This window comes from Sorex araneus, chromosome 1 (assembly GCF_027595985.1).
Source record: "Sorex araneus isolate mSorAra2 chromosome 1, mSorAra2.pri, whole genome shotgun sequence".
In the NCBI taxonomy this organism is placed as follows: Eukaryota; Metazoa; Chordata; class Mammalia; order Eulipotyphla; family Soricidae; genus Sorex; species Sorex araneus.
In genome coordinates, this window is record NC_073302.1 from 231,522,646 (window position 1) to 231,594,734 (window position 72,089).

General features: G+C 36.4%; 1 protein-coding gene across 5 annotated transcripts; it reads left to right on the forward strand.

Annotated features, from left to right (window-relative positions):
• Positions 1–336: 336 nt before the first annotated feature.
• POSTN (periostin) lies at positions 337–48,940 on the forward strand. 5 transcript variants are annotated; one of them, XM_055140356.1, is made up of 22 exons: positions 337–464; positions 1,774–1,872; positions 9,091–9,155; positions 11,489–11,646; positions 13,930–14,094; positions 15,348–15,494; positions 16,417–16,558; positions 19,556–19,768; positions 20,365–20,499; positions 23,024–23,172; positions 24,671–24,807; positions 25,770–25,900; positions 26,407–26,537; positions 26,653–26,755; positions 26,862–26,929; positions 27,793–27,838; positions 33,228–33,308; positions 38,287–38,376; positions 39,576–39,653; positions 40,239–40,322; positions 44,440–44,481; positions 48,231–48,940. In XM_055140356.1, exons 1-22 carry the CDS (start codon positions 346–348, stop codon positions 48,266–48,268), a joined length of 2,421 nt encoding a protein of 806 aa, XP_054996331.1. In that variant the 5' UTR covers positions 337–345; the 3' UTR covers positions 48,269–48,940. The 5 variants fall into 5 exon arrangements, with proteins under 5 accessions (XP_054996331.1, XP_004604572.1, XP_004604573.1 ...); XM_004604515.2 differs by lacking the exon at positions 33,228–33,308; XM_004604516.2 differs by lacking the exons at positions 33,228–33,308; positions 40,239–40,322.
• Positions 48,941–72,089: the final 23,149 nt, after the last annotated feature.

Below are 72,089 nucleotides of genomic sequence, written 5' to 3' on the forward strand. Positions count from 1 at the left end.
AAGGCCACACCAAATTATTTTCATAAAAACCTCTGCATTTTAAAAGAAAAAAACTGAAATAGAACATGTAAGTCAGTTATTGAAAATGAAGAGAAATTTAAATACTGTAAAGATAAATATCTCCCAGAGTGAGAAGGAAAGGAGACAATGTTTTTAGCAAATGTAACCAATGTAAGCAGCTCTGAGCTGGCAAGTTAAAGCTGCTGATGTTTTTTTGGGAGAGAGTTCAGATTCCCAGGTTGATGTATTGTTCCCTCCCCCAACTCTGGCATGTATATAAACTCAGAGCTCTAAAGCCTGTGCAGCCAGTTCTCTTCGTGACTAACTGCAGCGAAGAGACTGAAGATGGCTCCTTTCTTACAGATATGTTCTCTGTTTTTGCTGGTTGTCATTAACCCTGCAACTGCCAATGGTTATTATGACAAGATCTTGGCTCATAGCCGCATCAGAGGCCGGGACCAGGGGTAAGTCAGTGGTTTGCTTTTAAAAGCCTTTATTTTATTTTCCTTAGCTGGTCGTATGTTACAAGTTACACATAAAACTCCAAATATATACCTCAGAGGATTTTCTTATTAAAAAATAAGAAGAAATAAGTAATAATATTCTGTGTTAGTACATGCATTTTCAAAACAACTTTTTGCAATTTCTTTTGATGGAACATGATATATTTATAATCCTGATTAACAAATTTAACAGCATTTCTTTATAGCTTGCTTATATGTGTGTTTGTTGCCTTCAAAAAATCTTGAATGAAGTTTTTAAAATCTGAAATATATGGTTAGAGATTATGTAAGCAGCTTTGTTCACATGTAAGTATGTAAAATTTGCAAAGATAATTTAAAAACTTAGCAGACTTAAAGTTATCAGGCATATTTAGTCACTTATGGAAACATTTATAACCTTTTCTAAATGAATCTTGAAACTTCTTCCTATGTCTTAAAGGAATTTTCACAATATTCAAATGTATTCTTGCCATACTTTACAAATATGACTAAATTATTTAAGAGAAATAATCACTTAAAATTCTGGCAGAAATGTTCTGATATACTATTTCTACACTAATAAATATTTTTCCTTGTGAAGCCATATTATTTAAGTTTACTGTAGTACTCATTTACTCCAGTGATTAGTTACCTAAAAAATAGTATGAAAATGCTATTTTTGAATGTGGCAAAACTTGTTTCTTTTCCTTCTGATCTTCATTGTTCCAGAGAATCATAAAGCCACACCCACTTCGAAAGAGTGTGGTTGGTTTTAAAAGAGTCAGAGATTATCTGTGGTTAAAACTAAGACAACTTATAAAAACAAAAATTATGTTAAATCTTAATACTGTTTAAGTATTTCTGTTATGTGAACATTGAAACATTCTTACCTCAGGGCTGAATAATCTCTCTCTCTCTCTCACTCTTTTTGTCTCACCCTCTCTTTTCCATGGACTCTAGTTAGATTTAATCAAGAATCATATTTGTTATGGGGCTGGAGTGATAGCACAGCGGGTAGGACATTTGCCTTGCACGCAGCCGACCCGGGTTCGAATTCCATCATCCCATATGGTCCCCTGAGCACCACCAGGAGTGATTCCTGAGTGCAGAGCCAGGAGTAACCCCTATGCATCGTCAGGTGTGACCCAAAAGGCAAAAATAAAATCATATTTGTTATGCACACTTTGAAAATGTAGTCCATATGTTCACATTTCTTTTTCTTAACATCTGACCTGTATGTGTTGTCATCACTAGGACACTAATTCCCTTTTTTTTTCCCTCTATTTTTCAGTCCAAATGTCTGTGCCCTTCAACAGATTTTGGGCACCAAAAAGAAATATTTCAGCACATGCAGGAACTGGTATCAAGGTGCCATCTGTGGAAAAAAAACGTAAGTCCCTGTGTTTTCTCAAGGTGCCAACTTTAAGGACAACACTGTGATGCCTATGCCTTCCTTTGGCTCCCACACCATTCTCTTTGAAAATACTCTCCAAAAATGTGATTTCTTTTTGAAAAAAAATGCATTACATATATGAATAAAGACATTATCCTTAATTCCCCCCCTACACTTCTGGAATTCTCATTATTCCTGAATCTCTGTTATAAAGTCCCAAAGTAGACAAGTCACAGAACAATGTGATTGGTTATAGAATAAGGGAGATATTGACTATGTTATTTCTTAGTTGGACCCTCATTTAGCTTAAGAAAAATAAATTACCACAGACAAATATCTGCCATGGAGGCAGGGAGAGAGTTGGAAAAGTGTGGGGATACTGGGGACATTGGTGGTGGAAAATGTACACTGGTGGAGAGATGGGTGTTTGATCACTGTATGACTGAAACTCAAATATGAAAGCTTTGTAACTGTTTCTCATTGTGTTTCAGTTAAAAAGAAAGAAAGAAAGAAAGAAAGAAAGAAAGAAAGAAAGAAAGAAAGAAAGAAAGAAAGAAAGAAAGAAAGAAAGAAAGAAAGAAAGAAAGAAAACGCATTACTCTCTATGGCTCCATTTTCTCTTTTTATTGAAATTGGGCCCAATGAACAAATTAATCTGAATTATCATTTGAGGACAAAATTAATCTTTGCTTATAGTAATTCATACACTTTATAAACTACTCCACTCTACCTCTTCATTTAACCACAGCCTGGCTTTAAAAAAACTTTAATTTCCTCTCCTCATTTTATGATTTATCAGTGGATTGAGTTCATCAATCCACCCATCCTGCCAGATTCTCAGGTGGCAAAATGGTGGTAAATAAGCAAACCACTAACTAACTTGCTTATTTCAATAGCCAAAACATGATTGTTCTATGATTGTTCTTTAGCTTCACTGTATAATTCAATGATAAACTTAATATTGGAGGACATCTTTTAATTACTTGATAGGCAAGCTTATTGCCTTATTCTTTCAATAGATACTGGTTAGGAAAATAGAATTATCATTTTTTTGCTATTTAAAATAGTTATTTTAATATTTAATTCTACTTTCCCAACCAACATTTATAACTCTGAAAAAAAATAATTCTGAGTACACAAAGTTTGCGAGCCACTCTTGTGGTTTATGTTTCTCAAGCTAAAAGGAAGGAGTCGAATCATACAAATTACCAAATCAAAAGATTAATGATATTACTCCCAGTCCAAAACAAACAAAAGAAGGTTAGGTAGAGAACTCAAAGGGTTTACTGAAGACTTTGTACGCTGGAGGCCTGGATTTGATCCACTGTACCACATCGTCCCCTGAGTACTGCTAGGAGTGACCCTCGCACACAGAACCAGCAATGGCCCCCAAACACAAAAGGTGAAGACCCCCAAACCAATACCAAACAAAGAAACTAGATCCTATTTGCTTCTTATTAATTGGCTCCCAAGGATGTCTGCAGAACAAGATATCTAAAGGAGAAACTACTTAGCACATTACTGAATTCTTGTTACCTCACATAGTGGAATGATTGGGAACTTACTATTAATTTATTCCTAACTAATAATAATGGCTATAAATATTAAACATGGTTTGTTTAATTCCTTAGAGTCTTTCTTTACCTGTGGAATGTGGAATAATATAGAATTTCTGAAGATCGAATGAGATGAGGAATATGAATTAACTAAATAACTAATTTATAATATTGGTTGTTCTTAAATTTAAAGCACTAGTGCAAATGGTTATGTGGAGTTCTAATGAGCTACCTATCTTAAATGCATAGGAATGTCATAATTTCCAAATGAGAATCAGGTACTTGAAGCAGACCTTAGTCAGACTGTATCTCTCCAGGAAAAACAGGTCTAAGATGCAACAGGATTTTGCTGCTAGTTCTCACTCATTTGTTTAGTAGAATCTCAATTGATGCTATTTTCTTTAAAGAATATCATTTTAATTATTTAGCAGTAAACAACTAGACTTGTGTATCATATACAGTATTACTGAGTAAATCTACAGTATTACTGACATAATCTTGTCCATGTTGCAAACCAGCACCTGTTAGTAGCCTGACCATCGGGGTTCTATCTTTGTTACTATTTTTGGCATATTTGGATTAAAACTAACTACACAAAGAAGAAACTATATTCTGAAGTGTTTAGTGGAAATCTTTATTACATCCTTACTGGAAGTTATAGTAGTTTGATACAATCTTACTTTAACCATCAAATATATTTAAAGATTCCAAACTTGTACAAAGTGAATGCCAAAATTCTTTCTGGCCTCTATTAAAAAAAAAGAAAGAAAAAAATTAAAAATATAAAATGCTTTGAAGTCTGACTTTTTACCAGAAATATAAGTGTTTCTTTTGTTAAATGGTTATTTACCCAAGTATCTTCATTTTCAACAGCACATTTACATTTGGCTTTGCAATAAGTACAAATGCTAGCTGCTAGTTGCAAATAGCCAAAGAAATAAATAATAGTGACAGGAAGAATGCGTGATTTTCCATTTGTTTGCAGCTGTTAAATTTCCAAAGACATCTTGAGGGCTTTAAGTATCAGTTCACAGAAATGTTTATTTTTTGTTTTACAGTTGCTTTGGGGATTTGGGAAAGTAACTAGGCAGATCTAATGAAAAACAGAAAATTTTCTAGGTTTAAAATATTTCCCACAATATATATTGGCCCAATAACAGAATATTTTGATGACTTCCTTTAAAGAACAAAATATACATTTTCAGCTAACATTTCCATATTTTAGGTACTGTTCAGAAGACAAAAATCAATTTCCCATTCTCAAAGATGTATATACATAGTAACTTTTGTTTTTCCTACTAACCATATAGGAACTTTGAGTTTTGTGTAGCATAAATGTTCTCTCAAAAAAATTATATGTTAGCAAAGAAAATGATATTATTCAACTACCAGCTAAATTGCAACAAATTTTTTGGAAATTTTATCATATCTGGTTTATCAGTTTTCTGTATCATTGAGTTATGTGTTAATTTTGTTTCCTTTTTATTCATATCTTGCCTCAAGTAGTATTATTATTGGACTAAAAATATGCATCTCATTTTTCATTGTTTGAAATATATGTTATACATAATGTGGAAGAAATTTAATAAATTTCTTTGCATCCAAATACTCAAATGTGGGGCCGGAGCGATAGCACAGCGGGGAGGGCGTTTGCCTTGCACGTGGCCGACCCAGGTTCGATCCCCGGCATCCCATATGGTCCCCCAAGCACTGCCAGGAGCAATTCCTGAGTGCAAAGCCAGGAGTAACCCCTGAGCATCACTGGGTGTGACCCAAAAAGCAAAAAAAAAAAAAAACCAAAAAATACCCCCAAAATACTCAAATGTATTTATCTGAGGAATCTATGTAAATAAAATTGTTTTAGGGGACATATGAAATTTTCATAAGTTTCCCACATAATTATATGTATTTTATATATTTAAATATGCAAATGTACATATTTCCAATATAAGCTATTCTCAAAATTACTTACACATTAGAGAACAATCTGAAATTGTCATTTTCTAATTAATTGGTCCATATCTTATCTATCAATTATTCAATAATTCTTAAATTAATGTTCCATTCCAGAAATTTTTCTCATTCATGTTTTAGGTATTTCTACATTCATATGTACATCCACAAAGTACATTGTGCTTTTAAATTCTACATTAAGAAATAAAGGGGCCAGAATAATGGTACAAATGGTACAGTGGCTATGGCATTTGCCTTGCACGCAGCCAACCAGAGTTCAATTCCCGGCATTTCATATGGTTGCCCAGAACTGCCAGGAGTGATTCCTGAGTGCAGTCAAGAATAACCCCTTAGCCACACTGAGTGTGCCTCCCAAATTAAATACATAAATACAAATTCAAGATAATAAGCATGAATAACCAATTAATAAAGCGTGCTTCAATTTTTAAAGATAATTTAAATTGTATGCATATATCATTTATTATATTATATTTTTTCAAATTGTGTTCTTGCCTTAATTTTTATTATACAATTTCTTTTCAATTCACTGTCACTGTCATCCCGTTGCTCATCGATTTGTTCGAGCGGGCACCAGTAATGTCTCTCATTGAGAGACTTATTGTTACTGTTTTTGGCATATCCAATACGAACGGGTAGCTTGCCGGGCTCTCTGAGAGGGGCGGAGGAATCGAACACAGGTCAGCTGAGTGAAAGGCGAACGCCCAACCGCTGTGCTAATTCAGTTATACTATTTCTTTTTAAATATATCCAAAATTTTATTTATTCTTGAGTAGAGTTAACATAAACAGCAAAGAGACAGAGAAATACATCTGAATTAGAAACTCTATGATTGTTAAGCTGCCAAATAGTTTGTAGTAATTGTCATTAGCTACATTACACTGGTTTATCAATTTAAATATGCAAAATGATTTGTATTTTCTTTTTACTTATATTATTATTAGATGTTTGCTATTTCATAGGTTGATCTTTATCTTCTATTGAAAGGAAATATAAAATTATGTAAATTTTTAATAAAAACTGATATCTATGTTAGATATAGATGTTTAGAAAATGTGAAATGAAATTTTAAGAAATGAATATCAGAGTTCTATTTACAATAAAGTAGAAAAACAAGGTCCTTTATATAAATTATTTTAAACTATTATTACTATTTACATTATAAAGTAAATACAATTGGAAGTATGAAGTGTTTATTTAAAGAAAAAGAGAGAGAAGCAAAGACACTTAGACAAGAATAGGGACTAGTTCTAAAAAAATTCAAATGAAGTAATTTTGATGATATATTAATTATAATTTTTGATATATTGCCATAATTTTGCTTTTGAATAACATGCATTGCTAACTCATAATGATAATATTTTCTTGAAAAATTCATTTTTGTAAAATTATTTAAATTATCTTTTCAACCTAAAAGACACTAAAAATAAATAGAAATAATTAAGGTTATACTTTATATGATCAAATTTACAACAACTCTCAATTCCACCAAATAATAATGTTATTTTGATTAAGAAAGTGTTTTTTGATGGAATGAAGGAGGGGGAGGCTAATGTATATCTCAATGTTTCTAGTTTCTAATACCTTTATACTAATAAACATTCCTAACATTTACAATTTATCAAATGATTTCCAAAGTATCATATTTTAATTTTTTAAAATTTAAAAAATTTTTATTTTTTAAATTAATTTTATTGAATAACTATGAGATAGTTACAAGCTTTCATGTTTTGGTTACAACTTCACAATGATCAAACACCCATTCCCCCACCAGTGTACATTCCCCACCACCAATATCCCCGGCATGCCCACCCTTTCCCACTCTCCCCCTGCCTCTAAGGCAGACAGTATTCCCCATACTCTCTCTCTACTTTGGGGCATTATGGCTTGCAACACAGACACTGAGAGGTCATCATGTTTGGTCCACTATCTACTTTCAGCATGCGTCTCCCATCCCAACTGGTTCCTCCAGCCATCATTTTATTAGTGATCCCTTCTCTATTCCATCTGCCTTCTCCCCTTCTCTCGTGAAGCAGTCTTCCAGACATGGGGCAATCCTCCTGGCCTTTGTATCTACTATCGTTGAGTGTCAGCCTCATGTGATGTTATTCCATACTCCACAAATGAGTGCAGTCCTGTGTCTGTCCCTCTCTTTCTGACTCACTTCACTTAGCATGATACTCTCCATGTCTATCCATTTATAAACAAATTTCATGACTTCGTCTCTCCTAACAGCTGCATAGTATTTCATTGTGTAGATGTACCAAAGTTTCTTTAACCAGTCATCTGTTTTAGGGCACTTGGGTTGTTTCCATATTTTGGCTATTGTGAATAGTGCTGCAATGAATATATAGGTACAGATGTCATTTCTGCTGTGTTTTTTTGCATCCTCAGAATATATTCCCAGAAGTGGTATTGCGGGGTCATATGGAAGCTCAATTTCTAGTTTTTGAAGGACTGTCCATATTGTATTCCAGAAAAGCTTGACCAGTTGCATTCCCACCAACAGTGAAAGAGGTTCCCTTTTTTCCCATATCCACTGGTTGCTTTTGTTCTTTTGAAAGTGTACCAGTCTCTGTGGTGTAAGATGATATCTCATTGTTGTTTTGATTTACATCTCCCTGAGGACTAGAGATGTGGGGCATTTTTTCATGTGCCTTTTGGCCATTGGTATTTCTTTTTTGAGGAAACTTCTGTTAATTTCTTCTCCCCATTTTTTGATGGGGTTGAAGGTTGTTTTCTTATACAATTCTACTAGTGTCTTGTATATCCTGGATATTAATCCCTTATAAGATGGGTATTGGATGAATATTTTTCCTATTCTGTGGCTCTTTCTGTATTTTGGACACTGTTTCTTTTGAAGTGCAGAAGCTTCTTAGTTTGATGTAGTCCCATTTGTTCATGTTTGCTTCCACTTGCGTGGTCAGTCCTTAGAGATGCTTTTAGCTTCAATGTCATGGAGAGTTCTGCCTACATTTTCTTCTATGTACCTTATAGATTTATGTCTGATATTGATGTCTTTAATCCACTTTGATCTGAATTTTGTGCCTGGCATTAGCAGAGGTCAGAGTTCATTTTTTTGTATCATTTTGAGATTTGCAAGTATATATATGGTGTCTACTATATTTATGATAGTTGGGAAAACTAAGACCCAGATTTGTTAATTGACTTGAAGTCATATGCTTTGACCAAACTTCATTCTCTTGACTCAAGATCTTGAAACCTTGAGGGTAAGGAGAGAAAATAAACTTATAAAAGTATCTTGGTATTAAGGAGTGGGAAAAATACCCTGATTTTATTATTATTATTATTAATGATAATAATTTATTTATTTTTTAATTAGTGAGTCACAGTGAGGGTACTGTTACAGATTCACACATTTTCGTGCTTGTTTTTCCCTCATGCAATGTTCGAGAGCCCATCCCTCCACCAGTATCCATTCTCTACCACTTATGAACCCAGTATCTCTCCCACCCCCTATCCCATAAATACCCTGATTTTAGATGCTCAATAATCCATGGCAAAAAATGACTATTTCTCCTAATGTGTGTCAATATGTATTCTAAAGTATTTTCACTGTATCACTATATCACTGTCATTCAGTTCATTGAGTTTCTTGAGCGGGCGCCAGTAACGTCTCTATTCATCCCTGTCACGCTTTTAATATCAATCTTCTTCCAATGTACAGGACTGTATTATATGAATGTTGCCCTGGTTATATGAGAATGGAAGGAATGAAAGGCTGTCCAGCAGGTAAAATTTTTTTCACTAAATAAGGAACTTGTCTTGTTTAAGGTAAAAGTTGAGATAGTTCAATTTTTAGACAAGCTATCTGTGCACATGTGTGTTTACCATATTGACAACTCTCCAATAGCAACTTGGTTTTAGCCACAAACTTGCCATAATGACTAAGTCTGAAATCATAATCTCTTGCATAGGATTTTGAGTTATACCATAGAAGCTTAGTCATCCTTTCAATTAGTTCAATTTCTTTTCAATAATTAAAATTCTGTCATGAGTTATCCCTTCCTTTGAGCTTATCTGGAGAGATGATGCTGATTGTCAAGGCTCATCTTCTCTAATTACTCAACTCAAATGTTATAATCTTCCATGTAATGAAAAATGGTTTCTCATAACTGACATTTTATCCCATTTCACTTTTGAAACAATATCCATTTATATATTTGTCACCGGAGCTGGAGCCATAGCACAATGGGTAGGGCGTTTGCCTTGCACGCAGCCGACTGGAGTTCAATTTCAACATCCCATATGGTCCCCCGAGCATTGCCAGCAGTAATTTCTGAGTGCAAAGCCAGGAGTAGCCCCTATGTATCACCGGGTGTGACCCAAAGAGCAAAAAAATAAAATAAAATAAGATATGTCACCTACTATTATTCCAGATAGTTGTCACCTTTCTCCATCTACTCTTTCTTCCCCAACAAAATATTCCCTACACTAATTGTTTCCAATTTTTCTTAGTGTAAAATATGCATTGAGATCCGCACTTTCAGGGCCACAAATGTATTAAAAACCTCTAGTCCATAATTTTCTGAATTTATTTCCAGATTATTCTTAATTCCATGTAGGTCAAAACACCTAAGGGAATATCAAGACAAATGTCTCATTTATTAGGGTCGTTAAGCTTTGCTGAATATCATAGTTAAATCTGTAACTGTACCCTCACAGTGATTCATTTATAAAATAATAATAAATTTTTTGAAAAAGAGGATGACCAGTGTGGAAGACAAGTGCCTTAACACCTGGACTATTTCTCTTCAAATTTATCTTGACTTAAAATTTCTCCTCTGTGCTTTCCACAGAATAAAACTGGTCTCCCGGAAAAAGAAAATCATAGCTGTAGCACTGTAGCACTGTCATCCCATTGTTCATCCATTTGCTCTAGCGGGCACCAGTAATGTTTCCATTGTGAGACTTGTTACTGTTTTTGGCATATCGAACACACCACGGTAGCTTGCCAGGCTCTGCCATGTGGGCAGGGTACTCTCAGTAGCTTGGCAGGCTCTCTGAGAGGAACGGAGGAATCGAACCTGGGTTGGCTGCATGCAAGGCAAATGCCCTACCCGCTGTCCTATCACTCCAGACCCAAAATCTGATCTGGTTTCTCTTCAGATCGTATATCATAGCTAACCATGACATATCATTTCCCCACGTTAACTTTTGAATCAATTGAAATATTTTGCAATTGGTAGTCTTTTTCTGTTGAATTTTGGGTAATATCTAACCCAACTCAGTGTTCAGGGATTTAACTCAAACTGGCCAAGTGTAAGGCAAGTGCTTTAACCCCTGTATTAACCTCGCTGACCCAAGTGTTTGTGTGTTTTCAGCTTAGCTGAGGACTTACATGGAATTCTGCCCTGTTTAACCTGATCATTATTACTCCTTTTAGAGTCTTTACATGTACTATTTCTCTATTTTATAATTTATTTAGAATTTAGCTTGATATACTCATGAATGCAATCCAAGTCTATTAATATTAAAAAACACAGTGTAAAAATAAGTTGATTTGCAGAAAATATCAGGTTGACATTCAGGCATCTTTTTTCTAAAGTTCAGTAGAAATATTCTGGATATATTGGATGCTTTATCTGTTCCCTCCTTGAAATCAGAATGAGGTTTACCAATTTCTTTAGGGGACCAAAATATATAAAAATTGTATCTCTATGTAATAGAATTTTACTATGTAGGAGCTTTAAAACAACATAAAAAGAAACATCTTTGTCATTCTTGATGATCAGTGAATTGATTTACAGTGAATTGAATAATCTGAGATATTTACTGATGATAACTGAGTGACTTATTACTGACAAAGCAGGAATGATGCATAAATAGACTAAATATAATCTCAGATTTAAGTCTTATTTTCCTTCCATACAAAAGATTGGCAAAAAATATTTTTGATAGTATTTTACTATTTGAACTCATGGGGGGGGAATTCTTATATAAAATTGTAATATAGAGAATTGTAGTGCAAGAATTGTCACTTAAGTGTACTGAGAAGTATGGTGTAAAGTTCAAACATAATGTAATAATATTTACGGTACTCAGACCTTTCCTGTTTTTTTCAGTTATGCCTATTGATCATGTTTATGGAACCCTGGGCATAGTGGGGGCCACGACCACACAGCACTACTCTGACGTCTCAAGACTGAGGGAAGAGATAGAAGGAAAAGGATCATTCACTTACTTTGCACCAAGTAATGACGCCTGGGACAACTTGGATTCTGTAATTCATATTTTCTATTAACATATTTTTGGCATTATTCTTTTATTTGTATTGCTTTATAAACTTGAAAGTTAATAAAAATGTTATGTCTATTATATTATACATACATATCCAAGATGCAAAGAATAAGTAATTTGGTATAAATAAGAAAGTATCTTAATATATTCATAAACAACTTCTCAGTAATTTTGTAAACTTATTTAAAAAATAAAAGACAACCTAAGACCAGATACATGGGTTCAACAGCCCACTTCTCATTTTTCCTTTGTTCTCTTTATTTTTTTATTGTAAATTAATATATTTGATTTTAACATATCTTAAATGAAATAAAGGAAACTACTCAGATTTAAAATTTCTATAAACTATTATATAAATATGACTTTTATTTCAATTATATGCATGTAGGGAAAGAACTATTGAGATTGACAGTTTTTTAAAAATAAATGTGGATATTTAAAGTGTTATGAATAATACATTTGTTTTGCATACTTTTGGCCATAGTTTTAATGTACAATATATTGAGTTATAATAATTGCCAAATCTCTAAAACTGGTAATGGAAATTATATTCCTACTTTCCAGTTGGTATAAAGATGAATTACTAATTCCTCTAATTATCAGTTACTAAAAGCCTGTATGGATTTTTAAAAATAAACGTGGATACTTAAAGTCTTATTAATAATATATTCGTTTTGCATACTTTTGGCCATAGTCTTTATATAAAATATACTAAATTATAATTGCAAATATTTAAAACTGGTAATGGAAATTATACTCCTACTTTCCAGTTTATATAAAAATGAATTACTAATTCCCTTTAGAGTGAAATAATAAAATGTAATCAGTAATATCTTGCCACATTTTATGTACTTGCTAACTTATGTTAGAGTTTAGAAATCATTCTTCTGATTGTCAGACCCCATCTCAAATCACCTTTGGGGTCACTTCCACTGTTTTCCCTTTGTCTTTGTTTTAACAATAGATCTAATAAAAACTCTTCCAGAAGTGAAAATTTGCTGTCTAGATAGATTTCTAGTAGATTTTGGTTTTGGGCATTTATTTCTCTACATAATTTATCTGCATATTCAAACATTAAGCTATTCAAAATAGATTTTATTCTTTCTTTCTCCCACCAAATTTCTTTTTTAACCATAACTAAGTCTGCTGCTTTTAATCACAACTGTCACTATCAATCTTAGTATTTAGAATTGAAGACTGAGTCATTCTTACCTCTCTCTCCATTTCTTACAAACTTGTGTTAGTCACACACATTTCATGTTTCACCCTAGCTCCTTTATTTTTGCTATTTTTCACTAGATCAACCTTCCTAAAGCCCAGTCTCATCATTATAAGCTAATACCACAAAATCTTCAGTGAGTTTCCCTTGCCAGTTTTATTTATATTTACTCATACATTTAAATATTCAATATTATTGAGCCACATACTTTTCTAAACTTCTTCTAAGCTACACAAGATACATAGAAATTTGTGACAACACAACTGAAAAACTTGCTCTTCCAATATCCACCTGTGTCACCGTCTGGACTTAGACACAAAATTATGCCATTTCTACCTTATATAAAGGTTCATTTTCAGTAGTGTGTTTATTTGCCCTCTGTAAACAAATTTCTCCTTCGTCCATCATCTCATTATACTTGTTTTCCCTGAATATATATATATGTACCTCATAGTTAAATATTTTACCTCATTTGTCATTGAGTTTCCCATAGAACCATTTATTATAACATAAGATACTAGGTTTAAAAAAGGGTGTAGAATGCAAAGATTATTGAATTTTAATAAAATAAACAAAATCATTGATAAACACAAATATTGTATACAAATATAATGTCCTTTTACTAGTTTACCACTGGATGTTTGATCATTTCAAATCCCCCTATGCCTTTATATCAAGATTGTTTCTTCACCAATATATTCATTTGAAAAGTACTTCTGTCTCTGCAATGGCCACGGAAGCTGTAGTATCAGAATATGTAAGCAGAATTAGAAATTTCCATGGTCAGTTGAACAAAATTAATTTAAAGTTAATTATGTCAGTTTGGCTTACCAATCACAACTCAATAAAGAAGTAAAAGAGAAGAAATGATGAAATTAATAGGATTTTGCAATAATTAAACAAATGAAATTAATATGGCCTGCATGCGGTTCAGTGGTAGAGTTCATGCTTTTATATTTGAGACCCTGGATTCCATGCCTGACATTGCAAAAATAACACTTCTGAAGTAAAATAAAATAAATTTCTATCATCTACATTTTTTTCTAGGATATTCGTAGAGGTTTGGAGAACAATGTAAATGTTGAATTATTAAATGCTTTACATAGCCACATGGTTAATAAGAGAATGCTGACCAAGGACTTAAAAAATGGCATGATTGTTCCTTCAATGTATAACAATTTGGGACTTTTCATCAATCACTATCCTAATGGGGTAAGTTTCATTAAATGAAAATACTATTTTTGAAAACTATTGCTATTTTTCTATGTTTTTATCTAATGCTCAGAAAAGCAGCAGAATTTTTATGAATATAAGTGTCCGGTCATGCCTTTATTCCACATTTTGAACACTTACATTTCTAACTTAATGACTAATATCTACAAAAAAGGTTATTGTGAGGAAAATATTAAATTGACAGTTCTATGATAGGTGATAGTAGATGTTCTAGTAAAAGACTTCTTTATTGTAGCTTTTTATTTAAAATAGTAACCAGAGACCAGAGAGATACTACAGTGGGCAGGAGTCCTCGAGTATACTGAGCCAAGAGTAAACTCTGAGTACTGACAAGTGTAGCTCCAAAAGCAAAAAAATAATGCAACATTAATAATAATAATAATCAGAGAAAGGGTAATAAATAAGGACACATCAGAGATTATAAAAGAATGAGTTATCTTTTAATAATACTTTCCAACAACTAAACTGATTTGGATTTTTGTATATTTTGATAAGTGCATTTCTGGGGAATTTTTAATAGAATCATAGGGTTCTTCCAATAGTCAATTTTCCAGAGACACAGGGCATTCAGCAATAAGGTAGTATTTAGGAAATTGTTGAAATATAACTGATTATATTTATACAGTAATTGTTTCCTTAATGCTAATTAAGCATCATTATATAATCCATTGAACCACTTTACAAATAATTTGACTAACTATAAAAGAAAGAAGAGTAAAAGCACTAATTCAAATAAAAAAGAACATATTTTTCTGTATGTTTCTAAATGGGCTGGAGTGATAGCACAGCAGTAGGGCGTTTGCCTTGCACGCAGCAGACCCGAGTTTCAATTCCTCCGCCCCCCTCGGAGAGCCTGGCAAGCTACCGAGAATATCTTGCCCACATGGCAGAGCCTGGCAAGCTACCCATGGCATATTTGATATGCCAAAAATAGCAACAAATCTCAGATGGAGACGTTACTGGTGCCTGCTAGAGCAAATTGATGAGCAACGGGATGACAATGACAGTGACAGTGATGTTTCTAAACAGATCAACCTCAACTTGGCTTGGATTCTCAATTGGCTCAGGTTTTTAGACATAGTAATAAATAGGTCTTACTCTTAGCACTAGCATTTATATTGTTGGTTCCTTCCTCTTACATTTACAGTTCATGGAGAAGAAAGGAATGGGTTTATAGTCTTGGGAATTGATGGATAGGTCTGATTTTTGCACTCTGATTTTTCAAATAATAGGTAGTCACTGTTAATTGTGCTCGAATCATTCATGGGAACCAAATTGCAACCAATGGTGTTGTACATGTCATTGACCGTGTTCTTACACAAATTGGCACTTCAATTCAAGACTATATTGAAGCTGAGGATGATCTCTCCTCTTTCAGGGTAAGTATAAAAGTAACAACAGCTTTTTGGGTCATTAAAATTTTTCCTCTCTCCTATCAAGAATATAAAAATGATAAAAACAAAAACTATGTTTTAAAAACATGGCAGAGTAGAGAGAAGTACCAGGAGGTTAGCTCCATGGTTTGGAAGCTGGTCTCACATGCTGGGGGAGAGGGCAACTCAGATAGAGAAGGGAACACCCAGGTAATGGGTGTTCTGAGGACTCGCTCGGCATGGGAGATATGTACTGAAAGTAGACTATAGACCAAACTTGATGGCCACTTAATACCTCTATTGTAGACCACAACACCCAAAAGGAGAGAGAGAACAAAAGGGAATGCCCCACCACAGAGGTGGGGTGGGTTAAGGGGGGTGGTAGGAGGGATACTGGGATTATTGGTGGTGGAGAATGGGCACTGGTGGAGGGATGGGTACTCGATCATTGTGTGACTGGAATGCAAGTGCGAAAGTTTGTAACTCTAATTGTACCTCATGATGATTCACTAATAATAAAAAATAAAAATTAAAAAAATAATTTAAAAAACACATGGCAGAAATTGAAACCATATTTCTCTTGAAATAGATTGTTATTTTACACAAAAGAAATAATTTCTTAATGTGAAATATTACTGATATAAACATGTTAAATATATGTTACATGATGATGTATGTAGTGTGTTAAGAATGTGAATAAGAATAAGAATTCCATAAAACATTATATTAAACATCCCTCAGACATTGACAGAGTTTCTGTCTTACAAACCTAGCTTGGAGCAAGTTAGAAAAACATGACAGTCTAAAATAATAGTTTTTTAAAGGTTTAACAAGAACAAACTTCTGCTGTTTTACTGACTCAGTCCTCAAATCCACCTAGGCAGTGTGTTGGATTTTTTAATATCCTTATATGCATATTATATTTCAGGCAGCAGCCATCACATCTGATATACTGGAGACCTTGGGAAGAGATGGTCACTTCACACTCTTTGCTCCTACAAATGAGGCTTTTGAGAAACTTCCACGAGGTGTCCTACAAAGAATCATGGGAGACAAAGTGGCTTCCGAAGGTACCAAAATGTCTCACTTGCTTTGGAAATAACTCAAAGGGGTAGAACTTTTATCTTGCATATTCAAGGCCTTAGTTTGATACCCAATACTTTCATCCCCCCATCCCACCCCCTAAACAAGAGTGACTCCAAGGACCCCATGATCAGTGAGAAAGCCTCAGTAAAAAATAAAATATGTTCTTCTATGAGAACACTAGAAGAATTTTAAGAAGAAAGTAAAATGTAAAAAGAATTAAGTCATGCTAGAACTACCAGCTTGGGTAGGGAAAGACAAAGAAAAAACAGATTCTTATGGGGAATTCAAAAAGAAGGAGAAGGAGAAGGAGGAGGAGAAGGAGGAGGAAGAGAGGTGGAAAGGAAGAGGAAGGGGTAGAGAATCCTTGAGGAACAGGTTGAATAGGCAGACAAATAAAATAATTAGTTTAATAATTAATGTAATTAGGGAGCAGAAAGATAGTTATTAGTATATAACTAAATTATATAATAATAGTGGCTATATATAACTACATTATATAGTAATAATACTATGTTATATAGCAATATAGTAAAAAACTTTCCTTGCTTGGGTTTGATTCCCAGAACCACATATAATCCCCTTGGCACTGCCAGTTGTGATCCCAGAAAACAGAGCCAGAAGTAAAACCTGAAAACAGTCAGTGTGACCCCCAAAGCCTAAATAGTGTCATTATTATCAGAGTAATCAAGGAAGAGTAGTATCCTAAATATCATACTTATTTATGCTTGAGTAGTATCCTAAATATCATACTAATATTCCTGTCAAGTAATTAAGTAGCAGACATTAAAAAGGATTAGTAAGTATTGAAAATAAACATTAGTTAATATGTAAGTACCATATATATTACACACAGTTCTACTGTTTTTTGGTAAAAGTTATCACTGAGTTGAGAGAATTGCTTCTCTCATTGCCATTACATATATTTTTTAAATTTTTTATTAGTGAATCACTGTGAGGTACAGTTACAAACTTATAAACGTTCATATTTGGATTTGGTTTACCTTTCTCTACTGGTGCCCATTCTCCTGCATCAATGTTCCAAGTATCCCTCCCATCATCCCCACCCCATGGCCATCACATATTGATATAGAGAATTTGACTTCTTTCTAATTTCCTTTCTATTTTCAAGTTGACTTTATGTTAGTGCTGACTAGAAGTTATTCATTATGCTCCAATATATTTGCACAATTAAATCGATAATTTTAACAGGATAAGTTTAAATATAATATTATTGAGACTAATATCACATTAGAAGTACTTGAAGAAATCACCTTTATTTTGGCTACTTTTCAGATGTTGTCTCTAGAGGATTGTTTATCTTATCCTAATTCTTTACTAACCTCTTCAAGTTATGTACAGCTATTCTGCTATGAATGGCTAATAGTGGATCTTACCTGGATATTTTGGAACAGGTATCACTAGCAACTAACTTAATTCTAATGAGAAATATTATTACTTTCACATGACAAGCTACTCTTATGGTAGTGAAAACTTTATCTAACATTTTATTTAAAATTACACAAAATGTTTCATAGAGCTGGTCTTTTCTTATTATCTGCTGAGCTAAATTATTTCTATTGTGCTAGAGATGGGGGAAAGAAAAACTTTCCTTGATTATTCACATAATCTGATTTCAGTTAATACTTGGGTTTTATATTACACAAATTTAACACAATACATGTGTTTCTAATATATATATTTTTAATAATGTATGAGTACTGCTATTTGTTCAGCCATTGATTAAGCTGACTGAATTGGGCATGAACTCCATGTTACTTTTTTAAAAATTGTATCACTGTGAGATAAAGATACAAAGCTTTTATGTTTGAGATTCAGCCACACAATGATGGAACACCCATTCCTCCACCAGTGCACATTTTCCACCCCCCACATCCCAGTCCTCACCCTGCCTCTATGACAGAAAATTTCCCCAATACTCTCTCTCTAACTTTGGTATTATGTTTTGCTTGAAATTTCCCACCACCATTCAAGCCTACTTACCAGGGGCAGACACTAAATAATTTATTTTCCGTTCCTCATTTTGAGTATCATGAGAGCTTGCATGACCATGATTGTAAATGTAAATTTCTAGATTGTAAATTATTGGGTTTCAGAGACATCTCTGCATGGCACTAACCCATTTGGGGATTCAATTGGGAGTCTCTGGGCCAGAGCTGTTGGTGTGCTAAGATGGAGCCCTGGGGAAAATTGTGGATGCCACAGCCAGTCTGCTGGGCAGTCAAGGACCCAGGGAGGGACAGCTCAGGTCCTCTGCCACCATATGGCCTGGAGATTTAGTCCTGGAACCCACATACCTGGACCTTGCTTGTGGAAGCTCTTGGTCACCAGGATTTCATCTGGAGTAGGTGGGGAAACTGCACCTGCTCCATCTAAGGTGCCCCGGTGAAATTGGCCTGGTATGGGTCCCGGAGAAATCTCCAGCTCTGTAGTGTCTTTTGGGACTCACTGCTGTGTCTCTGGGCCAGGGCTGTTGGTGCACTAAGATGGTGCCTGGAGGCAAATTGAGGGCATGACAGCCAATCTGCTGGGCAGGCGGGGACCCTGGGGAGAGACAGCCCAGGTCCTCTGCCACCATGTGGCCTGGAGATTTAGTTCTGAACCCACACAAATGGGCTTTGCTTGTGGAAGCTCTTAGTTATTGGGATTCCATCTGGAGTAGGCATCTAATGTATTTCTTTTTTCTTTTTTGCTTTTTGTGTCACACCTGGCGATGCACAGGGGTTACTCCTGGCTCTGCACTCAGGAATTACTCCTGGCGGTGCTCAGGGGACCATATGGGATGCTGGGAATTGAGCCTGGGTCGGCCTCGTGCAAGGCAAATGCCCTCCCCGCTGTGCTATCGCTCCAGCCCCCTCTAATGTATTTCTTAAGGATACTGACTTCCATAACAAGTATGTATTTTAAGTGCCATATGCAATTTATCTTGAACTGAAAACTTGTTCTTTCATTTTGTCTTTCAGCTCTAATGAAGTACCACATTTTAAATACTCTTCAGTGTTCTGAAGCTATCATGGGAGGTGCAGTCTTTGAGACCCTAGAAGGAAACACCATTGAGATAGGATGTGATGGTGACAGCATAACAGTCAATGGAATCAAAATGGTGAACAAAAAAGACATAGTGACAAATAATGGTGTTATTCATTTGATTGATGAGGTCCTAATTCCTGATTCTGGTAAGCATCACTTACTTATTCTACTATATTCCATTGTCATTCTTCAAGACTGCATCCAGAAAAAAAATAGTATAAGGGTTGTAAAGTACAAACCAGAAACAGTGAGCTAACCATTAAGTAGGTAGACCAGGTAGCTATGGGCATTCCCATGCATGGAACTTTGGCTTTATAAATTACTGATACAAAATATTAATGAAGTTTCTCAGAGTGAGACAGTGTTTTCTAATAAAATGTTGAAAAATATAATCAAATGCTCAGCTTGGGATAAATTCAAGAGCAATGAATTTATCATGAATTTATATTTATGAATTTAGCCATGAATTTAGCCATGAATTAAGATTACCAATAATAGAGATGTGAGAAATAGAGAATTGAATAACACTAAAAGAAGACAATTATTTCCTTCTGAAATTCATTGTAGTTGTCAACTCCCACCAAAGGACACTAGAATCTCCTAGCAGGGAAGGGTAGGAAGCCTTATCATGTTACCCTGCAGCAAATAGCTTTTAAAAAAGGCTAAGAATTGTTTTACTAATTTCATGATGATTATAATAACAGTGATGACATTGTTGGAATGGTGATGGTTTATTTTATAGCCAAACAAGTTATTGAGCTGGCCGGAAATCAGCAAACCACTTTCACAGACCTAGTGGCTCAGTTAGGCTTGGCATCTGCTCTGAAACCAGATGGAGAATATACTCTACTGGCTCCTGTGAACAATGCATTTTCTGGTATGTATGCCATTGATGCTGCTTTTAAGATAGGGAACAGACTCTGTGTGATGCTATAACGATGTGATCATATTGTTATGCATTTATGAAAACCAATCCAATATACTATTCCAAAAGTGAATCAAAATATATATCAGTATTTCCCAACTTGTTGGGGGGCACTCAAAAGATACAGGGTAGTGGAAGTAGCTTTGGGTGCATTTGGGAGGCAGTGTATAGTCTCCGCTTAAAGAAGAAAGATTTCTATGTGGTAGATGAGTGATTGGTAGGCAATTAAGTCTAGGAAGACCAACTAATTCCAATTTACTTTGGAATAAATAAGTGCATTTGGCATTAAAAATTGAGGGTAGTGAATCAAATTACTCATAAATAAAAATAAGACATTTCCATTGTACATTCCCATATTCTGATTGAACTAATGTAAATAGCTCACTTTAACTGTGTAATAAAAGCCACCACTTTTCCCAGAATTATTTCATATAAATATTTAAATAATCAAGCAAAAATTAGTAACAAAAAGATGATCTCTTTTTTACATTTTTCAAACATTAAATTATGACATATAAAATTATTGATAAAGATTAAAAAATTCTAAGGCCAGGAATGAAGCTCAGTGACAGAACATTATTTTGCATGTGTGAAGTTGTAAGATTTATCCCCAGAATGACAGGAGAGAAAAATTAAAATAATCAAATTCTGGACCAGGGAAATAGCTCAAAGGGGTAGAACACATGCCTTTCAAGCATGAAGTTCCAGTTTCAAACCAAGCTCCGTGTCCCTTCCCCAGCATCAACCATCACCAGTTATGACTCTAGTGGCCCCTAACACCGCTGGCCCCGGCCTAGAGCCAGCATATAGTATTAATGACCTGAGCACTAAGCTGACAGGTCCACACCACTGGCCAAGTATCACTTGAAGTGGCCTCCATAACACAAGCACGACTTAAAAAGTTCCTATTGAAAAATTCTTAGAAATTACACGTTTCCTTTCAATAATACTGAAGTCCACATATACTGGGATGACCCCATCTTTTACAGGTTGTGAGATTCCATTCGGTCAACAATTTTAAAAATACCTATACAAGTGACTCATTTTTATTTTTATTTTTTTTAACTTTTTATAAAATCACCATGTGGAAAGTTACAAAGTTCTCAGGCTTATGTCTCAGTTATACAATATTCAAACACCCATCCCTTCACCAGTGCCCATATTCCACCACCAAAAACCCCAGTATACCCCCGCCCCCACCCCTTACCCCCTACTGTATAACTAATGAATTTCACTCCATTTTCTCTTTACCTTGATTACATTCCATAATTCAACACAAAACTCACTATAGTTGTTGGAGTTTCCACCCAAGAGAGACAGACCTACTACCAAGGAAGCATTTGATAATTAGTTTTCCATTGCCGGAAATGATGAGATATGTAGCCCCACTGCTATCAGTACATAACTCTTTTTTTTTCCTTTTTCCTTTTTCCCTTTTTTTTTTTCCCCCTCATGCCCCTTCCTGCGCCTCATAGTATGGTGTACGCCACGCCGCGTCGGCCAGCGTGGGGCTTTTGCTTAGTTCACAGTCCAGAGAGGTGGCTGCTACATTAATAACCTTCAATATTTCAACAAAAACTTACTGTTATTATTTGGAGTTTCCCCCCCAATCAGACCTGTTCAAAAGGAACCGTTTCACATTGCTGACAATTATAAATGTTAAACTGCACGAACACTACCGTGTCCGTGCGGTTTTGGATTTCTGTATAAAGTCCAGGGAAAATTCTGCCAGAAATTGCATAGCCCAGCTCACAGTCCCAGTGCATTGCTGTAAGAAGTCTGGAATCAAAGTCTTTAGGCGCAGAGGGTCTGCTTCACGCTCAGCGGCTCCAGATTTATCTGGGCCGAGGGCGTGCCGGTTACGCCCCCTTCCCATGAGTCCCTGGGAACCCCAAGTGTAAAAATCGAATACCTCTGGGTTTGGAGTCTTAGAAGATGGCGCCTGCCATGTGGGTGCCACCAAGCCGCCGTTTTCCATGCAGGAAGACAGGGTGGGGAGGAAAAATTCCACTCCCGGGCAGCACAGAGTTGTAGCCCAGTTTGCAGTCCCAGTGCATTGCTATTAGATGCTGCGCTGGGATGCCCGAATGTGTTAGATCTCTGGAATCAAAGTCTTTAGGCGCAGAGCAAGTGACTCATTTTTAATCAGTCTTCCATGCAACTTAGAGGCTCCAGAAACAATCTTGGCTAGCATTAAAATTCAGTGTTTACCAGTGAGCACATGGTGCTAATGTAACTCTGATGGAAGTGAAGTCCATTGTTTGGACTGCTTGAAATCCTTTTATGCCTATTTGATGCAATTGATGAGGACGTTTCTAATTGATGTGAACATTTCTTAGCCTTGAGCATTTAGTCAACTCACACATGAGTGTAGGAAAATTAGTATCAGTAGTGCTAGAGATTACTTCTCTTACCAGCAAAACACATTAGTGCTTTTAAATAAATTAATACTCTTCTTCAATGAATTTATTTCTAGATGATACATTGAGCATGGATCAGCGCCTTCTTAAATTAATTCTGCAGAATCACATATTAAAAGTAAAAGTTGGTCTTAATGAGCTTTACAATGGACAAAAGCTTGAGACCATTGGAGGCAAACAGCTCAGAGTGTTCGTGTACCGTACAGTAAGTAAATCAGAACAAGATAAAATATCCACATTGACTTGTCAAATGACTTGCACTTTTCAAAGAATACTACTACAACAAATGGTACTCAGAATATTAATAGCATGATGTACTCAATGGTAAATATTCTAGGCACAAGGAATCTAAAGAAAGATAAAGGAATCAAATGACTTGTGTGAAAATATAAAGGAAAATAGACAAAAAGAATTTTGCATTAACATATTAGACAATTTGCATTTAATTATAAATAAGCTTATATTATTAAGCATTATTTAAATTCCAGAAATTAATAAAATTCCTTCACAATAAATTTTTGAAGTCAGGCATACTTTTAGTTTCCTACATAATTCTTATATAGAATCAGTGTTATGAAGGGTACTGTTATTGAAAGATCCCCATTTGGCAACCAAATTTCTTTGAAATGCCTTTCAAAGTTCAATTGTATAGATACATAAAGACCCTTAAGGATTTTATAAAAGAATTTTCACATACTTCATCAGAGGAAAAATGTCTCAGAAAATTTGTTTACAAAATTTGCATTATAATAATAATACTGTCTAATTTCAGTTCAAGCAATATTTACAGCTACAGCTTAGTAGATTTCATAGAAAGTCCAGTACTACCTAAAACTGAATATAAAAAATTACAACTATTCATTAAAGTTCTACAATTCTGAGACATTTTATTTTTATTCTCAACCTTACTTTATTGAAGTATCATAGTTTGTAGTACTGTTATTATCATTGTATACTTGCGATGGTAATATTCTCACAAGGACCACCCTCTTGGTTTTGTCAGTTCAAACTATATCTCAGGATCTGTTTCCACTGATAATTATCTAGACCCTGAATGACACAATATTTTAAATAATGTAGGAAATGGGTCATGCTCTACTTTATACACAGATACATGATATATTTTTCAAGTGCTTTGACTAAATAATCTGACATACATGATCTTATAGTCAAGAAAATACATTAAATATTTGTGAAAACCACATAAGGCATTCAGTTAAAAAGCTTAATGGTTAAAGAAAGTCCCTCAGAGATAAAGTGTCAAAAGTTATCTAATGAGGTATAAAAGGGAAGTTAGAATCTGGAAAGTAGTGATTGGAAATATAAAAGAGTAGTATAGAATTTTGACCCATTGATGAAACTACCTGCCTGAGACATAGGAGGACTTGTTACTTGTAGAAAACTGGCTTGTAAAGGAAGTGTGAGAGCTGATTTACAAGTCCCTAAAAACAGGAAGGAAACTATTTAGAGGCTGGGGCCAGGCAAATGGGTTCGAGGGCTGGAACCCAGACTTTACATTTGAAAGGCCAGAATTCAATCTCTAGTACCACATGGTCTCTCAGGCATGAGTACGAGTGACTCCTGAGCAATGTGCCAGGAACAACCTGAAGACTAAAAAGGAGCTTATTTAAAAATTAAGTAGTTGCTTCCATAAGTGGTTATTTCATACAAGGAAATAGACAGCTATGTTTTTTCTTGGCTAGGCTGTCTGCATAGAAAACTCATGCATGATGAGAGGCAGTAAACAAGGAAGAAATGGTGCCATTCACATATTCCGAGAGATCATCAAACCAGCAGAGAAGTCCCTCCATGAAAAATTAAAACAGGATAAGCGCTTCAGGTAAGTTTTATTATATACAAAAGAGTGAACGCTATTGACATATTATGTCTCACTGTCACTGTCATCCTGTTGCTTATCGATTTGTTCGAGCGAGCACCAGTAACGTCTCTCATTGAGAGACTTATCGTTACTGTTTTTGGCATATCCAATACGCAGGGGTAGCTTGCCAGGCTCTGCCGCACGGGCTCAATACTCTCAGTAGCATGCTGGGCTCTCCGAGAGGGGCGGAGGAATCGAACACGGGTTGGCCTCGTGAAAGGCGAACACCCAACCGTTGTGCTATCACTCCAGCCCATTATGTCTCAGTTTTCTAATACAGAGTTATGGAGTGGAGAGATAGTACAGGTGTTAAGGCATGGCCAACAATCAGTTCAGTCAATCTCTAACTGGATTTCCAATATGGGAATGGGAGGTGATCTGCACTGCAAAGCTAGTATTCTCTCTGTAACACTATTACTTCAGCCCCATGCATATGTATACAGAATTAAAATGTTTTAACACTAATTATTAAATTATTTGTTAAATTATCAAACATTAAATTATTAGTATTATTTAATATTATTTAGTATATTTACTTCCTTGTGTGCCATAGCTTGATATAGTGAGTGAAAAAAATAAAATTAAGTAGAGTGCACCACTCCTCATGATTTTTTTTTAATAATTAAGATCATTAGTGATAGTATATATTAGCAAAGGCAATTTGTGGAATATTAAGTTAAAAGAGTACTCTTCTTTTTTTCATTGTAATTAGTCAAGTTTAATAGGATAAAAACAGAGGTTAGGAAACCTAAAATTTAAGCTGTATGAAGTTTCCCATGATGAAACTTTATTAAGGTAAGTTGCATTTTAAACATATGAAAATAGACTGACAATTTTCTCATACTTTTTACAATGTATCTACATTATGGGGAAGCATATCTAAATCTAAATCTAACTGAATAGTGTATGTCCTTCTTCCTTAGCATCTTCCTCAGCCTGCTTGAAGCTGCTGATTTGAGAGAGCTCCTGACACAGCCTGGAGATTGGACCTTGTTTGTTCCAACCAATGATGCCTTTAAGGGAATGACTAATGAAGAAAGGGAAATTCTAATTCGTAAGTAGAAGAGGATGCCAGTTATTTGCCCCTTGATTTAATGATCTCATTTCTTCTTGCAGCTTTTATATCCAGGTATCAGGTCCCAAATGGCCCTTCATTACTTATGGACAGATTTAGTTCTCTATCATTCCACTAGGTCTATTAGACTATCACTCATTGTTTGTAATTAGTTGCTCATTGTTGGCTAGTTTGTTAACTTATGATAACAACTGTTACTTCTGAAGTCCACAGAGATAGGTGACAAAGAAGAAAATGTCACCAATTTTTAAATTGAATTGATTTTTTTGTCCCAGAAAATTGGATAATATTTTGATTGAACTTTGTTATGGTACTTATTATCAACTTGTGATATCAATAGTGGAGTCAAAAAATAAAGACAAAGTAATATTATTGTACTTGGTCTTCATAGTGTCAAGATGCTAAAAAATTAATAATTAAAATATTATAAATATGCATTTTGTATATTAAACATTAAATTGTTAATAATTGAATCTATTTACCAGGGGACAAAAATGCTCTTCAGAACATCATTCTTTATCACCTGACACCAGGAGTTTTTATTGGGAAGGGATTTGAACCCGGTGTTACTAATATTCTAAAGACCACCCAAGGAAGCAAAATCTATGTGAAAGGAGTAAGTTCTCAAGAATAGCTTTAATTTACAACAGTGTTAAATAATTATTTCCTACTTAACATTTAATAATGTTCAACTTTTATTAAATTTATATTGTTATTACCTGACTTGATAGGTAAATGATACACTTCTGATAAATGAATTAAAATCAAAAGAATCTGATATCATGACAACAAACGGCGTCATTCATGTTGTGGATAAACTTCTTTATCCAGCAGGTTGGTAATTATTAAATGTGTTAGTAAATAAAATTATAATAAATTGAAGCCTAGAGTTTTAGTTCACATATCCTTAATAATATTTATTTAATATTTCTCATCATAGACACACCAGTTGGAAATGATCAACTGCTGGAAATACTTAATAAGCTGATAAAATACATACAAATTAAGGTAAAAATATTATTTAACTCCTTTTAATGTGTTTAGCAACACTGCAGTCTTAATATACTAGACTATAAATGGATATACTAATAAGTAGATGGACACTGAACTTAAATTGCTCTTTGTTTATTATGCATCACTTAACCTAGCTATACATAAATAAATGGTATTTATTTATGGTTTTATTTAGCTAGCTATTCAAAGTTCTTTGAATCAAAACACTATGTAAACTACAATGAGAAATGTTAGGGAAACACATGTGACTTTAAAAAAAATTTAACATCAAGTTTGAAGATGAGACTTGCATTTAAGGATCAAAGAGAGAGAGAGTGCAGAGGTCGTAAGACATTTGCCTTGCACGCAACTGACCTTGGTTCTATCCATGGTACTTCACATGATCCACTTAGCAGAACCAGGAGTGATCCCTGAACACAATGAGCCCTGAGCTTCCCCATGTGTGGCCCAAATATCTCCCCAAACAAAGACAGACATAAAAATGATAATTTCTCTATCATCTTTGCTATTTAATATAAGGGGAAAATATTTACTTACAAAAAAGTTTTATTACTCACAGTAGTTGTAAAGAAAGGAGTATTTTGCACCTTTGATACAAAGTATCAAAAAACTTAAGAATTGTTATTTAATAAATAAGTTTAACTTCATGTTATCTTTTACATAATTTGAATGTTAAATCACAAATCCAATAGTATCTATTCTATCTGAACTAATGGTAATGAGATAGATTATTATTTATGATATAATTTCATTTCTACTTAATATAACAATCATTTGTTTTTACTTGGAAGTGGTCAATGATTTTGTTCTTAGAACTACTATATTTCTTCTTAATAACTATGAACATTTATTTTCAGTTTGTCCGTGGTAGTACCTTCAAAGAAATTCCTGTGACTGTCTACAGTAAGTACTTAGTAAATATTTGTAACATACAAGTAGCAAGATGCAACAAAAATAACAATAAAGTTTCTCTGTGTTTATAAATGGAAATTATTGATAATCTGGTATTTAGGATTCCAAACAGTGGCAAATATTTCCCTTTTGAAGCAGTGTTTGACATAAAAATGAGACACCTTAGTCTTCACCTACACCTTCACCCCCAGTGAATCACTTCCCTATTCATCCAAAAGGCATAAATGTTAAAATATGAGATTGTCAGTAATATTTAATATGGCAAATAGGCACAAAAATTTATATCCAAGCTTACAAAACACAAGTAAAAAACACTTTAAAAGTATCTGAAAGTTCAGATGTGTGGACACAGAAAGAGTATTGCAGAATAATCTGCTTCTCCCATACTTGGGTTCTCAATTGTATGAAGGGACATTTTCTTAATGTTTGTGAGATAATGGTTCAAAAAGTCTCCACATATAAAATTGGATGAAGAAACAACAACACCAAAAGTAAGGTGACAAAGTTAAATTTTCTAAATTTTAAGGTTCCTTTACCCCAGACGCTACCAGATTATCAAAATTTAACTTCTACTTCCTAACAATGGGAGAGTATTTCATTCTCATAGACCTAGCTTATTTTTTATTTTGAGTATAATATTTTCTTTGTTAGTCTTAGTTCTTTCTTTCATTGTAGTTTCCAAAGCAGAAATTCTTTTCATTTTGTTTTGACTCTACAACTCTAAAAATATCCCAATAACTAAAACATTACTCAATTTTCAAATTTACTCAAGTTATAAAATTTTATTTAATAGCATAGCATATTATTATTATTCAAAAATTCCCTTAAGACTTATAATAAGATAAAAAGAGTAAAGACAACTTAAGGAGCAAAACAAAATGTTTGCTGCTCTTACTATTACAATTATGTAATAATAACATATGCAAGTCTAGTATCGAGCAAGCTCAGCACTGTTATAAGGATTAAGTTAGAAGAGTTGTGGCTCTGCATGGTGCAAATTTCAGTAGGCAATAATAAAACATTGTTTAAAATGTACTGCATAATAAATGAAAGAATTCTCATGGGCTCTATTCATCAGAAATGTTATGGTATCTTTCTCCACTACAGATGTTTATCTGTACTACATTCCTTTACCTTTGCTTTTATCCACAATAGGTCCACCACTTTCTTTTTAGTCAATGCAGTATTTTGCTTATAATGACCCCAAATATTATCATTGATTTCTTTTCCCTTGCTGAAATTGGATCTTTGTCTTAGAGAAGAAGTTACACTATGTTAAATTATACAAAACTAATGGATCTACCCTTATCTAAATTAGATGTTTCTTTAAGTCTGTTGAATACAAATATGCTGTTCTTCAGTAGGGAACATCAAATGGAATATCAAATAAAGGGGTTTCATTTTTACACTTCTATGTTAACTTCTCTCTCAAAAAAAGGTTGTGATATACTATATTATCCTCATTCCTCAAATACCATACATTTTAAAGTATATGGGGAGAAAACGCTCTTTAGTGAATGGGTCAAATATATAGCATTTGAGATGGAAAGGTATAACATCAGTATTAAATACTCAGCCCCTTACCAATCAAAACTACTCAAATCTTCAGAAAAACATTTTTAAAACAAATCTACCTATGACCAAATATCATAAATTTCAGGTTCTTTAATATGAACTGAAAATTTAAACTAAATGTAAGTACCTCATTTTAATAGTAGAATCAGAAATTTCTTTTTTTTTAAAATAATAATGATGATCTAAGTTTATTTTTTTTTTAATTTATTTATATTTAATTAGAGAATCACCGTGAGGGTACAGTTACAGATTTATACACTTTTGTGCTTATACTTCCCTCATACAAAGTTCGGGAACCCATCCCTTCACCAGTGCCCATTCTCCACCACCCGTAAACCCAGTGTCCCTCCCACCCTCCCCAATCCCATCTCCCCCCAACCCCACCCTGCCACTGTGGCAGGGCATTCCCTTCTGTTCTCTCTCTCTAATTAGCTGTTGTGGTTTGCAATAAAGGTGTTGAGTGGCCGCTGTGCTCAGTCTCTAGCCCTCATTCAGCCCGCAACTCCCTTCCCCCACATGGCCTTCAACTACAATGTAGTTGGTGATCGCTTCTCTGAGTTGCCCTTTCCCCGGAACGTGAGGCCAGCCTCGAAGCCATGGAGTCAACCTCCTGGTACTTATTTCTACAGTTCTTGGGTGTTAGTCTCCCACTCTGTTATTCTATATACCATAGATGAGTGCAATCTTTCTATGTCTGTCTCTCTCTTTCTGACTCATTTCACTCAGCATGAAACTTTTCATGCCCATCCACTTAACTACAAAATTCTTGACCTCCTTTTTTCTAACAGCTGCATAGTATTCCATTGTATAGATGTACCAAAGTTTCCTCAACCAGTCATCCGTTCTGGGGCATTCGGGTTTTTTCCAGATTCTGGCTATTGTAAACAGTGCTGCGATGAACACACATGTGCAGATGTTGTTTCGATTGTACTTTTTTGCCTCTCTGGGATATATTCCCAGCAGTGGTATTGCTAGGTCAAATGGGAATTCAATATCTAATTTTTTGAGAATCGTCCAAATTGTTTTCCAGAAGGGCTGAACCAGTCGGCATTCCCACCAGCAGTGAAGAAGGGTCCCTTTCTCCCCACATCCTCTCCAACAGCGGTTGCTTTTGTTCTTTTGGATGTGTGCTAGTCTCTGTGGTGTGAGGTGGTATCTCGTGGTTGTTTTGATCTGCATCTCTCTGATGATTAGTGATGTAGAGCACTTTTTCATGTGCCTTTTGGCCATTCGTATTTCTTCCTTGGTAAAGTTTCTGTTCATTTCTTCGCCCCATTTTTTGATGGGGTTGGAAGTTTTCTTCTTGTAGAGTTCAACCAGTGCTTTATATACCCTTGATATCAACCCCTTATCTGATGGGTATTGTGTAAATATCCTTTCCTATTCTGTGGATAGTCTTTGTATTCTGGTCACTGTATCTTTTGCGGTGCAGAAGCTTTTAAGTTTAATGTAGTCCCATTTGTTGATCTCTGTTTTTACTAGATTGCTTAGTTCCGTGTCACCTTTGAAGATACCTTTATCTTCAATATCGTGGAGGGTTTTGCCGACCTTGTCTTCAATGTACCTTATGGTTTGTGGTCGAATGTTGAGGTCTTTAATCCATTTTGATCTGACTTTTGTGCATGGTGTCAGGTCAGGGTCTAAACCCATTTTTTTGCATGTGGTTGTCCAGTTGTGCCAGCAGCATTTGTTAAAGAGGCTTTCCTTGCTCCACTTCACATCTCTTGCTCCCTTATCAAAGATTAGATGATCATACATTTGGGGTTGTGTGTAGGGATATTCCACCCTGTTCCATTGGTCTACGGCTCTGCCTTTGTTCCAGTACCATGCTGTTTTAATTGTTACTGCTTTGTAGTAAAGTTTGAGGTTGGGGAGGGTGATGCCTCCCATCATCTTTTTCCCAAGAATTGTTTTAGCTATCCTTGGACGTTTGTTATTCCATATGAATTTTAGGATTGCTTGATCCATTTCTTTGAAGAATGTCATGGGTATACTTATAGGGATCGCATTGAATCTGTATAATGCTTTAGGGAGTATTGCCATTTTGACAACATTGATTCTCCCTATCCACGAGCAGGGTATATGTTTCCATTTCCTCATGTCCTCTTTGATTTCATGGAGTAGCGTTTTGTAGTTTTCCTTGTAGAGGTCTTTTACTTCCTTGGTTAAGCTGATTCCGAGGTACTTGATTTTCTGGGGCACGATTGTGAATGGGATTGCTTTATTCATGTCCCTTTCCTCTGCCTCATTGTTTGCATATATGAAGGCCATGGATTTTTGGGTATTGATTTTGTAGCCTGCAACTTTACTGTATAAGTCTATTGTTTCTAAGAGTTTCTTAGTAGAGGTTTTAGGCTTCTCTAGATATAGTGTCATGTCGTCTGCAAATAGTGAGAGTTTGATTTCTTCCTTTTCTATCTGGATGCCCTTAATCTCTTTTTCTTGTCTAATAGCTATCGCAAGTACTTCCAGTACTATACTGAAGAGGAGTGGTGAGAGTGGGCATCCTTGTCTTGTGCCCGATCTCAGAGGAAAGGCCCTTAGTTTTTCCCCGTTGAGGATAATGCTTGCTGTAGGCTTGTGATAGATGGCTTCGACTATCTTGAGGAAAGTTCCTCCAAACCCCATTTTGGCGAGGGTTTTCATCATGAAAGGATGTTGGATCTTGTCAAATGCTTTCTCTGCATCTATTGATATGATCATATGGTTTTTGTCTTTACTTTTGTTGATATGCTGGATTATGTTGATTTCTATGAGCTTCACCTTTGTGAACAGGTTTCTCTGTGACAAGCTGACTGGTGCCATCAATAATTGTTCACATATATTTAATATATTTTATAATTCAAAGTCTCAAGATTTAAAATCGAAAATGACTGAAAAATATTCAGAAAAAAACATAGTTAAAATAAAGAAACTTCTTGGAAACCTGAGAATGTAACAGACAATGCTAAAATCTTGCTTTTAATCTGTCAGGACAATCTACTATGATTGAAGTTTGGTTAGTACTCCCATTAATGGATTCCCATGGAAGGCTCTAAAATGAAATGACAAAAGTTCAATAGTTCTGGTTGTATGGCTCCAAGGGCACATTTACAGTTCATTTTATTTTCAAAATTCAACCATTAACTATTATTTTAAATAATGTTTGCACATTATTATCCTAGTTGATGGAGAAAATATATTCAAATACTTGCTCTTTAAATTTAGATAAATGGTGATGATGACAAAGTGGAAAATTTAAAACAATAAAACATTCAATATTGATCATATCATATTTGTTGCATAGAGCTCATGTCTGGCTGGCTGGATTTTTTGTTTCACTTTTACATATTTCTATTATACATTCTTCCTTTCCATATCACTGTAATCAAGTGCATGAACATACTATAATTCAGAAAATATTCAAACAACACAATTCAAAATATTATAAATTGCATGAAATTAATCATGTTTATTTGTCTTCTGTTGTTACGCAGCCAGTATTTTCAAGATGTTCAAAAGAAGGTAAAAAGTCTTAGAGGTATACTCTATCATCTTCAAAATGACTGAGTTCTAGATAGGATTTCTTACTTAGTGTATTTATATTTTACTGGAAAAAATCTGAGTCACTGGAATTCAGAGTTCACCACCTGGATATGAGAAGATACTAGATGATGTATTATGAATATTCCTTGTAGCTGACTGCCAGGACATATTACCATATTTGATACATCAGAACTCAACAAGGACCAAGAAAATACAGGCCTTCTTATTCTAGTTGTTTTTGTGTAAAGATCATTTTATGTTACACTTTCTATAATTTCAGCAACTAAAATTATAACCAAAGTTGTGGAACCAAAAATTAAAGTGATTGAAGGCAGTCTTCAGCCTATTATCAAAACTGAAGGTAAAAATCAACATGGTTCCTTCTTTATAAAAAAAATCCATTTAATAGACTGATTCTATTAATGTTTCTACATTCTTTTTGAAACTAACAACCTAAATAATTTTCATACCAATGGCATGCTCGTGTAATTACAGAATGTGGAACGCAAATTATTTAGTAGAGGGAGCATTCCTAATACTTTCAGTACATTTGCTTGTACCTGCTTTCATTTGGATCTAATGAGCCAGTGTCTCAGGACTAGTACCTAGAGACTCAACGAAAATAAAATCCTGGATTTTTTTCCTTTACTACAGTGATACTTCTTTCAGAGAGTGTTTTCTCCTATGGTTACAAATTCTTAAAAAAAAAATGCAAGCATACTTTATAAAATAACAGAGCACAGAAGTTGCAAATTGAGGAAAGCTTTTAAAACAACTACACATACTTTATAATTATATCACCAGAACCAGAATGAGAAATTATAAGCTGTCACTGAGCCAAATACTATACTCTTAAATTTCAACCTTGAATTTATGTATATGGAATTATACATATTATTATAAACATACATAATATATATTAAATGGCTTTTTTCCCGATGTTTTGGTACAGAAGATAAAACAGTCACTTTCTCTTTGTCTGTAGTCTTCATATTAGCTTACTTAATATATTAATATACTTTAAGATCTGTTAATATGTCTGTGTTCTAATACGGTAAATTGCCCAGGAAAAAGATCAAATCACTTTATCCTCAATTCTGGAGGAAGAATAGAAACATTTCCAAAAAGGAATACTTTATATTCACAATAACTTTCAAGAAAACTCTTGTTATGATTTCTGATTTTGTTATTTTTTATTCTATAAATGGAGATGGCAACTTCTAGTATACTTTTGTCTATTCATTTGAAAATGAATCATGTTGTTAAAACTTAGACATTGGAAACACCTCTGCAAAAGTTGATTTTCTAGTTAATTATCCATCTATATTTTTATTTGTTCTTCAAAACAAATTAAGATACCCTTTAAAATATTTTGTATTAAAATGTTATACATACAGTTATTTGATAGTTTTTATGACTGATAAAAATATGGTAATTTTATAGAGAAATTAAACAATAAATACTTGTTAAAATATTTATTGATTATTTTAATGAAAAATTATTTTTAAAATGACCTTTGTCAATGTCATTTAAATAAATTTCATATTAGGGGCTAGAGGGATAATATAGTAGATAAAGCTCTTGCCTTGCATGTAGCCAACCCAGGTAGTCCCTCTTATCCCATGGGGTCCACTGAGCCCACCATGTGTGATCCCTGAGCACAGAGCCAGGAGTAAGCCCTGTGCACTGCCAGGTGTGATACAAAAGTAACCAAAATTAATGTTCTTGTGAACATTAATTGTTCTTTTGTGTTGGGAAACTTCCACGAGATACTCCCAGTCACTTGGCGGTAATTCTTAGCCTACAGCAAAGTTCATTCCAAAGATTCAAGGTTGCAGTGTTACTAGGGTCCTGTAATCCCTGGTGTTATCTAGCTCACACTGTCAGTGCTCAGTGCATGGTGGGTTTCCAGTGCTTCCAGCATTGTTCAGGGGAGGATGTGATACTGGGAATTGAACAGAATTGACTGCATACAAGGAATGAACCTTCACTGCTATACTATTCCTGAGGCCCCTTTCTACAATTTTTGTTAGGTTGGATTTTTTGGAGTGTGGAGGCAAAAGGGGCATACACATAGTCTAGGGGCTACTATAGGCTCAGTGCTCTGGTGAGGGGAGGTCACACTGTGGTAGATGGGAGATTATGACATGCACAGGTATTTGAATCTGTGCTTCCTCCATGCAAAGCAGATGTCTTTTTTTTGCAATGGTTATGGTTACTCCTGGCTCTGTACTCAGGAATTACCCCTGGCAGTGCTCAGGGGACCATATGGGATGCTGGGAATCGAACCAGGGTTGGCTGCAAATGCCCTACCCGCTGTGCTATTGCTCCAGCCCAGAAAGCAGATGTCTTATCAGCTATCCCTCCAGCTGTTTTTGATAATATCTCAGCGACGAAGTGATAGAACAAAGGCTAAGGTGCCTGCTAGCATGCAGCCAAACTTGGTTCAAGCCTACCAATAGTACTCCCTAAGCACAGAGTCAAGAGTAAGCCCTGGAGCAACTCTGGGTATAGCCCATAACAAGAAGGAAAAAAAAAATCTACTAACCAAAAAAAAAAATTATAACAATAAAAGTAGATCCCTAACCAAAAAAAAAAAAAAAGAGAAGGTCCCCTAGTTTTTAAAAATAATTATTTGTATACAACATCCATAATCAAAATCATTCACATGCAATTTATAGTTTCAAAGATTTCTTTCTTTTCTTTCAAACTTCATTAAGTCCACTTAGTTTCAAGTATTTGTCAGCTGGATTCTATTGCCTTAATTGTTCTTTAACTAGGAATATACTAGCACATACCTAGGCTCTGCCCATAAAGGAAAGGAAGATGAAAAAAATGTAGCATGTTACCTATGCATTAAGAATTCTTTAAAATTGAAATACTTCTGTGTAACATAATGAACAACAGAAATTCATACCTTGGCAGCTCAATTGTCCAGCTGTAAAATTGTTAGCATTTCCTTATTCTTTGAACGTGTTGCTATTCATTGATGGAAATTACATTCTGGTTTAAATTAAATTAACTTGAATTAAACTCTAAAATACAGCTCTAAAATGCTTCTAATTTAACAGTTCTTAACCAACTTCTAAAATTAAGAACAGATGGGCTGAAATTCAATTCAGCGAATACTTAATGAGTACCTATGTTACTAGTGCTTTTTGAACTAGAAGTATGAAAAAAAGGTTGATAAATTCTACATGGAGAATAATGATTAGAGAGTGTCTCTGAAATTTTAGTTTAGGTACTTCTAAAGAAATATCATTTTGGATAGCTTGATAACCAACATCTTGTTCCTAAACTTCTTAAGGATAACTTCCTTTTGAAATATCTCACTTTAAATATTCAATATTGCTTCATGATAATCAATATTCCTTTTCCCCAGATATAGCATGAAATACTTATTTGAAAGAACTATTCTTGTTTTAGTTACTTAAAATTATTCTAAATTCTTTATCTCTAGGTAATGTTATGAATTTTGACAATCTTGTTGTACAAGGTTGATAATTTCTGAACAAGCAAATATATCCTCCAAAAATTAAGCAATATTCAACTATTGAAGGGTTTACAGTATGAGTTAAATGTACTGAACATTATTTTTTTTTCTACCTTATGAAGTAATCTTTATAAACTAATGTAGTCATCTGCTTTCTAACATCTAAAATGATTTTTTCTGGGAGCCAAACTTATTTTATAAATCAAATATATCACCTATTTAATTTGAAGGACTAAGTATTAAGTAGTAAATTGTGGATCATTGACAGATTAGAGGTAAGTATTCAAATCTATTTTCCCATAAAACCGCAAATCAGTCTCTTAAAGGTGAGTATAGCATTAAAAAATTTAGATTCAAGAGATAAAAATAAAATATTGAGTCATTAGCACTGTTAGCATGTCGATTTGCTCGAGTGGGCACCAGTAACATCTCCATTGTGAGAATTGTTACTGTTTTTACATTAAAATTAATAATGTATTTGCGGGAGAAAGATTTCTGAGAAGAGTTCTTAGAGGCTTTAGCACATTCTTGGTACACAGAAGCCCCTTAATTCAATCCCAGCCCACCCAGCACCCCAAATACTACCAAGTACTGTGGATAGAGCCCTTAGCCCTATCAGATCTGAGCAGCCTGGCATGCTAGACCCAGCGTAGCCCTGAACTCTTAAACATGGCTGGGGTTACTGCCAAGAAATCTATTAAGAACATATGGAACATATGATATCAGCATGATAAAATAGAATGCATAGTATTTATCACCAAGTTAAATTTGTACCTATTGTATGGGTTGAAAGTATTCACATAGAATTTTTGTGTGATCATACTTTTCAACTCTGAATAGATATATGTACTCAAAAACTTACATATAATTCATACCAGATAAAGTAATTTTTAATAGTATTCCTACAGACTGATTTATTTTTCCTTATAAATGCTGTCTAATTGAAAGAAAATAGATACTATTTAAAACTGATTTTGTAAGACCTGAAACCATTTTGACTCTGGGTAGCATCAAATGTTGAAATAAATTCCCTCTTCTGGTCAATCTAAAAGATGCCTTTAACATGATCATTTTAGCAAAGGTCAAAATTGAAGGTCAACCTGAATTCAGACTGATTCAAAAGTAAATAGTAACTGAGGTTGAGTCAGGGAGAAGATTAATTATTCCCACAAGTCTGGTTAGGATTACAGGGATTTTTCTGAACTAGGACTGGCTTAAATTTGTGGAAGTTGATGTTTTATCTAGGCTTTTCTTTTACGTATATTGTGGAAATGCTTTATTTATTATGGTTTCTCCTTCCAAATAAACTGGAGTATATATTTTAATGAATCTAGTTATAGCCTATTTAACCTTCACCTGGTCCAATAAAACTGCCATTATTCTGTGCAGTTCATGGTTATGAAAATAATGACAATAGTGACAACAATATAAAAGGACAAGTTGGAATTAGAAATAGAAGATTGGCCATTGTATAAGACTAAGCCACAACTATGATTAATAGAGAGAGAGTTATAGAGAGTTATATAATATATATATGAGATTATATATATTATATATAATTATAGAGAGTTCTATAATTCCATAAATTTGCATTTAACAATCATTCCATTGTCAGGAACTAATGTGAAGCAATTTCCCAGTGACTTTCTACTTTACTCAAGATCTAGAATTTAACTAATAGGATTTACATTTGTGTTGATATGACTTTATTTGAAATATGACCCCAAATTGAATATGGTTGGATTCTTGATATTATCTTGAGAAACACATTTAAAATATATAGTTTACGACAGTCTAGTTACCAGAAAAATATAAATCAAACACTTTTTCCTCCCCCTACTTTTAGAGCCAATTATTAAAAGGTACACAAAAGTCATTGATGGAGTGCCTGTGGAAATAACTGAAAAAGAGACAAGGGAAGAAAGAATCATTGCAGGTAATCACTAACTTAATATGAACCTATGCTTCTGTGCCTGAGTTATAAGTATCAAGTAGTAAGGAATCCTAAACAAAGATACTAACATTGTATTTTGAGGATTTTGGGGGGGATTATTGTTTGTTTGGGGGCCACACCCAATAGTGCTCTGAACTGACTTCTGGTTTTGCACTGAGAGTTCACTTCTGGTGGGCCTGGGGACCATATAGAGTCTCAGGGATTGAACCTGGGTGGTCACATGCATGGCAAGTGCCCTACCCACTATATTATTGCTCCAGTCTTTGTTTTATCTTTTATATTATTTTATTTTATTTTTTGAGAGGACTGGAACTATAGCACAGTGGGTAGGGTGTTTGCCTTGCATGAGGCCAACCTGGGTTTGATTCCTCCGTCCCTCTCAGAGAGCCCAGCAAGCTACCGAGAGTATCCAGCCCTTAGAGCAGAGCCTGGCAAGCTACCTGTGGCATATTCGATATGCCAAAAACAGTAACAACAAGTCTCACAATGGAGACGTTACTGGTGCCCACTCGAGAAATCGATGAGCAATGAATTACAGTGCTACAGTGCTATTTTTTGAGACTAAGTCATTTTAATGGTGATCACTCAAGTGACGATTTCTTTTTTGACCAAATAATACTCGTAAATATGAAATCTTTTTTCTCTGAATTATAAATTTGTAGACTAATCTACATACATTTTTGCATGCATGCATCCACATTCGATAATATACCATCTTCACTTTGCTATTTATAGATTAATAGCAACTTTATCCTAGAAAAAAAACACACCTTCTTTTGATTTTTACATTAATCTCCAGTACAACTTTTACTAAACACATCTACATATTAAAACATATGCAAGTATGTATAAACAGTTGATAATAATGTTAGCAAACTTCTGTATCAGTCTCTCATCAGTGAAATGGCCTTAAATTATGAATTGACTATTTTATAAGTAGTTGTTCAAATTAGCATTCAGCATTAATGGCCTGTTTCACCAGTTTATATAAATAAAGTTTTCTTGAAACACTGTCTGGATTTACTTTTATAAATTCTATGGCTTCCTTCATGTTACAATATTGTTGTTGAACAGCAACACAAATATAAGACCCACAAAGTTAAAGTTTCTAAAGATTGGGCATGTCACAGAAGTTTGCCTACTTCTCAGCTTTAGACCTTGATAAGTTATCCTTCCTTTAGGTCCTGAAATAAAATACACCAGAATTACTACTGGTGGTGGAGAAACAGAAGAAACTCTCAAGAAACTGTTGCAAGAAGGTCAGCATAACAAAGAACTTTATAAAAATGACTTTATTTGAGCTCTAAGTCTGAAAGCCCAAAATAGCCTTCCAAACTTCTTTCATGTTTTCTACTCTATGCCATTTGATTTTTCAAATTCCATACCAATATAAATAAAAGTTCAAAGATACTTAAAATTCAAATGACATAATTATTTGTATATATTATCTATATGTATATGCCACTTATCCAAGAACTTTAAAAGAAATTCGATTTATTCAAAATATGAATCTAAAATCCTTAAATTGAACTCAGTGTTGGTCTGGAATTCATTACAGGGCATATACCCCTACATGTCACATCAAGTCTTCTTTGTGTTTTTATTTTTATTGGTTTGGTTTTTGTTTTTGGACTGCAGTCAGTTGTGGTCAGGGAATACTCCTGAATGTGAACTCAGGGATCATTCTTGGAGGGGCTCAGGGAACCATCTGGGGTGCCGGGGAATGAATCTGGTCCTGCCTTGTGCAAGGCACGTGCCTTACCACCAGTACTATCTCTTTGGCCTCTGCTCCTGCATTTTGGGTTATATAACTCAATATCTGCTATAAACATGTATCCTCTCAGAGGTCACCAAGGTCACCAAATTCATTGAAGGTGGCGATGGTCATTTATTTGAAGATGAAGAAATTAAAAGGCTGCTTCAGGGAGGTTAGTAAAAGGGAAACAACTAACCCGCTTAACAGGTCCTAGCGACTGAGTTCAGCTTTTTAAAGACTGAGTGTTCAGGGATTCCTTTGAATGATGTTTAAAAAGATACTTCATGTACTGTATCAATTGATTTCATGGTAGTTTAAATAAGTTGTGGAGAAATTGTGACTAGTTCAAACAGTCTTTAAAAAGTTCTATGGAATAATGTTTGGGGATGCAATGAATATATTTTTGATTTGATATGATTTAAAACCTATTTGAACTCTATGAAAGGGGAATACTTTTACAATTGGTAGTTAAAACAAGCCCAAATTGACAGAATTTCTATATTTAAAAAATGTATTCATTGCCTCAACAACAATTCGCAAAGGCATGTTGTGGATTCTTTAAATGCATAGATCTAGAAAAAAAGTAGTGCATTTAGAAATTTTCTTTCTACGTTTCAAATATTCTTTATACATTCCAAAACTACATTCTTGGGACTCCATATATATTTCTTCTAACAGTCTGAATGATAAAACCTGTATCTGGATATACTGTTTTCTATGGCATAAAAGGATCTACATTTAAAAGAACAGGAGAAAAAAAAGAATTCAAAATTTTACAAAAACTACAAATAATAATTATTTGAAAAAAATAGTCTTAATAAAATGTAATATGGACAATTACCATTTGAATAAACACATTTATAGTTTATCAATGACCAAAGTATGAATATTGATTGAGAGACACAAGCACTTAAATTACTGAAAGGTCCAAACATGCTTTTTGAATTGAGAAACAAATTAAATTCCTATGAGTTGAGAAATACAACTAAAATTTGGTCTGTGTTCAAAGCATGAGCCAATGATTTTTCTATTTGACATTTTTTAGAAATTGTCAAACTGTATCCTAAAAGACATCAATTTGGGGGTGATTACATTTACTTTTCACAGTTATTATTGCTACATTCATTTTATTTAATTATTTTCTATTTGTTTGGTTTTTGATTTGAGAATACATCGACGATGATTAGCAGTTACTCCAAGTGCTCAGGGGTAACTCCCTGTAGAGTCCTTGATTAAACATGGGCCTCCTGAATGCAAAACTTGAGTGCTGTAGCTCTTGAGACCACTTACTGGTCCAGTTGTTATGTTTTTTATTTTAAAATAGATAAAATTTCTTAGGTAAAGTCTCATGGAATAAAGTTTTGGAAACAATGGGTTTTTTAATTTGAAACTTTTAAGCTTATTTTAACTCTATGAAAGGGGAATTATTTTTAAATTTGTAGTTAAAACACGTCTAAATTGACAAAAATTTTCACTGTTGGTCAAAATAATTAATTTTCATTCTACCAAAGATTGAATTTTCCCTGAATAGAAAGGCATATATTGGAAAAGAAAAGATTTTCCTTCAGGAGCAAATAATGCACCTAAAATCCACAGTAGAACCCAAGTTTCCTTTGGGATCAATATAGTCTTTGCTTACATTTCCCTAAATGCTTAATTCTCTGCTAGGAAAACATAGTGATTTGAGGGAAGAATCAAGGTATTATGACCAAAGGAGGAAAAAAATTCTGAATTCTTTTTTTTTCAGTCCTTATTATAGTAAGCAACTTTGTAGACTGGCAGTGCTTCTAGAGAATCAAATAGTAGATGTAACTGTTTATACTGTTTTAATTTATTTTGGTTTAAAATTCAGGTTAGTATGGTTTATTCTTTTTTCAATAAGTCCTTTAAATTAAGTTCATTAAAAAAATGAACTAAGTACTTAAGAATAACTTCAGCAGAGAAAAGATGGTATGCCCGCTATTAATTAAGATTATGAAATTCTCTAGAATCATGAATGCTTCCTTTTACTCCTATTCTGCTCTTCTCAGAGCTTAATTCTTCTAGTTCCCAATATATGAATGCTCCTTGTATTTATAAAGCATCATTTTCCATATTGCTATAGCCTATACTTGTGTAAAAATATTTCACAGACTTTTCTTCTCCCAAATTTGCCTTATAGCTACTAGTATCTAGAAGGCAGTTGACTGACAGTTTTTGCTGCTGCTGCAGTTGTACTGTAAAAGTACTGGGTGATCTTTGATTTAAAAGTGTCATCTTGTCTAGATCCAGGTAGGGAACAGTTTATTGCTATGAGCAAAGTTGACTCACACAAGGTGAGAGTTTTCCTTCTTTGAATAGAGAGTTTGGTTTTTATCTTGGCGATAGTCTTCATGAAAATTTTGCAATTTTGTCATTTTCTGTTGCAACTGACCAAATTGTGGTACATAGAGTGTGCATCTTGATGAAGTGAGTATATTCCTCAATCATTTAAATCATGACCATTGTTGAGGATGTAGCTCAGTGGTAGAGTTTTTGCCTTGTTTGTTTGTGACCCTGGATGCAATCCCCAGAACTTAAAAAAAACTTAAGATTACAAAGTTATTTTTGCAATGTTATGACTTAGCACTAAAATTCTTTAAAGGACCTAACAACAATAACAACTGTTTATACACAAACATACATGCAAATATATAGCTAGAGCTATAAAAGGCCTGTTTGTTTATACACAAACATACATGCAAATATATAGCCAGAGCTATAAAAGGCCTAGTTTTTCATGTTTATCTTCTACAGTTTTTATGCTTATTTTAGATAGATCTACATTTACCAAAACTACAGTTACATTTAATAAAGGAAGACTGGACTTTCAACTGTCATGTTATAGGAAAAATAGCAAAATAAGTAATTTTAGAATTTCACCAACACACCGTTAAAAACTTAATGGCCATTGTGGAGAACTGGGTGTCAGCTTGTTGGTTTGTAGTCCAATCTGGACTCCAGTTCAAAATAACAACACTTTTTTGCCATGATGTTTTTCATCTAAAAATAGATGTTTCATCTAAAAACTCATAAGTATAGTAAACAGTTAAGAAAATGTGTGTCCAATATGCCCCAATTCAGTTTTAATTCTATAAGCCCATTATAAAATTGCCTAGTAAAACTAACAAGTTTTACTTGTTACCAACATCTAACACAGTTAATATATGAAAAGAACTTGTCTCACATAGATAAAGTCTTAGTAATTTTTGTACCATCAAAATTATTGTCAATGAACATTGACATGCTCAATAAAGGAATGTTTTATACTCAATTCTGAATTTCAAAGCTATTGCCACATAAGATGCAAGGATTGTGCAGCAAATAGCACAAAAAAGCATTGTATCTTCAGGAAGCATCTAGTAGAGAAGAGTATTTGTGTGAAATTGCTCATATTCATCTGATTGGTTACCTTCCCACACATTAAGCTTCTCTGAAAATAACCTGGTACAGTGATTATTCATTTTGAGGTAGTGAAGAATGACAGGTCTGATTTTCTATAGTTCATTCATGCTTCTTTAACAAAGCCTTGTCTATATGAACAGTTTGTATTCTGATCTTATTATTATGAGATAATAGAGTTAAATAATTTCTCATTAATTGGAACTGTCAAAATTATGGAATAAAATTCAACAAGTTATTTTAAAAGATATTGTAAATGTTTCTGTGATCTCAGTTGTACTATTGCCACAATTTCAAATTTGTTAGTTTTACTAGGTAATTTTATAATGGATTTAGAGAATTAAAACTGAATTGAAGTATATATTAGTACATATTTTCTTATGTTTTTACTATACTTATGAGTTATTAGGCTAATGCAATTTTGTTTCCCAATGCATTGTAAAATATTAATAAGTGAATCAATTCATAGTAAAAATATTAACAGAGTTATAACTCTAAGACATCACAAATTGGAATAAAAGGGATAATGACACAACGCCTGTGGAAAGATAATCCTAAATTTTAAATATTTCTTCATTATAAGATAATAATTTTCACAAAGTAGTGAAATTTAATGTTAATTATTTAAGAAAGAATAAAATATTTGTGGATTCAAATATAGTAATAAAATTACAGCAAACTGAAAACATTTAATGTAATATAAGGAAGGTATGTGTATTTGCTGCCAATGTACAACTCTCACCATTCCAAAAGTAAATCCACATCTTTAAATAAGTTTACTTTTACCCTCATAATTTCTACATAAATGTAAACTGATTGCTGTTAGTCATGATTTGAAAGTCCTTCTAACTATATCTATCTAATTTTAGACACACCTGTAAGGAAGATGCAAGCTAACAAAAGAGTTCAAGGTAAATGTCTTGATTATAGCAACATACACACACATACACACATCTGTTTATGTATGTATTTATTTATTTTTAATTTTTAAAATTTTATTGAATCACCGTGAGCTAGTTACAAGCTTTCATGTTTGGGATACAATCTCACAATGATCAAACACCTATCCCTCCACCAGTGCACATTCCCTACCACCAATATCTCGGGTATATCCCCCTCCTTTCCCACCCTCCCCTTGCCTCTAAGGCAGACAATATTCCCCATACTCTCTCTCTACTTTCGAAGAGGTCATCATGTTTGGCCCATTATTTACTTTAGGCATGCATCTCTCATCCCAACTGGTTCCTCTAGCCATCATTTCCGTAGTGGTCCCTTCTCTATTCCATCTGCCTCTCCCCTCCGCTCATGAAGCAGTCTTCACACACGCACATCTCTGTATAACATGTTGTATTGCAGTAAGAGAGAATGAAGACAGATGGCCTAGTATATTTTACTACACTTCTGTTAACCTGAAATTTATTAAATATAATTGCTTAAAATGAGATTTCAGTTTGACACAGGAATAAGTTAAAACTGTATTCTAAAAATCTTTAACATATAAGCCATATACCAAAAAATTAGGTAAGTCATATGTATGCATTTCTAATGCACAACAATTTAATTCACAACTATGCTTATGTAACATTTCTAATATTCTTCTTAGATTAATTTACATTCTAATATGTCCAAAACTCAGACATACTTCTTATAGAATTTAGAATTACAAACTTGTAATAAAGTTACAAACTTCTAAGACAATTTCATACTAACTGTTAAAATTATAACACATTGTAATTATCCTAACTTAAGATATATAATTGCTTTCTTTTAAATTATTTTTTTTATAATTTATTTATTTTTAATTAGAGAATCACCGTGAGGGTACAGTTACAGATTTATACACTTTTGTGCTTATACTTCCCTCATACAAAGTTCGGTAACCCATCCCTTCACCAGTGCCCATTCTCCACCACCCGTAAACCCGGCGTCCCTCCCACCCTCCCCAATCCCATCTCCCCCCCCACCCCACCCTGCCACTGTGGCAGGGCATTCCCTTCTGTTCTCTCTCTCTAATTAGCTGTTGTGGTTTGCAATAAAGGTGTTGAGTGGCCGCTGTGCTCAGTCTCTAGCCCTCATTCAGCCCGCAACTCCCTTCCCCCACATGGCCTTCAACTACAATGTAGTTGGTGATCGCTTCTCTGAGTTGCCCTTTCCCCGGAACGTGAGGCCAGCCTCGAAGCCATGGGGTCAACCTCCTGGTACTTATTTCTACAGTTCTTGGGTATTAGTCTCCCACTCTGATATTCTATATACCATAGATGAGTGCAGTCTTTCTATGTCTGTCTCTCTCTTTCTGACTCATTTCACTCAGCATGAAACTTTTCATGCCCATCCACTTAACTACAAAATTCTTGACTTCCCTTTTTCTAACAGCTGCATAGTATTCCATTGTATAGATGTACCAAAGTTTCCTCAACCAGTCATCCGTTTTGGGGCATTCGGGTTTTTTCCAGATTCTGGCTATTGTAAACAATGCTGCGATGAACATACATGTGCAGATGTTGTTTCGATTGTACTTTTTTGCCTCTCTGGGATATATTCCCAGCAGTGGTATTGCTGGGTCAAATGGGAGCTCAACCTCTAGTTTTCTGAGAATCGTCCATACTGTTTTCCAAAAGGGCTGAACTAGCCGGCATTCCCACCAGCAGTGTAGAAGGGTCCCTTTCTCCCCACATCCTCTCCAACAGCGGTTGCTTTTGGCCAAAAGGCACATGAAAAAGTGCTCTGCATCACTAATCATCAGAGAGATGCAGATCAAAACAACCATGAGATACCACCTCACACCACAGAGACTGGCACACATCCAAAAGAACAAAAGCTTTCTTTTAATTTAGTAGGGTCTCTCTTCTCTTTCTTTCTCTTTTTTTTTTTTTTTTTTTTTTTTGCTTTTCAGTCACACCCGGTGATGCACAGGGGTTACTCCTGGCTTTGTACTCAGGAATTACTCCTGGCGGTGCTCAGGGGACCATATGGAATACTGGGAATCAAACCTGGGTCAGCCACATGCAAGGCAAACACCCTACCCGCTGTGCTAATACTCCAGTCCCTCTTTTTTTTCTTCTTTCATATTTCCAAAATAAGAGCTCTTTTCTCCTCTAAAATATGTATGCATAAATTATAGATATGTCTACTTTCAAACTAGTCCAAAAAAGTACTGAAAATTAAAGAGTTGATTGAACAAATGATTTTTAAATAAAATTATTATCACAATTTTTAATTTAATTTTTTTAATTGAATCACCATAAGATACAGTTACAAAGCTGTTCACAATTGGGTCTGAGTCATACAATGTCCCAATACCCATCCCGAGACCCTTTCTCTCCACATCCACACCAACACTACTTCTTGTTCTTTTTGACCTGTGCCAGTCTATGTGGTGTGTGGTTTTGATTCGCATTTCCCTAAAGGTTAGTGATATAGAGCAGTTTTTTCATGTGCCTCTTGGCTATCTGTATCTCTTCTTTGAAGAAGTTTCTGTTCATTTCTTCTCCCCATTTTTGTTAGGGTTGGATGTTCTCTTATAATTATCTACAAGTGCCTCATATATCTTGGATATTAATTCCTTATCTAATGGGTATTGGCTAAATAATTTTTCCCATTCCATGTACTGTCTCTGTATCTTGGTAACCGTCTCTCTTGAGGTATAGAGCTTCTTGATTCAATGTAGTCCAATTTGTTTATCTTTGCTTCCACTTGCTTGGTTGGTGGGGTTTCACTTTGATGATGCCTTAAGCTTCAATGTCATGGAGGGTTCTGCCTATGTTTTCCGTCATGTACCCTCTGGATACTGGTCTGATATTGAGGTCTTTAATCCATTTTGATCTGCCGTTTTGTTTTGTTTTGTTTTTGCTTTTTTGGGTCACACCCGATGATGCACAGGGGTTACTCATGGCTCTGCACTCAGGAATTACTCTTGGTGGTGCTCAGGGGACCATATGGGATGCTGGGAATCGAACCTGGGTCAGCCGAGTGCAAGGCAAACGCCCTACCCACTGTGCTATTGCTTCAGCCCCTGATCTGACTTTTGTATCACAATTTTTTTTGCTTTTTTTTTTGGATCACACCCAGTGATGCTCAGTGTTTACTCCTGGCTCTGCACTCATGAATTACTCCTGGCAGTGCTTGGAGAGACCATATGGAATGCCGGGGATCAAATTTGGTCGGCCACATGCAAAACAAATGCCCTACCTGCTGTATTATCACTCCAACACCTGTATCACATTTTTTTAAACATGCATATTTATCCAAGTTTTCTAAAGAACTAAAATTTAAAAACCATTATTTTCATAAGTCTTTTATGAAAAGATAACCCTGTATTATTTTTAACTAAGAAAAAATATATATGTATTTTTGCTTTTTGAGTCACACCCAGCAATGCACAGGGGTCACTCCTGGCTAATGCACTCAGGAATCACCCCTGGCGGTGCTCAGGGGACCATATGGGATGCTGGGATTTGAACCCGTTCAGCCGCGTGCAAGGCAAACGCCCTACCTGCTGTGCTATCACTCCAGCCCCAAACTAAGAATATGTTAAGAAAATAATTCAATAATAATTACAATGTAAAATAGTGGTCTGTTATATAGTGATATATAATATGTTCTTAAACTATAGTGTAATTACAGATTTATAATTTATAAATTCTTTTCTCTTCCTAATCAGGATCCAGAAGACGATCAAGGGAAGGTCGTTCTCAGTGAAAATCCAGAAAACTAACAAGATCATTTATAAACCTTAAGTCGATAACCTGATATTAAAGAAAAATTTTGAGAGCCGCTTTGACTTTTAGAAATGAACAATCAACACAAAATATTATAAACATAAAAGTTTCAGCCATTGAAAACTTACTGATCCAAAAACTATTTTTCTTTCTAAACAAGAAATATAAGGAGGAATTCTAAGTTTAATCTCTGTGTAGGAACTTAGGGAAAGAATTTTTCAGGCTTTTACATCTTGACTTTAAATGTTCTGGCTAATTTTGATATCTATCACAGAAAACCCTTGTGACAGGACTTAAATATCACTTCAAAATGACTGAGCCTTGAAATTATGTAATGGGTACATAAAACACATGTTTTTACTCTTCATGGGAAGTAACATCATAAATGTGGGTGCTCAGGATTAAAAAAATACACACAATTTTTACTTTAAAGGGCTTTGCACATTTCTAATACAATGTGGATTTACTGGTAAATTATGTTATTTCACACTAATTTTGTACTCTTGGAATGTTTGTCATATGCTTCTTGAGACATATTTTTATCTCAAACATTTCAGTAAAACCATTTTTCAGGTATAAGGAGAATTACTTTAAATTGAGTAATTCAGAAAACTTAAGGTTTAAGTTAATAAGTGGTTTTGACTTGGGAACAGAACTTTATACCTCTTTTTTTTTATAACAAATACTCATTAAAGGAAATTGAATAAATCTGCTGTTTCTTGTAATTTTAAACTGTCACTGTATCACTGTCTTCCTGTTGTTTGTTGATTCACTTGAGCGGGCACCAGTAACATCTCTATTACACTCAGCCTGAGACTTCAGCAGCCTCTCCCCACTCATCTTTCCCAGTGATTAGAGGCTCTTACAGGGTCGAGGGAATGAGACCTATAGTTACTGTTTTTGGCATATCGAATATGCCACAGGTAGCATATTCGATATGCCAAAAACATGTATTTCCCAAAATATGGAAACAACCCAAGTGCCCTTGCCAGGCTCTGCAGTGTGGGCAGGATACTCTCAGTAACTTGCCAGGCTCTCTGAGAGGTACGTATATATCTTTTACTGTATTTGGGATATGAACACACCATGGGGAGCCTGCAAGGCTCTCCCATGCGGGCAATAGACTCTTAGTAGCCTGTCAGGTTCTCCAAGAAGGAGGATAAGGCTATTAGATGTCGTGCTTCCAGGAGCTTGGTCTTATAATCTCTGGATATTGGCCATTGGTGGTATTACAGGGCGTTGCGGGCAGTTTGTGAGTGTGGTTGCCAAGCTACTGGAAAGTGGGGGGTCTGGATGGAGAAGGCTCAGTCCCAATCCGAGCAGGCTTGGAGATCTCAGCCCCGGGTCCCGCACACCTGGGTTCCTCTGCTGGTCCCTTCATGTGTGAGGCTCGTCTGAACTTTAAAATACTTTACATAATAAATAATTATAATAATAAATAATTAGGACAATTAACATCAATTGCAGAGGTAAAGAGAATTGTATGGTTATGAGGATACAAAAGATGAATCAAACATTTACTGTACTCAAAAGGTAAGAAGTCAAATCAGGGCTGAGGGATAGTAAAGTAGGCAACAGCACTTGCTATGCATGTGGCCACATCTGTGGCTACAGACCTGGTTTGAATTCATATGGCTACACATATGACCATATATGGTAATGTATAGTAACAGAAGTAATGTTGGAGTCCTCTAGAAGACTTAGCTATAAGTCTCTGCTGCTGTTGTTTTAACTGTAATAGAGGGAGAGAAAATCAGAGTTGACCGATACAAAAACGAATTCACTTCCCTTTTTGACTGAGCATAGGTGGTGTGGAGGTACATCTGGCTGTGCTCAGGGCTTATTCCTGGCTCTGCACTCACTTTTAGAGGGCTGTGAGACCCTTCAGATTTCCAGGGATCAAATATGGGTCAACTGCATACAAAGCAAGCACTCTACATCCAGTAGTATCTCTCCAGGCCCTAATTTACCTACAATTGAGGAATAATCTTTTAAGGAGAGGAATAATAGGAAAATGTGATAATATGAATAAACAGAAGTAAGATTAAAAACGTATATCATAAACAGGGTCTGGAGGCATAGTACAGTGGATAAGGTGCTATATGATCTCCTCAATCTGCCAGGAGTGGTTCTTGAGTGAAAACCCAAGAATAAACCCTGAGCAAAGCCAGGCATGGCCACAAAACCAAAATTGACAAACAAAAACAAAAACAAAAAAGCCCTATTTTTTCTCCCAATTTGTCTTTTCATTCTCTTAGCAGTGTTTTTGTAGCATAGTAAAAATATACTTATTTATTTTCTATTTAATTCATTTAGCTTTTGGTGTTCTAAGAATTATTTTATTTACTAAAATTCATATAAATTTTATGATGTTTTTCCCTTAGAAATTTTATTAGTTGAAGCATACCATTTAAGTATATGAATCATTTCAGATTAGTTTTGGGTGTTCCCAGCAGTGCTGGGGGTCTAACATTCATTCCCATTGATACTCAGCATCTCATCTGTGTGGTCTTTACAATATGGTGCTAGTGCCTAGCAATGCCAGGGTTTGTCCCATCAATACTCAATACTCAAATGGTGCCACATCAAGTAGTGCTTGGCGACTACCAGGACTATACTCTGTAGTAATGAAGGGGTGATTAGCTGCTAGAGATCTGGAGCAAAGCATGTGCTACAATTATTTAAGTTTTGTCTGCAATGCCAGGAAACTCTGTTTCATTGCTTAACAGGTCAAGAAGGCAGTATACAGAGGCATCTATTCCACATAAAACAGTCTCTGCAGATAACAGAAACTGCAGCAAATTTGAATTAAATGCAAGTGAAGAACCAGAGAAAATGTTCATTGAAAAATCCAATCATAATCTCCAGAAGAACCTCACTTTGGAAAAAGGAGCAGTGGCAGGAATTTAACAGCTAAGAAACATAACCCAGATAACATTTGGATTTGGTGCAGAAGAACTGCTGTCACTGTCACTGTCATCCCGTTGCTCATCGATTTGTTCGAGCGGGCACCAGTAGTGTCTCTCATCGAGAGACTTATTGTTACTGTTTTTTGGCATATCCAATACGCACGGGTAGCTTGCCAGGCTCTGCTGCGTGGGCTCGGTACTCTCGGTAGCTTGCCGGGCTCTCCGAGAGGGGCGGAGGAATCGAACTCGGGTCGGCTGCGTGAAAGGCGAATGCCCAACTGCTGTGCTATCGCTCCAGCCCTTATTTAATCTTGCACTGGACAAACCAATATTCCAAACTTAAAATTCCACTCTCAGGGGCCAGAGAAGATAGTACAGCGGGAAGTGAACTTGCCTTGCATGTGGCTGACTGATTCAAACCCTGGCATCCCATATGGTCTCCCAAGAAGCATCAGGAGTGATTCCTGAGTACAGAGCAAGGAATAAACCCTGACTATCACCAGGGTATGTGCCCTCTCAGTCCGAATCCCCCAATAATCCACTTTTACAAAACCTGATTAGGAGGCAAAAGCTATACTGGAGAGGCAAGATATATAGAATGGAAAGTAAGACTCTTGCATTTGGCTGATGCTGGTTTGAATCCCCAGGACCACACATGATTCCCTAAGCACTACCAGCAGTTATTCCTGACTACAGAACTCAGAATAGCCCTCTGGCACCACTGGGTGTGCATTTCCCTCTACCCCTCCTACATACATACAAAAGAAGAAGGAAGGAAGGAAGGAAGGAAGGAAGGAAGGAAGGAAGGAAGGAAGGAAGGAAGGAAGGAAGGAAGGAAGGAAGGAAGGAAGGAAGGAAGGAAGGAAGGAAGGAAGGAAGGAAGGAAGAGAGGGAGGGAGGGAGGGAGGGAGGGAGGGAGGGAGGGAGGGAGGGAGGGAGGGAGGGAGGGAGGGAGTCAAAAAGACTATACTGGACTATAAGATAGGGCTGGAGCCAATCTACATCTGTTTTACAGAAGGCTGATGAAATTAAAGCCTACAAGCTGAGGGGGCTCTTCAGTGATTAAAAAAATGTGCTACAGACCTGGCATTCAGTCCTTTCTTGAAATTTGGTTGGAACACAAGCCTGGTCAAGCCTGGTGCCAAATAGTAGCAATGGACCACAGGACTCTTTTAAGATTAGTTTGAGCCTATAATTTTCATGCTTCTAGACCTGTTATTACACATGTCTGCTTGGCATTGGAAAAATTATCTGGCATTCATAACCATAATCCCTCATTTGATGTACAGGCCTGTTGGTCAGTGATACACACAGAGAAGTAACTAATAAACCTGGGATGCAATAGGTCCCAAGAGTTACAGTTGCTTCAGGTAAAATTGTATGTGTTCAGAGAAACACAAACTCATAGTCAAAGTCTTCTGTATGGAGGAGGAAAGTTTGATCCCATTACCACTCAGACCTGCACCAAAGGAGACCCTCGTCCATAGCCCTAACACATAATGTCAGATACACTGACACATAGGAATTCATATACATCGACGGGTAAAGACAATACCCAGGGAGGACCCAAACACAAAAGAGCTATCGTGTAGCTTTTGTGCTTTGTAGCTTGCAAAGATGACAATTAAAAATGGTTTCAATGAATATATAGGTACAGATGTCATTTCTACTGTGCTTTTTTGCACCCTCGGTATTTCAGGGTTGTATGGAGGCCCAATTTCTAGTTTTTGAAGGGCTATCCATATTGTTTTCCAGAAAGGCTGGACATCTGTACCTATATGTTCATTGCAGCACTGTTCACAATAGCCAAAATATGGAAACAACCCAAGTGCCCTAAAACAGATGATTGGTTAAAGAAACTTTGGTACATCTACACAATGGAATACTATGCAGCTGTTAGGCGAGATGAAGTCATGAAACTTGCTTATAAATGGATAGACATGGAGAGTATCATGCTAAATGAAATGAGTCAGAAAGAGAGGGACAGACATAGTAGGACTGCACTCATTTGTGGAGTATAGAATAACATCACATGAGGCTGACATTCAGGGACAGTAGATACAAGGGCCAGGAGAATAGCCCCATATCTGGAAGACTGCTTCATGAGGGGAGGGGAGAAGGCAGATGGAATAGAGAAGGAATCACTAAAAAAATGATGGCTGGAGGTATCAGTCGGGATGGGAGATGTGTGCTGAGGGTAGGAATGGACCAAACATGACGACCTCTCAGTGTCTGTGTTGCAAGCCATAATGCCTAAAAGTAGAGAGGGAAAAATGGTAAATATTGTCTGCCATGGAGGCAGGGGGAGGGTGGAAAAGGGAGGGTATACCCGGGTTATTGGTGGTGGGGAATACGCACTCGTGGAGGGATGGGTGTTTGATCATTGTGTGATTGTAACCCAAACATGAAAGCTTGTAACTATCTCATGGTGATTCAATAAAATTAAAAAAAAAGGTTTCATTTTTTTCTTATATGGTTGTACTAATGTTTTGTATGTCCTGGATATTAATCCCTTACCTGATGGGTATTGAGTAAATAATTTTTCCCATTCTGTGGGCTCTCTCTGTATTTTGGTCATTTTTTCCTTTGAGGTGCAGAAGCTTCTTAGTTTAATATAGTCCCATTTGTTTATGTTTGTTTCCACTTGCCTGGTCAGTGGTCAGTGGTGTTTCATCCTTAAAGATGCCTTTAGCTTCAATGTCATGAAGAGTTCTGCCTACATTTTCCTCTGTGTACCTTATGGATTCAGGTTTGATACTGAGATCTTTACTCCACTATGATGTGACATTTGTGCCTGGTGTTCTGAGATCTGAGTTCATTTTTTGCAAGTAGCTGTCCAGTTTTCCAAGAACCACTTGTTGGAAGAGGCTTTTCTTACTTCACTTCACAGTTCTCACTCCTCTATCAAAGGTAAACCTCCAGCCCCATCAAAAATGGGGAGAAGAAAAGAAAGAAACTTCCTCAAAAAAAAAAATACAAATGGCCAAGAGGCACATTAAAAAAAGCCCTACATCACTAATTATCAGGGAGTTGCAAATCAAAACAACAATGAGATATCACATTACACCACAGAGACTGGCACACATCAAAAAGAACAAGAACAACCAGTACCCATACAGGTGTGGGAAGAAAAGGACTCCCTTTCATTGTTGGTGGGAATGCCAACTGGTCCAGCCTTTCTGGAGAACAATATGGGCATTCCTCAAAAAAACTAAAAATTGAGCTTACATACGATCCAGCAATACCACTTCTGGTAATATATCACGAAGATGCAAAAAAACAAAAAAAAAACAGTAGAAATTGCATCTGCACCTGTATGTTCTTAGTGTTCATAATAGCCAGAATCTGGATACAACCTGAGTGCCTGAGAGCAGATGAATGGTTGAAGAAACTAAAGTACATCTACACAATAGAATACTATGCAGCTGTTAGGGAAGATGAAGTAATGAAATTTGCTTAAAAGTGGATGGACATGGAGAATTATCATTCTGAGTGAAATAATTCAGAAGGAAATGGGCAGACATGGAATGACTGCATTCATTTGTGGAATATAAAACAAAACAATATTAGACTAACACACAAGGACAGTAGAGACAAGGGCCAGGAAGATTGCTCCATGTTTGGATGTCTGACTCATGAGCTGGTAAAGAAGGCAGCTGAGATAGAGAAGGGATCACTAAGTCAGTGATAGTTGGAAAATCACAAAGGCAGTGCGCGCGGGAGGGGGAAACGCAATGGTGTGTTGTGTTGTTCTGTTGTCCTGGTGTGTCGTGTCCTTCTGTTGTCTGCGGGCACTAGGGGCAGCTCTCTCTCGCACACACCGCTCGAGTTTGGTGTTCTCGAGCCACTGTGTATGGACCGGATTGGAACGGTTCCTCCTTGTGCTCTGCTTCTGCGTGTGCTGCTGTCCTCTTTTCTGTCTCTCTATCACTGTCTCTGTAGTCTCTCCTCTGGTCTCTTCTGACCTCTCTGACTCTGCTTCTGTGTCTCCTTCTGTCTGTGTTGTCTCCTTCACTTCTGTGTCTTCCTGTGTGTCTTCTATGTCTTCTCTTGTGTTGTCTTCTTCTGTCTCTTCTGTCTTCTGCCTCCTGTCAGTGCCCCACAATCTTAGTTTATGTAGCAAATTACATAGGGTGGTGACACAAAGGTGGGTTTAACATTAACAAATCAACAAAGAAGGGTAAGAACATTTCTCGAGGAGATTAACAAAATCTCATCTAAGGATTTTGATGAGATTACTAGGAGATCTGCTCAAGGGTGGGGTCCAAACAAGGGTGTGTTAGGGTGTGTCTCTTTCTTCCTTCCTTAGCTAGTTATCCACTGAAATAGTTATAGAAAATTTACTTCTAATATTTTTAGCAATGTCATTCTGTATGAGCACAGTAAGAGATATAAACTTAAAGTCTGGTTCTTACTGAGGACATTCACTATATATTCCAGACCACAGTCCTCAGGCCAGGTTAGTCTTCCTAACCCCAGCAGGGTCCTAGTCTCGTCGTTACTTTTGGATCATGACAGCATCTGTCTATGACCATGCTCTCAACTTATAGTTGAGTATTGTGGCGCTTTGGCTTGGCCCATTTTGATGCCAGGGTAGCTCACAGCTTTCCCTGGATCCATTCCGTCCCTCGTCGGGATACTGCTTTTGGGGTGCTAGGAACTAAGGGCAACTGAGTTGAGAAAGCAAATGCCCGGGAATAAATATTATTGGAGTCAATCAGCTCCCACATTATAAAGCATATGATTAACTGTCTTCCTATGTTCATACAGAAGGGACAATGCTTTAAGGTAAACTAAGTTCCCTGCAGCAAGGCTAAAAGGACAAATCCATGTTATCCTACAGGATCACTTGGGATGGAAGATGTGTGCTGAAAATAGATAAAGGAGCAAACATGATGGCCTCTTAGTTTCTATATTGCAAACCATGATGTCCCAAAGTAAAGAGAAAGAAGGAAATTGCCATCGAGGCAAGAAGTAGGTAGGGTGGGGGTGGCAGGAGGGATACTGGGGACATTGATGTTGGAAAATGTACACTGGTGGAAGGATAGCTGTTCAATCATTGTATGACTGAAAATCAATCATAAAAGCTTTTTAAATGTATCTCACAGTGATTCAATTAAATAACAAAATAAATTAATGGTTTTATTTTTAGTTGTAGGAGAGTCTCTCTACACCCACTGCTTAGGGAAGCCTTGAATCCATTCCTAGAGATACAAGATGAACTGGTCCTATAATTCAGTGCTAAGGTCTGAGATGTGGTGCTGTGGAAGCCCTGAGGGTCTCAGGACCACCAGGGCCAGATCAGTATTGCTCTGGTCTTCAAGGCTCATCCAGAGGTGCTCAGGAGGTCATGTAGTGCCAGGAACCAAACACTAAATTTTGGCTCATCTTTCATTTTTAATGTATATTCCTCATCCTCTTTATTCTTTCTGGGATGAATTCTTTTTGGATATAATATATCCAAATTGTAGAGATGTTTGCTAAATCGTTAAGGGTTGAAGAGATAGTAGAGGGATTAAGACTCTTCTTCGCATGAAATCAGTAATCAACACTGGTTTGATCTCTAGCTCCATATGGCTCACCAAGAATTACTGAGTGCAGCTCTGGAGGCTCTCAAACACTTCCCAGAGTGGCTAAGTTAACTTATGGCACTGCAGTGCCCAACTAACACCACATTTTAAGTCCATGAATTGAATTGCAGTCCTTGTTTGTGGAGAATAGTTGGGGAGTGACTGGTCTCCAGGTATATTTAGCTTCTCTTGGAAGACCTCTCCAAATACATCTTCATCATTATCATCTATTTAATTTATTTTTCATTCCAATTAGTTTCTAATTTTCTTTCTTACTCTTCTTTTAAAAGCCTGTTATCTTTTTTTTTAAGCCTGTTATCTTTTAAAATAGTGAATAACATAATAATTTTAATCTATTCCTACATGCAGTGAGTATTTCTTATGCTTTTATTGTTTTATATAAATCAGATTTATATTTACAGATATATATAAATGGGATCGAACCACCATCTCCTTTGCACAAAATTCTACTTCACAGAGTGGGGAGAAATACAAAATTTAAGTCTAAGAAGGCAACTCCCAAAATGACCACCAACTGGGAGCTCTTTGGCACTATTGCAACAACGTGGGAAAATACCGTCATTGACAACATCGATGAGGAATACAATCGACTGGTTCAGCACCTTCATGACTGTGCAAAGAATGCTGAGAGTGAGAAAGCCACAAACAGACGCCTGTCTTCAGAAACTCTTGAGCTCATTCATCAACGTGGTTTGGTATGAGCCTCAGACAACCACAAGCTAACGACCAAGCTTGCAAAGCTGTGCAGAGATGCGATAAAGGAAGACCTGAAAAAGAGAAGAGCAGCAGTGTTGGCCAATGCATCAGAAGCTGGGAAAAGTATTCGCAACACTCGCCTATCCTTCATCAACTACAAGAGCAAGATGACTGCCCTCCGACATTCTGATGGATCTAACACATCTTCCAGAAAGGCACTGGAGAGGATTATTCACGACTTCTACTCAGATCTCTTTGACAGCCATGTCCACCTGCCCACATACCAAATTCCGCAGGTTGGATATGTCGTTCCCAATGTCCTCCCTTCCAAAATCCGACAGGCCATTTCATTGGTAAAGATGTGTACAGCACCTGTTCCTGACAAGGTCAGACCCGAACACCTGAAGAATCTGCCGCCAGTACTCGTAAATACACTGTCTCCGCTCTTTAAATGCTACCTGTTTGAATGCAAGGTTCCATCTCAGTGGAAAACCAGTAGGACCATTCTGTTGTACAAGAAGGGATACATCCACAACATCGGCAACCATCACCCAATCTGCCTATTGTCTGTCGTCTACAAGTTGTTCACTAGTGTCATCCTGTATAGAATAGGCAGAACACTAGACGAAGGACAACCATGTGAGCAAGCCGGGTTCCGAAGGGGATTCAGCATGATAAACCATATCTGCACGGTGACAAAACTCATTGAAGTTTCACGAGAGTTCAAGATGCTGCTCTGTCTAACGTTCATCGACTTAAAGAAGGCCTTTGATTCTGTTGAGACTGAAGCGGTCATCAAAGCCCTAGCCAAAGAGGGCTTCAAACTCAGTATATCAAAATGCCCCGAGAGCTTTATTGTGGATTCACCACCAGGATCTCACCATTCTACAAGGAAGTGATCATTGACATAAAGAGAGGAGTTTGGCAGGGTGATACCATTTCACCGAAATCTTCAGTGCCGCCCTTGAGAACATCATGCGATGACTGCAATGGGAAGGAATGGGAGTGAAGATAGACAGTTGGCAATTACACCACCCCTGCTTCACTGATGACATCATTCTCATAACGCCAAACATTAGCCAAATGGCACAAATGCTGGCTTACTTCGACCACGAGTGTGGAAATGTTGGATTGCATCTGAATCTCAACCAGACGATGTTCATGAAAAATGAACTAGTTTCTGACACTCCATTTGCTCTCAATGGAATGAACATCTCCCAATGCAGCAGCTATGTGTAACTGGGTTGAGAAATCAACATGAGGAACGACTTGGCACCAGAATTGCTCAGGAGGAAGAGAGCAGCGTGCAATGCCTTCAAGAGCGTTGAAGAAGTGGTTAAGAGGACAAAGAACCTCCGACTCCGGGCACATCTTTTTGATTCCACTGTTCTTCCTGCACTATCATATTATGCCTCAGAGACCTGGGCCCTACGCAAACCAGATGGGAACACCATTCAGGTGTCCCAAAGAGGAATCGAAAGAGCTATGCTAGGAGTATTATATCTCACTCAAGTGAGAGAAGGAATCCGGAGTTTTGATCTCCGTCAAAGGTCAAGAAACAGGGACACTGTCTCATTTGTCAAGGCATCAAAAATCAGATGGGCTGGTCATGTAATGCGAATTCAGAGATGACCACTGGACTAGAGCTGTTACAGACTGGATTCCACAGGATGGCAGAAGACCTCGTGGCCACCCACCAACTAGATGGTCAGATTTCTTCGTCAAATCCGTGAATGAATGATTTGAGGCTCTTCTTGTTCCTGCAGTGAGCAGATATCATTGGGGTGCACTAGCACTCGACAGAGACAATTGGCGATGTTACTGGTGCCCATTTGAGCAAACCGAAGATTAACGGGATGACAAGTGATACAAGTAATACAAGTGATATTTATAGATTAATTTTTCTTTATTTTAAAAATGTATTATATTTTTCTAGATTAATTTCTTTAATGGATTCATTTAGAGAGGACTAGCTAGAAATTACTTGAAAATCCTGGCTGAAAAATGCCATTATTTTACCTTTGCTTTTCAAAAACATTTTTGCTGGATATGCACTTTTTTAGTTTATAGTATTGTAGGATAACATAGCCTCAGATAGTTTAGGTTTATTGGGTTACTCCCGTTACAGTGCTCCCATTCCTCTTTGTTTATTTGTAGCTTCTTTCTTAGTGTTCTGTTGACTTGCAAATATTGTTTTTCTCTTCTTGAGTCCTTTGCATAGTTTATTCAGAGCAATGTCCTTTTTGTATGGACACAGGAAGACTTAGCAAATGCTATGCTTTTATAACCTGGGGGTCATTTGACTCTACATGATATTTTCCTCCTGGGCATCTGTTCTCTCGACCTAAGCCTCAGCTGCCCTTACTTCCTAGCACCCCCCAAAAGCAGGGTCCTGACGAGGGATGAGACGGACCCAGGGCAAGCAGTGAGTTGTGTCCTACCCTGCCATCGAGATGGGCCTGGCCAAAGTGCCTAATGCTTAACTATAAGTTAAGAGCTTGATCATGAATAAATGCTGTCATGATCCAAACAGTGATAACTAGATTCGGACCCTGCTAGGGTGAGGAATGATTAATCTGGCCTGAGTGCTGTGGTCTGAGTCTGTGGCAAGATGTTGCCAGGAGAGCTGCCTTACAAGCCTCAATGTATCTCTTGCTATGTCCATACAAAACTAACTAGTATTAAGATGTTAATAAGTGTTTGGACTAAGGAAAGGAAAAAAAACCTTAAGAGTCAGGAAGGGCTTTTGAAATGCCCTGCCCTCAGGAAGGGCTTTCTTATGTTGATTTTGCTACCTGGCTGGGTATAGCCTAGAGGGCAAGGTGGGAAAGACAAGGAGGAGAGACTAGAAGAGAGGCTGGAGTTGATCCAGAGAGAGGCCAGAGCTGGGAGTGCGGGAGATGAGAAAGATGGAAGATTGAATAAACAGTAACTAATCAGCAACCAGCTTGGTCCTTGTTCTTCCTTCACCTGTCCTTGGCCAACGGCCGTCCCGATCCAGTCCACACACTGCAATTCCAGAGCACCGAACATGGGTGTTGAGACAGAGCCTCCCGGAGAGCCCGCGAGTGCATGCGCCCCTTGGCGAGCTTTAGTTCTTTACATAGTATCACTTTATAACTGTCATCCTGTGGGGCTGGAGCGATAGCACAGTGGGTAGGGCGTTTGCCTTGCATACGGCTGACCCAGGTTCGATCCCCAGCATCCCATATGGTCCCCTGAGCACCGCCAGGAGTAATTCCTGAGTGCAGAGCCAGGAGTAACCCCTGTGTGTCTCCAGGTGTGACCCAAAAAGAAAAAAAATAACTGTCATCCCGTTTATCATCGATTTGCTCGAGTGGGCCCAGTGGGCCCAGTAATGCATACATTCATCCTAGCCCTGAGATTTTCAGCAGCCTCTCTTCACTCGTCCTTTCCAATACTGCTGCATTAGAGGCTCTACAGGTTCAGGGGAATGAGATCTATCTTTGTTTTTGTATTTGTTATATGAATATCCCATGGGGAACTTGCCAGGCTCTCCCCCGTGCAGGCAGTAAACTCCTGGTAGCTTGCCAGGATAGAATTAGAGGGAGAATTAGGCTATCAGATATCGAGTGCTGAATCTCGGCCATGTGCTTCCGGGAGCTCGGTTTTATAGTCTCTAGATGTTGGCCATTGATGGGATTACACAGGCACCGGAGGCAGTTTCTGGATGCGACTGCCTAGCTACTGGAAAATGGGGAATCTGGGTGGAAGAGGCTCAGTACCAATCCAAGCAGCCTTGAAGATCTCGGCCCCAGGTCCTGCACACCTGTGTTCCTCTGCCGGTTCCTTCTTGCGTGAGGCTTGTCAGAATGTTATGTAGTAATGTTTACATGTTTATAGTAGATAACATATTAGTTTAGTACTTTAGTACGTCTTATTTGTTCTGTATGTACTTTGTCCTTTAATCCTACCCACTTTCATCACTAATTTTTAAAAGTATGGAACTCAAATCTCAATAATTAAAATCAAACTCAAGAATGTGCCTGTTAACATGGATTTATTACACTCATTTGTGAGAAAAAAATCATAATAAGAGACTGATACCCAAGGACAGTAGAAACAAGGGCCAGGACTATTGGTCCACAGTTGGAAGCCTACCTCCAGTGATGGGAGAGAAGGTAGTTGGGATAGGGAGGGAACAACTATGACAAAGATAATTGGAAATTATCACTCTGGATAAGAACTGCATACAGCAAGTAGATATAGGCACAAACATGATGGCCTCTCAGTATGTGTATCAGTATCTAGATTGCAAACCATAATGCCCAAAAGGAGAACTAGAGAGAAAGAAGGAAAGTGCCTGCCATAGAGACAGAACAGGGAGAGGAGGTGGAAGGGAAGCTGGGGACATTGGTAGTGGGAAGTGTACACTGCTGGACGGATTGGTGTTAGAATATTCTATGACAGCAACCCAATCATGAACAGCTTTGTAACCTTGTATCTCACAGCGATTCAAAAAAATTTTTTTAAGTGCATGATAAAGTGTCAGACTGGTTATTAGAGGGAATCTGGGAACACTTGTGGAAGAATGTTGGTAGTCCTGGATGGGGTTGATGTTGGAACTCTGTACGCCTGAAACTCTATTATAGACACATTTGTACATCATGGTGTTTAAATTTTTAAATATTTTTAAATGAAATAGAAAAATAAAAATTACGATGTGCATTGGGTGGTTTCCTCATTCTTCTTGTTCCTAAAGGCATTACATTTCTTGAATATGTGGTTTTGAATTTTTTATTGAATTTAAAGATTTTATCATTATTTACATATTTATTTTTTCCTCTGTTCTTTGAATCTATTCACATAAGTTTTAGGCAGCTTTTACGTTATTGTACATTACTCTTTTCATGTTTTAATTTATTTTAGAAAATTCTAATTTTACTTCCCTGTATTGCTAATTTTTTTCTTTTTTTTGCTTTTTTGGTCACACCTGGCTATACAAAGGGGTTAATCCTGGCTCTGCATTGAGGAATTACTCCTCTCGATGCTTGGGGGACCGAATGGGATGCTGGGAATCAAACCCAGGTTGGCTGCGTGCAAGGCACCCTACCCACTGTGCTATTTCTTTTTTTAAAAATAAGTTTTATTACATCACCAGGAGATACAGTTACAAACTTGCAACTACGTTTACAGTTACAAACTTGTAATTACGTTTCAGTCATAGAGTGCTTAGGCACCCATCTCTCCACGAGTGCATAGTTTCCATCACCTTTGTTACCAGTGTCCTTCCCGCCACCCCCACTCCATCCCACTCCCTGGCTCTTGGACAGGTGCAATCCTTCTTATTTCCTTTCTAATTTTGGGTGTTATGATTTGCAATACAGATACTAAGAGGCCATCATGTTTGGTCTTGATCTACCTTCAGCATATATCTCCCACCTTGGGCGAATCCTCCAATCATCATTTCATTAGAGGTTCCTTCTCCATCCCGACTGCCTTTTCCCCCAACATGTGGAGCCAGCTTCCAAAACGTGGTGTGATTCACCTGGCTCTTATCTCTACTGTCCTTAGGTGTTAGTCTCATATTATACTACTTTATAGTCCACAAGTCAGTGCAATCATTTTATGTCTGTGCCTCTCTTTAAAGCTCCTGCCACTTAGCATGATATTCTCCATGTCCATCCACTTATATGCAAATTTCATGATTTAATCTCTTCTAACAGCTGCATAGTATTTCATTGTGTAGATGTACTAGAATTTCTTCAACCAGTCATCTGTTCTCAGGCACTCAGGCTTTTTCCAGATTCTGGCTATTGTGAACAGTGCTGCAATAAACATAAAAGTGCAGAAGTAGTTTCTTCTGTTTTATTTTTTTATTCAGGATACCAGGAGTGGTATTTCTGGGTGATATGGAAGCCCAATTTCTAATTTTTTGGGGAATGTTCATATTGTTTTCCAAAAAGTCTGGACCAGTCAGCATTCCCACCAACAATGAATGAGAGTCCCTTTCTCCCCACATCCACGCCAACACTGGTTATTCTTATTCTTGATATGCACCAGTTTCTGTGGGGTAAGATGATACCTCATTGTTGTTTTGATTTGTGATTAGTGATGCAGAGCATTTTTTCTTGTGCCTTTTGGCCATTTGAATTTCTTTCTTGAGGAAGTTTCTGTTCATTTCTTCTCCCCATATTTTTATGAGGTTAGAGGTTTTTTTCTTCTAAAGTTCTAGCAGTGTCTTGCATATCATGAATATTAAGCTTCTATATGATACACATTGGGTAAATATTTGTTCCCATTCCGGGGCTCTTTCTGTATTTTAGTCACTAAAGTTATTTTAGAAACTTCAGTTTCTTTTGAGGTGCAGAAATGTAGTCCTATTTGTTTATATTTATTTCCTTTTGCTTAGTCAGTGGTGTTTCATCCTTAAAGATGCCTTTTGCTTCAATATCATGGAGGGTTCTGCCTACATTTTCCTCCATGTACCTTATGGATTCAGGTCTGATATTAATGTCTTTAACCAATTTTGATCTGACTTTTGTGCTTGGCATTAGACACAGGTCTGAGTTCATTCTTTTGCATGTAGCTGTCCAGTTTTCCCATTACCACTTGTTGAAGAGGCTTTCCTTGTTCCACTTCACATTTCTTGCTCCTTTGTCAAAGATTAAGTGATCGTATACTTGAAAGGCCGTGTTAGAATATTCAACTCTGTTCCATTGGTCTGAAGGTCTGTTTCTATTTCAATACCATGTTATTTTAATTACTACTGCTTTGAGTACAGTTTGAGATTGGGGAAGGTGATGCCACCCATCTTCTTTCTCCCAAGGATTGCTTTGGCTATTTGTGGGGGGTTAATACTCCATATAAATTTCAGGAGTGTTCTGTCTATTTCTTTTGAAAAATATCATGGGTATCCTTATAGGGACTGCATTGAATCTGTACAATGCTATGGGGAGTATTGCCATTTTGAAGATGTTAATCCTCCTGATCCATGAGCAGGGATGTGTTTCCAATTCCTAGTGTCCTCTTTTATTTCTTGAAGTAGTGTTTTGTAGTTTTCTTTGTATAAGACCTTCACTACTTTAGTTAAGCTGATTTCAAGGTACTTAATTTTCTGAGGCACTATTGTGAACAGGATTTTTTAAAGTATCTCTTTCTTCTTTTTCATTATTTGTATATAGGAAAGCCATGGAATTTTGGATATTGATTTTGTAACCTGCGACTCTGCTATACAAGCATATTATTTCTAAGAGCTTTTCTGTAAAGCCTTTAGGGTTCCCTAAGTACAGTATGTTATTTGAAAATAGCAATAGCTTGACTTCTTCCTTTCATATCTGGATGCCTTTAATATCCTTTTCTTGCCTAGGTGCTATGGTAAGTACTTTATGTACTATATTGAATAGAAGTGGTATGAGTGGGCAACTTTGTCTTGTTCCCAATCCTAGGGGGAAGGCTCTCAGCTTTTCGTCATTGAGAATAATGCTTGCTGTGGTCTTGTGGTATATGGCTTTGACTATATTGAGGAAAGTTCCTTCAACTTCCAATTTTGCTGAGGGTTTTTTATCATACATGTGTGCTGGATCTTGTCAAATGCCTTCTCTACATCTATTGATATGATCATACAGTTTTTTCTTTCCTTTTTGTTGATATGGTGTATTATGTTGATTGACTAGCAAATGTTAAACCATACTTGAATCCCTGGGATAAACCCTACTTGGTCATGATGTATGATCTTTTTGATGAGTTGTTGAACTCTATTTGATAGTATTTTGTTGTTTGGGCTGGAGTGATAGCACAGCGGGTAGGGTGCTTGCGTTGTACGTGGCCAACCTGGGTCTGATTCCTCTGTCCTTCTCAAAGAGCCTGGAAAGCTACCAAGAGTATTCTGCCCACACAGCAAATCCTGGCAAGCTGCCCATGGGGTATTCAATATGCCAAAAACAGTAACAATAAGTCTCACAATGGAGATCTTACTGGTGCCCACTCAAGAAAATCGATGAACAATGGGACGACAGTGCTACAGTGCTACAATATTTTGTTTGAGAGTCATTGCATCTGTATTCATTAGGGATATTGGCCTGTAATTCTCTTTTTTGTGATGTCTCTGTCTGCTTTTGTTATGAAGGAGATATATGCCTCATAGAAACATTGGAAGTGTTTCTGTTTCTTCAGTTTCTTGGAAAAGCTTGAACAGCATTGGGAGTAAGTCATTTTTGAAGGTTTGGAAGAATTCACTAGTGAATCCATCTGGACTAAGTCTTTTGTTTTTTGGGAGACTTTTGATTACTATTTCAATTTCCTTGATAGTGATAGGTCTGTTCAGGTTTTCCAAGTCTTTTTGGGTCAGCTTTGGGAGATTATAGGATTCCAGGAATTTATACATGTCTTTGATGTTGTCTAGTTTCATAGCATAAAGCATTTCAAAGTACTCTCTGATTATCCTTTGACTTTCTGTGGGTTCTGTTGGGATATCTCCCTTTTCATTTTTGATTCTGTTTATTAGGGGTCCCTATCCTTGCTTGTGAGTCTTGCTAGTGGTTTACCAATCTTGTTTACTTTCTCAAAGAATCAGCTTTTGGTTTCACTGATCTTTTGGATTGTTTTTCAAGTTCCCATGTCATAAATTTCTGTTCTAAGTTTTATTGTTTCTTTCCTCCTGTCTGGTTTGGGCTCCTTTTGTTGGTCATTATTCAAGATCTTAAGCTGTGAGGTTAAGTTACTTATGTGGGCTCTATCTTCCTGAGGAATGCTTGTAGAGATATAATCTTTCCTCCTAACACTGCTTTTGTAGTGTCCCATAAGTTCTGGTAACTCGTGTCTTCATTCTCATTTGTTTCCAAGAATCTTTTGATTTCCTTTCTCAGTCACTCTTTATTCAGTAGTGAGCTGTTTAATTTCCTGATGTTTGCTTATAAAGCTCATTACATTTGTCCTCTATCTTTCAACAATCATTTTGACTCATTGATGTCCAGAACGTGGAACATAGGAAAATATTGATTAAATTTTATTTTTAAGACTTTTTTTATATTCATCTACATGGATTTCTTTTCACCTATAAATACTAAAACTATTTCTTTAAATGTTAAGCACTCGTTTTTAGAACAAACCAATTCATTAGTTTCACTTCTGTGCGGTCTGAAAATTCTTCCATGACATCTGATAAATATTCACTATTGAGAACAGTGATGAGAGAAGACTAGTAATTTTCTGACCAACCTAGGTTACAAAAATACTTGGAAAATGAGACCATATGTGAATAACGATGTTAAGTGATTTTTATTTTAGCAACAAAATAATTAACTAGTGCATTTTTTAAACTTGCATGATATGTTATTAAAAATTGTGGAAATATAGAAGTCTATAAATACTGGGAAAATTATAAAACTTTATAAAAGATAAATAATTCCAAAATTATCGCCTTGAAGTGGTTGACAGGAGTCAGTTTTAGATATAAAATACATTCCATGAGTTAAAAAAATATCTAGCAGGGGTGACCGGGGGAAGAGCACTGGCAGCATTCCCCGTCGGCCGCCCCCCAGGTTCGAGGAGGATCGGTCCCAGGCCACTCGCCCAGCTGTAGTGGCCCGGGCCATGGGGAAGATGGAGGAGGAAACGAGGACCAAGCTAGTTGATTGATCAGTTGCCGTTTATTCCATCTTCCATCTTTCTCAAATCCCGCACTCCTAGCTTTGTCCTCTCTCTGGATCTACCACAGCCCCCTGTCTCTCTCCCCTCTTTTTCTCTCTCCCCTTTGCCCCTAGGCTACACACAACCAGGTAGCAAAATCAACACAAGAAAGCCCTTCCTGAGGGTGGCCAGGTTCAAAGGGAACACAACCTAGCGGCATTCCAAAGCCTTTCCTGACATGCCAGTAGGCCAAATACCTCTTAAGTGGCTTTTTCTCTTTTCCTTAGTCCAAACACTCATTAACATCTTAATACTAGTTAGTTTTGTTTGGACATAGCAAGAGATACATTGAAGCTTGCAAGGCAGCTCTCCTGGCAACATTTGCCACAGACTCAAACTACAGCACTCAGGGCAGATTAATCATTCCTAACACTGGCAGGGTCCGAATCTAGTTATTACTTCCTAGATCATGACAGCATTTGTCCATGACAAAGCGGTTAACTTATAGTTAAGCATTAGGCACTTTGGCCACTTTCCACAATGCCAGGGTAACACACAACTCATTGCTTGCCCTGGGTCTGTCTCATCCCTCCCTCGTCAGGACCCTGCTTTTGGGGGTGCTAGGATGTAAGGGCAGCTGAGGCTTAGGTCAAGAGAACAGATGCCCAGGTGGAAAATATCATGCAGAGTCAAATAACTCCTAGGTTACAAAAGCATAGCATTTGCTACAGTCTTTCTGTGTCCATACAAAAGGACATGACTCTAAATAAACTCTGCAAAGGACTCAAGGAGAAGAGAAAAACAATATTTACAAGTCAACAGAACACTAAGAAAGAAGTTACAAATAAACACAGAGGAATGGGAGCACTGTGATGGGAACAACTCAATAAACCTAAACTACCTGAGGCTATGTTATCCTACACATGAGAATGAACAATTGAACTATATCAAACAGGATATGCCAGTGACAGAGGCTCAAGGAACAGTTTTCATCAGGTATCGGTACCTGAAGTGTGTGAGTTAGAACTGTAAAAAAATCTGAACAAATTCTCAAGAAGATCTCATTGGTATGCACTTTCAAATTCTCCAAGCAGGTGTCCAAACTAGAATTTATTTTTGATTCATAGGCCCAAAGGAGTGCAGCCTGGAGAGAGACAGAGACAGAGAGAGAGACAGAGAGACAGAGAGAGACAAAGAGAGACAGAGACAGAGAGAGAGAAAGACAGAGAGAGAATGCTAAAGCAAATGGAATAAAAGAATACATGATCATGTGTGTGTGTTTTTCATCCTTCAAAGGATATTCTTGGAGAGTCAACATTTATCTGTCATACTGCAAGCATTTATTGCGTCAAATGGACAGAAACCTGTTAAAAATTAGCTTCTTTTTTTGTCCTCTTTCTTATTTCCCAGAACCCTTACCTTATTTATTTATTTATTTATTGAATCACTGTGAGATATAGTTACAAAGCTTTCATGATTGAATTTTAGTCACACAATGATTGAACACCCATAACTCCACAAGTATACATTTTCTACCGCCAATGTCCCCAATTTCCCTCCCACTCCCCCATTCCCCATTTCACCCTACCCCCTGCCTCTATAGGAGACAGTTTCCTTCTTACTCTCGCTCTACTTTGGGACATTATGGTTTGTGATACATATACTGAGAGGGCTGGAATGGGTAGGGTGTTTGCCTTGCACATGGCCAACCCAGGTTCAATTCCTCCGTCCCCCTCGGGGAGTCAGGCAAGCTTCGAGAGTATGCTGCCCTCACAGTAGACCTGGCAAGCTACACGTGGCATATTCTATATGCCCAAAACAGCAACAACTCTCACGATGGTGAGGTTACTGGTGTTCGCTTGAACAAAACGATGAACAATGGGATGACAGTGCTACAGTGCTACTATCATTACTATTTTAATGATCTCATAGTTTTAATTTCCATTTGCCATTCTGCAGTATGTCTGAAGAAAAATCAGTCTTGATCAGTTTTAAACACTGTTAGTACTTCACTGTAGCACTGTCATCCCATTGTTTATCAATTTGCTTGATCGGGCACCAGTAACATCTCAATTGTTAGACTTGTTGTTACTGTTTTTAGCATATTGAATATGCCATTGGCAGCTTGCCAGGCTCTGCTGTGCAGGTGGGATACTCTTGGTAGCTTGCCAGGCTCTCTGAGAGAGATGAAGGAATTGAACATGGGTCGGCCACATGCAAGGCAAATGCCCTAACCGCTGTGCTATTAAGATATTGATATTTAATACATGTGTTTCTTCTATTTACTCCTTAGTTATTGAGAACTAAGTGGCAGTTAGTGGTGTATGCAGTGATACCAAGGTGGGAAGGAAGATACTTAACTATAACAAATATATAATATGCATTATAGCACTGTAACACTGTTGTCCCGTTGTTCATTGATTTGCTTGAGTGGGCACCAATAACGTTTTCATTGTGAGACTTGTTACTGTTTTTGGCATATTGAATATGCCACAGGTAGCTTGCCAGGCTCTTCTGTGCGGGTGGGATACTCTCGGTAGCTTGCTGGGTTCTCTGAGAAGGGTGGGGGAACCAAACCTGGGTCGGCCATACACAATATTATTTATAATATATGAAGTATCGATCATTTTATTCAGAAATTTGCATACAATAAATAACTTCTATTCAAAGAAATACCTACAATATTTTGGGGGCTACACCCACTAACGCTCAAGATTAACTCCTTGCTCTTTGCTCAGAAATCACTCCTGATGGGTTTGTGTGTTTGGTAGACCATATGGGGTACTGGGGATCAAACCATGATCTGCTGTGTGCAAAGCAAAAGTCCTACATGCTGTACTACCTCTCCAGCCCTATCATATCTTGAAATTTATCTAAAATTGTAAACTGAACTTATAGCATCATGTGCTCTTTCACTACATGCATTTTTTTTCCTTTTTAGCATTTATTACACCCAAGTATAGTACGTTAACATTGTTAGACTTCTAGTTATAGGAAACAAAACTGAGAACACCAACTTTCCCTTCAAGAATTTCAATCTTTAAGAATTGTAACAAATTAAATATGTGAGAAAGTACACTGCTATATTTTTGTCTCTTAATCTTATACAAATAGCATCTTAATCATGAAAATCTTAATTGGTGATATCTTGCATACATTATATGGCTAATTCTCACATCATTTAAATTCTTTTCTCTGCTTCCATATGACACAAACATGCAACTAGAAAAATTGCTGATTTTGATCTTACAAAAGATAGATATCTTTTAATTGCTTAGTTTGGGTATGCAAGTTTTGTGTTAAAATATTTTTTCCTAGTTTAACACTAATCTACTCTTAATAAGCGATATTTCTTATTAGAAATATGGCTTGAATATCTGGTAGCCTCATCAAAATATGGAGACAGAAGCATCAAGTCTACTTCTAAGCCTAATGTCTAGCTCTTCCTCTAGTTTACTGAATCTCTTCCATAAATTCTCCATGTGTTGGCCATAGGTCCATTATTATCATTTATTGTCACTGTCTGCTACTGTCACTGTCATCCAGTTGCTCATCTATTTGCTCAAGCGGGCACCAGTAAGATCTCCATTGTGAGAGTTGTTACTGTTTTTGGCATATCAAATATGCCAAGGGTAGCTTGTCAGGCTCTGGCGTGCGGGTGAGATGCTCTTGGTAGCTTGCCAGGATTTCCGACAAGGGTGGAGGAATCGAACCTGGGTCGGCCACATGCAAGGCATATGCCCTACCTGCTGTGTTATTGCTCCCAACTGGGAGGGCATTTTCCTTAAACACAGCCAACCCAGGTTCGATCCTTGGCATCCCATAGGGTCCCCAGAGCACTGCCAGGAGTGATTCCTGAGTGCAGAGCCAGGAGACAGCCTTGCGCATCACCGGGTGTGGCTCAAAAAGTCAAAAAATAAATCATTTATTGTAATTATCTATTTTTCTGTCTTTTTTTACTTATGGTCCCAGGAATCCAGGTACATTTAGATTTGACACATCAACGTCAAATGCAGTACATCTGAGCTGAATGCACAGATCCTTTTATGATTATTTTTCAAGACTAAAGCAACAATCTCCCAATCTCTATATCTAATGTCTGTTTATCCTTCACATTTAAAAATTCAATTCATTTCTATTCATTGCTCAGGAACTTGAACTCTTTTACTTAATTAAAAAAGAAAGCCGAAACATCTATTCAAGGACACAAAACGCCTTAAACATAAACTTAACTTCATAGTAAACCTAGGCAATACAGGATATGATAACTTAATTGTGTTACCTCGAACTTCCTTCTTGGTATTGGCCCTATTTATTCCTTCTTTTTATTTATTTATTTATTTAAATTTTTATTCTTTTATTGAATCACCATGTGGAAAGTTACAAAGCTTTCAGGTTTAAGTCCCAGTTATACAATGCTCAAACACCCATCCCTTCACTAGTGCATATATTCTATCACCAAGGTTTACAGTATACCTCCCCCCACCCCCCACCTCCCCAGCCCCCCACTCCACCTGTGTGACTGATAAATTTCACTTTACTTTCACTTTACTTTGATTACATTCAATATTTCAACAAGAAAAACTCACTATTATCATTTGGAGTTTCTCCCCACTAAAGTTGGACCTGCTGAAAAGGAAGCATAATTTGTTTTCCATTGCTGAGAATGAAGAGATATTTATTCCTTCTTATGTAGAACATTCAATTCAAATCCATCACACCTTCGCTGATTTTCCCAGCCAACTATCTCCTCTTCTCATTTCACTTACTACTTTAATGGAACCTCTGTTTTGTCTCATATCATAGTCAACTTTGCATCTATCATGTATGAATTCAGCAATATGAATGATAAATTTCACCTTTCCTACAAATTTTAGTTTTTAGAGAAAGTGCTACATTTTTCTTTAATCTTTGTCTTCTCTGATGTGTTTTATAAGATATTGAATGAATAATATTTGATATAAATATGGTTGTTTTTTAAAACATTTTGAGTACTTCCCAGCAATTTCTTGTA

Bases quoted from the DNA above. Each gene is read 5' to 3' on its own strand.
- POSTN (XM_055140356.1), top strand. From the start codon at position 346: ATGGCTCCTTTCTTACAGATATGTTCTCTGTTTTTGCTGGTTGTCATT. The intron at 23,173-24,670 runs GTAAGTAAATCA...TTTCTTGGCTAG, and splicing joins GAGTGTTCGTGTACCGTACA to GCTGTCTGCATAGAAAACTC. The intron at 39,654-40,238 runs GTCAGCATAACA...GTATCCTCTCAG, and splicing joins CAAGAAACTGTTGCAAGAAG to AGGTCACCAAGGTCACCAAA.